This window comes from Rattus norvegicus, chromosome 3 (genome assembly GCF_021556685.1).
Source record: "Rattus norvegicus strain SHRSP/BbbUtx chromosome 3, alternate assembly SHRSP_T2T, whole genome shotgun sequence".
NCBI lineage: Eukaryota > Metazoa > Chordata > Mammalia > Rodentia > Muridae > Rattus > Rattus norvegicus.
Genome location: NC_141536.1, coordinates 34,324,912 through 34,397,000, shown reverse-complemented (window position 1 = coordinate 34,397,000; position 72,089 = coordinate 34,324,912). Strand labels below are relative to the sequence as shown.

The 72,089-nt window shown below is 41.9% G+C and overlaps 1 protein-coding gene and 1 non-coding gene across 2 annotated transcripts; both read right to left on the bottom strand.

Annotated features, from left to right (window-relative positions):
* Positions 1-19,588: 19,588 nt before the first annotated feature.
* On the bottom strand, positions 19,589-67,763 carry LOC134486093 (uncharacterized). The gene is given in 12 exon segments (XM_087654912.1): positions 19,589-19,734; positions 21,453-21,549; positions 21,551-21,780; positions 27,735-27,975; positions 35,289-35,409; positions 38,237-38,369; positions 43,139-43,317; positions 56,412-56,557; positions 60,103-60,220; positions 62,619-62,889; positions 64,117-64,255; positions 67,734-67,763. Coding segments are annotated over 12 exon segments (1,851 nt in total).
* LOC148006469 (small nucleolar RNA SNORA48) lies at positions 63,540-63,683 on the bottom strand. Its single transcript, XR_015685133.1, has one exon. It is a non-coding gene; the product is annotated as a small nucleolar RNA SNORA48 (small nucleolar RNA).
* Positions 67,764-72,089: the final 4,326 nt, after the last annotated feature.

Here is a 72,089-nt window from a genome sequence, read left to right as displayed (position 1 = left end):
CGTACAGTTCTCTGCCTAATCTTAGACACTCGGGCATTATAGGGATATCAGATTAGAAATCACAAGGAACTGAGCCATTTTTTAATCTTGTCTCATGGTCAAGCACTAAATAGAAGAAAAAAATGATATTAATGATGATAAGTGTCAAGTTCTGAGAACTGTTTTGGGAAATATTTATTCATCCTCTCATTAAGTAAACATGCTTTTATCAGAATATTCCCTTAGGAAATGGTGTCAACATGGGTAGTAACGGCATGTAAAGGAATAACTACACAGAAATGAAATGTATTGTGGAAGGACAGAGAAAATATTATATATATATATATATGTATATATAATATTCCTAAATGCTTCTCCTATACTTTAAATAAATCTAAATAGCCTATTCATAGAACCAGGCTTGGTTTTAAATTGGGTGAGCCCTTACAGGCTTATAACATTGTGTGTTGTGGATATGAGCACAGACATTGAGTTAAACAAAAATTGGAATCTTGACTTTGCCACTTTAATAGCAGTTGGCTGACACTGGGAAAGTTGTTAAGCCCACTGCAGTTGTCAGCTGCTTGGAGAGCCCTACAGAATGTGGCTGTAATTGTGACAGGTAGGAGTCTGTTCAATGCTCTGATTGTACAGCAAGTGCCAAAAGATGTCTCCCAGAGCAAAGGCTGCACAGACACCTCCTTGGGACCTCCCCACGTCTTTAACGGAGCCTCTGACTTAGCTTTTTGCTGTCATCTTCAAACGGCTGTCTTGTTTAACCTTTTCTGTTTATTTGTTCTACTTTAGTGAAACAAATCTGTCCCTTGCAGCCATCAGGAAGCTGAGCTCATTAAAAGACGTCAACTCCACTTCCGAAGAGAAGCTTTTGATGTTTTTATTCATTCATTTGTTTGCTCAGTTTTGCTCTGCTTGGAGGGAGCAATTTCTGATACTAGAAAACATTTTTTTTAACACGTGTTGATATTCCACATGATATGTAAAATCTATTTTACAGAAATTTTTACACTATACATCACCTCCTCGGAAATTATCCAGAGTCAGGGCTGGAGAGATGGCTCAGTGGTTAAGAGCACTGACTGCTCTTCCAGAGGTCCTGAGTTCAATTCCTGGAAATTATCCAGTTAAAGTGCCTAAGCTAACATTCCTTCCTTGGACAGCAGCTGTATTCCAGCACCATTAATCTCTGGTACCTTATATTATCAATGAAGGCAATGCCCGGTGAATACTTCTGATGGCTTTATCTTTCTAAATGAATGACCTCCAAGGTCTTACAGTGTCATTACGCACAACTTCATAAATTCAACCGGATAAAACTAAAATGCCATTCCAGCAACAATTCATGGGGGAAAAGTACCATGTAGTTCATCGGAATCATGCTGTCCTGCCAACAGCACACATTTTCAGCAGCTTTGGGAGAGTGAAAGCTGTGTGATAAGGACACCAAAATCACTTACTCCTTTGATTAAAGAGAAGGGAAGAATAAGGCTCCTAAATGCACAAACCTAATAATTTAGGAGAATAAAAGAGAAGGGGGGGGAGGTACAAGGGGACCAGAAGCTTTTATAAGTAAGAATTTAAATGCAATTTTATAACTTCCTTCATCATTTCAGCTTTACTGGCTTAAAACTCCGAAAACCACATGGGAAGGCTGGTGCCCTTAACTGAATTCCTTAGGTTTGCCTCTGAGCTCCATAAGTGGCCTTGCTCCTAGAGCCTGACAATGAGGAATTGCCTCCCTATAGCCTGTGTCAGACACCTTTAGCTAACTTTGCTCTTATTCTTATAATGCAATCAGAGCTAGAGAAAAACTCATCGCATTAATCTCTGGTCATACACACATCACAAAATGGCTTGGAAAAATTAGCTGGCATGTTAGAGTTCTCAGAATCTCAGCTGTTTTTCATTTTCGACAGCAGGCGATTAGCTAAGAGATGAATTGATTGATTGGCTTTCCCACCGCCTCTCTATTCTAAGCGCTCTCCAATTTAAGTCCGAACTCATTCCTTCCACTTATCTGTGACAGGAGGAGGCACACAGGCCATGATGCATACATTCTCTTGCCTAAGCCAAAATAAGCAAGAGGAGCTGACAGAGAAATGAAGGCTCCTGACAGCTTTGCAGCCATGCTATTTCCTAAGAGGATTTTTGATTTTTGCAAGAAGGTCTCAGAAGGCTTTTTCATTCCTTGTCCGTTTCTTAAAGAGCTTTATCACTGTTTCCTTCCATTGATGCATAGACCTGGGGTTCAAACTTCTGTGAATCTTAGTTAAAGGGAACCATTTCCTTTCAGAGCAAGCAAGAAGAGAAGAGATAAAAACAGTTCCCAGGCCTTGCGTTCAGAGTCAGAGGAAGGACCTGCTATCATTAGCTGGAGGGACAAACCTTCTCCAACCCTTGTGGCATCAAGGAATCTGGCCCTTCAAGAAATCATGCCTCGGGTGGTAGTTTATAAGGTTAGGAACGTGACATTGATGATGAGTACACTTCAGCCTGCGATAGGACTCCTCCTACATCTAGAACTCAATGCAGGACAAAGAATTTGGCATTTGAATTGTAACCCACCCCTCAGGTTACTCACTGTGTAAGAATTTGGTTCACAGTGAACAAGATTCCTGCATCTCCTTGTGCAGAGTGATGCTTTTGGTTCTGTTTTGCGTTGTGTTTAATTTAGCCATTCTGATCTCCCGGTCTCACATAGAAGTTGACCCGAGGACCAGGTGTACCAATTCAAACAAAAGCAGAAGCGTTGTGAACTCTAAAGCTAGTGTTTCTGTGTTCCCACTCTTCTGTGTGGGGGCGGCTGAGTGAGTAAATGCACCCATGCACCTGTAAATGTTCATACAAGTGCACGTGAGTGGAGGACCAGCCCCAATTTCCTCATCAGCTCTGCTGTGTCGATTTGTTTTGTTTTCTTGCCCTGGTTTCTGGCCTTTCGTTATGGGCAGACTCTTCTCTGACCATGAGTAAAGGAATGTGGTTTCCTATCACCACCCAGGACTCACCCCCTACCCCAGTCTCTCTCTCTCTCTCTCTCTCTCTCTCTCTCTCTCTCTCTCTCTCTCTCTCTCTCTCTCTGACACAGGTCCATTTAGCTTCCCAAGTTTCTCCCTCCAAAGCTTTGAGCCTTTTTTCCTAGAGCCAATTTTATAACCATATCAACACAACGACAATATTATACTAATTCACTAACTTCACATGCCACTATATCTATACTGTTTACAGCAAAATGGATAGAACTGGAGATAATGTGAAAAAATTAATAGTCAAGATGTAGAAAAGTAACAATCACAAGGTTGAGTTATGATGAAAATAAAATTATTTTAAAAATTCTAAATTAAAGAGAGAAAGTAAAATGGACTTGTTGGGACATGAAAGGAAACCAGTGTGGGGGGATAGTGGAGAGTTATTATGACCAAAGTACAATGATGGATATGTCATAAAATGACAAAGTAAACACGTTTTTGAAAAGAGGCAGTTCTGCCACTAGAAGTGGGCAATAGTTGCCACGTAACCCAGTGGACCACAGTCATGACCTCTGTAAAATGAAATTGCTATAAATGAATTTTAAGAAAATGTCCAACTCATCCATTCTGCTTTTCTTATGACATCACCCAAGTATCCCCTCTATTTACAATAATGTTATGCCCCACCAGAAGCAGGTTATTCTGCCACAGATGGAAACCCCTAGAACTAGAAGTACAATTAAACCTTTCCTCACTTTAAGCTCTTTGTCTCAGGCATTTTGTCACAGCCATTCAAGGCCGATCAACACAATGGCCAAAAGCATTTCCATTAGCATCAGATTACACTGGTTCTTCCGTGTTTTCTACACCAACTTCTTTAAAACACCGTGATTGGGAAACTCTGGAGCCATTATCAAGCAAAATAAATATATGTTTTGTAAAAAATCCCGATGTCTACCGAGTGACTTGTGGGAGGGTAGCATATAGAGACCTGATAAGCTAGCAAGGGAACTGGAAAGGACAGAGACACGGTGTGATTTGTCATGCTTACTGACAATCAATGTTTCATTTGAAAGTACAAATTACTTGTGTCTAGAACTTTCCATTTCACAGCTCCGTACCAGGGTAACCGTTGGTAACTGAAACCATAGACTACTGTACAGCACTGCAATTCAGGTAGTCTGCACAGAATGTCTCAGTTCTCTGAGGGAAAGATGTGTAAACAGTGGGCATGCAGATAAAAACCACTCAGCTCACAGCAGAACAACAGGAGCTGTTTGAAGAGGAAAACAGACACGTGGAGGGGTGTGAAAAACAGCCAGACATTTTTGTAAGAGCACCTTTTTAAAAATTAAACTCTCATGTAATCACGCATGGAAACATAGAAGTAATTAATGCATGTGAGTGAGCTACCTAGCCATGGTTCACTACATGCGCACATTATTTAATGCTGAAATCAAGTTACGCGTATTTCCTCAGATAAATATTGTTTTGTTATACTGAAAGCATTCAGCTCATTTCTCCTTGAATTTGAAATGTAGAGTATATTATTATTAATTAAGATCGCTCTACTGTGGAATGAATGGCACACCGGAACTTCTTACCCCAATCTATCCATACCTTAGTGCCCTCGATTAGCTGTCTCCACCTGTTGCCCACACGTGTCTCCCTGGTCTCAGGCAAGGATTGTTGTCCTCGCATCCTAGTTTAGATTCCAACTACTAGAAGCATGGGTGATCCTGCTGTACTTGGCTTTTTTCATGAGACACTTTAACCTCAGTTCCATACAATTGTCCTAAAGGAGGCAATTTTACTTTTTTGGTGAAAGAGTAGTATTTACTTATATCTATAATGCAGTACATGTCACATCTTTCTCAACCCAGCAGCCAACGAACACAACTTGTTTCCATCTTCAACATTGTGAATTTACTCATATACTTCAAGGAGCATGAGTACAGTTGACTGTTCCACAAATATACTTCATTTCCTTTGGATACGTACCTAGAGATAGGATTGTTCAACCACACAGCAGTTCTAAACAGTTTGAGGATCATCTATCCTAAAAGATCTCTTTAAGAAAGATTGTTTCCCTGTCTCATGAAACGCAATTTAAGTCCTATAAAATCAACCCCATTAAATGCTGGGAACTAGAAGGGATGAATAACATTTTGTTTTTAAGAATGCAAGTCTAAAAAACATCTTCTGAAAGAATAAACCTTGCCTAAGTTGATTTCTTTCCCTTCTCATTAGTGAGTCAGAATTCAGCTCAGAAATACCGCCCTAACTTAACTCAGTCAGGATACCCAAAAACTTATGAACAGGTGAACATCTGTTTGCCTGTTGAGCTCTATAGAGTGGGGCTACTTTGTGGCACTATACATGAAGTTTTTCTTCTCTTTTCCTAAATGTGAACAAAAAAAAAAAGAAAACTCCACTAAAAAAAGTTTATCTTTTTTCAATAGAATTATGACCTAAAACTAGCAATAATGATATTAAAGTATAATAATGCTAAAATTATTATAATAACCATTATCCCTTCCATCTGAATTACCTGTCAGAGAGCTCTTTGTCTGGGATGTTTTCATCAAAGGCCAGTACCTCTCCAAAGTCTCAGAATATAAAGTGCTTGGGCAGCTTCTCACTGGATAAAAGAAACTTCAGTAGGAGGGAGAAATCAAGCTGTTTGTTGCTAACTCCTAGGATTTGTTTCAAATGTCATAATTTACACAGGAGAGAAGATAGAACTTTAACTGTTCTATAAGTTTAGAGCAAATAAATACATGCAAGACGGTGCTACCGTGCATGAAATGAGGCAAAAGCTTGCTTCAAGGTTAATGTGTTCATAAAAATAGAAAGCATGAGCATTAAATCCCAGTTATTGGTCACCCCTCACTTTTAATCTTTCCTTTGGACAAACCTTGCATTTCAAAGATTCATCACACAATTTCACCCAAAAAGGTGAACAATAGAAACGTAGAAAGCATATCAGTTCTGGTCCAGTACAGAAACCAAAATGTATAGAGGGGAATTCATGTCAAGAAACTCATGACAAAATTTATGGTTGGTTATGACGTCAACTTTCCACAAGTTAGAGCCACCTGAGGAGCTTGATGTGGGGAGACCCACCTGGATTGTGGGGTGGTTCCTTCTGAGAGCAGTCCGGATAAAAAGAGTGCAATAGGAAGACCACCATGCTTTTCCTGCTGCTGCTAATGCTTCCTTCACCAATATGGACTAAGGATCCATAGTTCTCGAAGAATCTTTCAGGTTCTTGCTGCCATATTGGGACTGCTGAAGTGCCCAGTCTCATGGAGGGAGCTAGTACTGGGTTGGCCTCTCCAGTGACAGACAGCTACCTCAGGAGTATTCCAAATGCTGAAGTATCTGCCCTCAAGATCAGTCTCTCAGCTACAATTGTAATTTTAATGTTAAGTGATTGGTTCTATTCATTTAGAGATTTCTGGCTACCACAAAAAATAAAAAATAAACAGAGTTCTTAGAGGTAGAGGGGCAGATCTCTGCAAACACTGGGGTTGGCAGATCAATGATCCAAAAGAGGCAAGAGAGTAAACTTGTCCAATGAGACTAACTAGCCACTGCTGGTCCAAATTTCTAGTCTTATTTTGGGCATATTTAAGCACAGAATAATTTTGGGAAAAATTCTAATGATAACTAACTCAGTTCCATGTGTCCAACAAAGCTTAAGGTTTGTTTACATTGAAGCTCTTCAGAGTACACATGGTCTCTTCCATAAAGGTGGGTCCCATTGAGTGAGAAACACGACAGAAGGTCAGAGTCCTAGGGAGAATGATAAGATAGACGCAACAGCCTGAGGAAGTCAGGTATGACAACCCTACAGACAGCACAGAGGTCACGTAGACTCTGTTGCATTTGCAAAGGACATGTGACATCTCCCATAGGATGGGTTCTATTGACTTAGAAATAATGCTCAAGACAAAGGTCTAGGGAGGAAGAGTCTAGGCTAAACATAAAAGTCTGAGCAAGTCTGGTGTAGTCTGGCCCTACAAATAGGACAGGTCACCAGGCTGTTTTCTCCATAATTTCCCAGATTCCTGGGAAGAAATCAGGTAACATATCTCTTCCATTGAAGAGACAGGCCTGCGTGTTTAACATTTCTGATTTCCATAGTGCTGATCTGTGAGCACAAGGACCTTGTTCTGATATATGTATTCACTATTGAGGCTGCTGTCATCACCGCTGGAACCCAGGGGTCACCTTACATACAAACTCCTGTCTCTTGACATTCTCAGATCTGCAGACATAATTAGAGGCCTTTGAAGACCACGATCACCGCCATCACCTGAAACTGTTGACCACTGCCTCTACTGGAGCCAGAAACAGAGATCTATCTTCCCTCCGTGGCTGTGCAATCACACAGGATTCCTGCAGGCAAAGTTTAAAAGGAGCCAGCCACTGAGAGAATGTGAGGAATGCAGTTTCTAGGCTTCGAGTCTCTTAATCCAGGGAAAGACACAAGAAGAAAGGACCACCAAGATCAACAGCTGGGAATACTCAGAAAGAAAGACGACCTAGTTCTGGTCACTCCATCATCAAGAGCAATTCTGTGCCTTCTCTCTACTTAAACTTTATTTGGTGTTGGGGACTGGAGGGCATGAAATGTACAACACCACGGTTCAGGGTCACATATTCTTTTCTACAAGAATAATCATACTGTTTAGTTCTTGCCAAGGCAAACATACTGTGAACAGTGCTCACTCATTTCACAATCAATCTGAAGGAGAAAATGTCTTTCTAGTTATAAAATAGAATTTATGGAATATGGTGGGTAAGCTGGCTCAGTAGGTTACAAAAGCTTGTCACCATGCCTAACAACAGTGGTTCCAGACTCACATGGTCACATGGCAGAGAGGAAGCAACTCCTCCAATTGTCCTCTAACTTCCACCGGTGTAGTCATACTGCAGAACATACAAATTCAGACATGGACACATGCATGCATAGTCTTGGTAAGCAAATAAATAAATGTAATAGCAGACAATTCATTCAATAAACCCTTTTCAAGGAAAAGTAAACACATGACCAACAGCAGCTGAGTCACAGCTTGTAGCATGGCTAAGGTGTTGATGGGTGGAGGAATCGACATATATAACACCTGTCAAGTTGGCTTTCATGGGAACTTAGTGATACCAACACAATGAGATTAAAAGAAGAGACCAACAAGCCTGGGCTACGCTCATCTTCCTTCACGCTTGTAAGTAAAAACTTTAAGATTGACAGTGAGGGAGTTGAGTTTGCCCAGGGGGTGGGGAAGTAGCTCCGTTGGGGAAGTATGTGCTGTGTGAGCATGGAGACCTGAATTTGATCTGGAGAAACCACACTAACAAGCATGTTATGGTAGCGCATCCTAGTAATGCCAGCACTGAGGTGGTGGACAGAGGCAAGTCCCCGGGAGCTTGATGGAGCTGGTCTAGTCTGCTCAGAATCCCATTCATCCCACCCAGCTGAGGAGTCTGTTTCTAAAATCATGGTGGACAGTTCCTGAAGGATGCATTGAAATGAACTGTCTGTTTTACACACACAGCTACATTCACACATGAGTGTGCACATGGGAAAACACACACACACACACACACACACAAGTAAATGCAGGGCAGAGTTGTGAAGATAGAACTATATATATGTTCAAGAACATACTTCCCTTTTATCTTAAGAAGCAAATCATTCTGAAGGCTCTCCTGTGATTTCCAGTTAAGTCTGCTGAGTTTTTGTGAGAGAGCTCACTTACAGAGAGGTATTTGAAATGAAATCCCAGCCGACCACGTGATGAGAACTGTGGATCAGAGAACACTGAAGTTTGCGGCATTTGAAGCTGTCTCTGCCATCCCCCAGGACTTTGTGGCAGTTCCAGTTGCCAAGGGATTCACTTCTGAACTAATGTGTAAGAGACGAATGAGCCGTCTCACTCAGTCCAGCGTGGCATGAGGCCCAAATGCCGTGGTCAAACATGGCAGGGCTCAAATGGCACATCGGCGTGTCTTTGCACATCTTCTTGTTCCGGTTGCATTCATTTCCCGAAACCAACACTAGCTCAGCAAGTTCTTTCCCAGTTTAATAGTTCATCTGGGCCACTCAGAAATCTTCATTTTCTAGTCAGTCCTCAGGTCCTCCCTGATAAAAGCTCAAGAATTCCAAAGGGTCTCACCAAGTAGTTTTCCAGCTAAACACTTCCATCCTGCTTGTAGGATGTTCTCACCCAAGTTTCCAACTGCATTAAAGATTTGACAGGGTCGGCAATCCCTTGGGAATTTATGTGTTTCAGAAAAGTAAACTATTGCTGTTTTAAAACAAAGCAGACCAAGACCTGGGCTAGGCTAACTCATAAGCAAAATAATCTGAGTGCCTCTGTGTGGAGAAGCCCAGCTCCTGAAATACCTGGTGTTCTCACACAGTTAAGATTAATGTTGCTTCCTTCTGACTGCTGCTCCTGTCCCCACGGGTAAAAGTGAGCTTGGAAGCATTGTGGGTGAGGAAATGTCCCAGTGTATCCCGTTACCCACAGCTGTGTGCAAAGTCACTTTTATACTGACACAGTTGAAGTATTACAGGTTTAACTGTGGTCCTGTCTTGTGAGCTCTGGGACCTGGGCCAGGGCAAGGAAAACACAGGAAGTTTGCTGGCTGGTGGATAAGGATGCTCCCATGGGCCATAAAGCACTGTCAGCTGTAAGCCCTGACAGGCCCAGCTCTGTGTCAGCACAAGAACAGACCTTTCACCTCTGTGTTTATCAGAATACACACAGCAAAAACAGTTAGCCACCATGCTCAGAGAGCTTGGGTTGACAACTTCCTTTTAACTTAAATTTCTGGTTGACTATGGATTACTCAAAAAACAAAACAAAACAAAACAAAATAAAACAAAACACTGTTTATTCAGGACTTTAGAAAAAAAGAAAAGAGCATTTATTGACTTTTAGGGTAAGTTTGATGTATTTGTTAAGTATTAGTTATCCTCAATACAATCTCTCTCTCTCTCTCTCTCTCTCTCTCTCTCTCTCTTTCTCTCTCTCTCCATATACATATACATCATATACACACATAATTTACATATACATACATATACACATTTATACGCATACACATACATATACACATATATATCACATATATACATATACAGTTTTACAATTTTTATAGGGGAGAAGGACACAGAAATTTGGGAAGGACTACAAAGTATTTGGAAAAACAAGTTAAATTTCAAGACAGTCTCCCTCTACATGACCATATATATTCATTTAAATTTCACAGGTTTTATTTATTTGTTTGTTTGTTTGTTTGTTTGTTATTTAAGCAAGCCCATGCTGCCCTTGATTCTGCTCTGTAACCCATGCTGAATGTCACCCTCCACCACTGGGATTACAAGCATAATAACCCATTCATCTGATATTTTACAACATGAAAGACTGCTGCTTGAATGTATAGATTTAAAGCCGACCGTTGTAAATTTTTATCAAATCAACAGTTTTGAGCAATTGTTAAATGCTCACCCCTGAGCTCACTGTGAAGACAAAAACATAGCAGTAATTCTGTGTAATAATGCCTTCAAGAAATTCCCAGCAAGACAGGGTCTCATTAGTAATAAACGCTTGGAACACACAGTGTTTGCTTCGGCGCAACAGTCATTTTGACAGTACCTTGGGGACTAGATAGCAGAAACTACTACTAATAGCTCGGGGTGGGACGACACCAGCCAAACAAGCTCTGAAGAGGAGGCAATTTAAATAGCTCATCCTTGAGGTGTGCAGAGGGACTTCCGGGCAAGCAACACATGCGAAGGAAAATACATGAAACTCACGGCATGGCTGAGACTATGCAAGTGATCATTAATAATGAATAAAGGGAGCGGATGGAATCCTGGCAGGAAATGAACTTGTGAAGAGGAGTGAGAAGACTCAGCCCTTCCACAATATGGAGTACCAAGTTTTTACCTATTGCAGATGTTGGTGACTGACACTGTGCAAAAGGGAGACAACACACGTGTGTTTTTAAAAACCAGTCTCTTCAAAATGGAGGAAAGTAATGTGTCCTTAGGACAGAGAGTCCCCCAGACTGGTGGACTATAATGATTGAAATATAAAATGTCCCCTGGAGGCTCGTAATATTTGAACACTTAGCTGAGAGTCCTGTCTCGGAACGTTGAGGATCCTTTTGGAGATGGGCCTAGCCTGATGAAGTTGGTCACAAGGGAGAGGGGAGGAGCCCTGAGGTCTTTTTTTTTCCGGAGCTGGGGACCAAACCCAGGGCCTTGTACTTCCTAGGCAAGCGCTCTACCACTGAGCTAAATCCCCAACTCCGAGCCCTGAGGTCTTAAAACACCACCCACTTCCTGCCCTCTTCGATATCCTTTCTGTGGATACAGCTTGGAGGATACAATCCTGCTTCTTCCACCTCACTTCCTGTGATTCTGTTGCTATGGTTTCCCCTGCTGCATTTCGGATTATAATTACTTGAACTGTAAACTCTAACTTTTCTTTCCTAATGTTTCTTCTCGTTAAGTATTACATCATAGCAAGGAGAGAAGTAACTAATTCGCTTTGAAAGTCTGGCAGAGGGCTTTGAGTGTCCAAGGACATTGTCCACCCTCAGTCACCTGTAGGAGCGTCAGCCATGTTTGGAAAAAAATGCCACAGTGCAGAATACATATGACACTGGATTGAATCTCATTGTCCCCAAGCCATACTTTAAAAGTTAATTTAGAAAAAAAAATCTATTAATTTAGGTAGCTGACCTTTACCCTTGTGATATAAAGTAATACTGATATATTCAGTATTTTTGTTAGGATTTACTGAACATTTCAAAAGCTTTAGCCGCTGCTGTTAATTTCCTGAACCTACATAGGGGAATTCTACTGTCCATCTGCAAAGTTACTGACTGACAGGAGGCGTGAGGACCTGCACAGGATTTCTGCCAAGGAGTCTGAAAACCTTTGTTACCACCTGGTATTTACGTGAATGTATTTTTATTAAGTCATGTGAATCTCATATTTTGCTCCATAATAACTCCATCTTAAGGATTATAACACTACTACTGTGAAGTCCCTTCTTCAAAATCTTGTGTATATTTGAAATGCTAGTTCCATTGTTGGTTGACACAATCCCCCCATCCCTCCCTGCCATGGAGTTGGCTGGTGGGCAAGTCTGTAAGGTATAGTTTGGTCAATGAATGATCCGGGAGGAACCAGCCGTGGGTGGGGCCACCCTTGTGCAGGTGGCCCTGAGTTGCATAAGAAAGCAAGCAGAGTAAGCCATGAGATACAAGCTGCTAAGCAGCGTTCCTCCATAAACTCTGTCTCAGTTCCTGTCTTGGGTACCTGCCTTGGTTTCCCTCGACGAAGGACTATAATCTGAAAGCCAAATAAATGGTTTCTTCCTTCAGGTTAGCTTGGCCCGTGGCGTTTTGGCACAGCAACAGAAGAGTGACCGTGACATGGGAAAATGCCCCATGTTTCCTAAGCAAATTCTTGTTTCTTCCCGAGGATATCACCAAGGATAAGTTGCTCGTTGCCTTTAGCATCTCTGATTCTATCCTGTGCCCTTAGCTGTCCTGTAGTTTAGACAGTTAACACGGAGGTCATTCACTATGATGTCAGTGTATGATGTCCCCTCAAATGCTAATGTGTTCTACTTTAAAAAATCAGATTCCAGGATTTATCGGTGGAGGCAGTTTTAATTTAAGAGCCCTGGAACTGATACCTTTAAAAATGAACGTACATAATCTTCCCTTTCTATTGAGAAGCTCAGTGAAATCGTAGACTCTGGACAGCCCTCCGCCCCCAATACCATGCTTTTTTCATGCTTTTTTTGTTGCACGGTAGTTCTGCAGTTGCCTCGCTGCCACACAAATGGTCCGTATTCCAAGCGTTACGGTTGATTTTAATGCCACTTTGCCACAAATCAGATTCACCTGAGTAGCTGGCCTCATCCGAAGAGGTCTTGATTGCCTTGGTTGATGTGGAAGACCTTCCCCAATTGTGGGTACACCTTCTGGTGACACCCCGGAGAATGGAGTGGTGAAAGGAAAAGCTCCTCTCCCTTTGCCAGCTTGGCCTCCCATCCTGCACTCAATGAATTTGCCCTCCTCCTGTGCTTGCTGCAACTGTTGCTGCTGCTGCTGCTGGTGCAGGTGGTGCTGCTGCTGCAGCCTCCTTGTTGATAGCAGAACCAGTGTTTTCAAGCTTTCATAGTGAACTAGGAACAGCTCTCCAGGAGCCGCTCATCCTTTCAGACTGGGACCAGTGGGTCACCCAGCCTTGTGGACGGAATAACTAGTGGTTATTGCCCTTCCTGGTAAAGAATAGCTAATGCAGGACTACTTCAACTCCTGAGGCCCCCCGCCTCAAGAAAGGTAACTGCAAGGTTCTCATTCTCATAGATGTGATTCTGCCATAGTTACCAATTTAAAGCTGACTTAATTAATTCACACACACACACACACACACATGTGAATGTGAGCTATATGTTTGTATGTATATATGCGTGTCTATGCGTATCTTTATAGTCATTGCATTGGTCCTGTTTCTAGAGAACCCTGACTAGTATACAAGGTGTACTACTTGCCAGGATTTCCTATGCTATGCACCATATTAATGCAACTACACCATAGGCACTGGAAGCGAGATGCACAGAACACCATAAAAGCATATTATACTGTAAAAACTAACATTGTAGAAACATACAAAAGCATATGTATATTATAAAAACCATGATAGTTATAATACAGTAAAGACTGCAGGAGAGCAATGTAAAGTAAAAGTGAATTACTCCGGCATACCTCTAAAAATCTGACAGGCTGAATCCTGTCAACTAATTTTGATCATTCGTTTAAAGAGCCAAGAGGAACTGGTAGTTTTTAAAATGCTTACTGTCTATCAGATAAACTCAGTAACAAGGTATGAGTATTTTCCCTGTTTTTCCAAAGAAAATACAAAGGCTTATTGAAGTAAGTAAATATAGAGTTGAATGAAATTGTGTTGGACCTCTTCCAAACTTATTAATAGGCTTTCTGCACAGGGATAAAAACAGCTTATAATTCTGAATCTAGCAACATCCACTTCCTCTGGGAAGCTCTTCCTTTGGGTTAAAGCTCTTAAGCATAGCTTGGAACACTCAGGCCAAGTCACCTCTCCTTTGGAGTTCAAAAGTATAAGTTACACAGCATGAAGGGGTCACCTGTGACTGAGTATGATCGTAAGATCTTGGAGAACAGGAAGAGTCTACGACTTCCTAGCTTATGTCCTCTAGACTACATGAAGGTGAGAACCCCATCAGAACCTCTGCCTTAGTTACTTTTCTCGTGAAATACCTAATACGAGCCACACGAGGCAGGAAAGATTTATTTTGGGTCACTGTTTGAAGATACCTTACATCTTGGTGGGGATGGCGTTGTCTTAGATATTTTTCGAATGCTGTGACAAAATTCCATGATCATCATCATGGCCCCAGAGCAGCAGCTGAGAGATTACATCCTTATAAGTAGCAGGCAGACTGGGGTTGGGGATTTAGCTCAGTGGTAGAGCGCTTGCCTAGGAAGCGCAAGGCCCTGGGTTCGGTCCCCAGCTCCGAAAAAAAAAAAAAAAAAGAAATAAGTAGCAGGCAGAGAGAACTAACTAGAGATGGCAGGGACTTTTGAAGCCTCAGAGTCCATCCCCAGTGACACACACTTCACAAGGCCACACCTCCTAACCATCCAAACAATTCCACCAATGGGGACCAAGTATTCAAATGTGTGAGTCTTACAGGCCAATCCGATCAATCCACCACAGAATGGTAGTTGGAATTTGAAGTAGCTGATCACCCGGTACCCAAAGTAAGAAAGAGAGGGGAAGAATTCTGATGCTTAACCCACAGTCTCCCTTTCAACAGTCTGAACCCCATAATTGGGATGCATATTTCCAATTCCATTCAACCTTTCTTGAAATACCCTCACAGACATACCCCGGGTGTGCCTCCATGATGATTCTAAATCCAAACGTCGCGAAAAAAATAACCATTACATCTTCCCTGTGCCAGCTTACTCCATGTCTGCTAGCAGGGAGTGGAATCAGCCGAGAAGAACTTTGTTGCAATCGACGAAGATGAAAAGGAGTGGGAGATCTGAAGACTGCTTTGGCATCAGCTATGGAGATGCAGAGTTTGACGTTTGCCTAACTGGTTTGCTGTCTTGCTTTAGGGATTACTGTTAAGTGATTGGATGAATCTCAAATGAAACTTTGAACTTTGGACTTTTAACATCATTGAGCCTGCTACAGACTATGGGGACCTGGAAAGTTGGACTAAATGTATTTTCATTATGCTATGTTTAGGTGTGGCCCCCATAGACTCATGTTTGGACAAGCCTATGGGGCCAGGGAGTGGAATGTGATGGTTTGAATATGTTCAACCCAGGGAGTGGCACCATTAGAAAGTGTTGGAGTAGGCATGGTACTGTGGGTGTGAGCTTAAGACCCTTACCCTAGTTCCTGTTAGTCAATATTCTGCTAGCAGCCTTCAGATGAACTTTTAGTTTTGCCTGAACCATGCTCTCCTGTATGCTGCCATGCTCCCACCTTGATGATAATGGACTGGACCTCTGAACCTGTAAGCCAGCCCCAATTAAATACTATCCTTATAAGAGTTGCCTTGGGAGCTCTCTGCTCCCAAACCCCGTGGGAGAGAGACCTCACCGCCTGATCAGGTGGGCACTCCTGAGGCCGCAGAGCGGAGGAGACCACCAACACTGCCCACCCCTGCCCACATCCCTGGCCCAAGAGGCAACTGTATAAGGCCTCTGGGTTCCTGTAGGGGAGGGCCCAGGAGCGGCAGGACCCCTGCGCCTGAGACACCGCCGGAACCTGAAGGAAACAGACCGGATAAACAGTTCTCTGCCCCCAAATCCCGTGGGAGGGAGAGCTAAATCTTCAGAGAGGCAGACACGCCTGGGAAACCAGAAGAGACTGCACTCTGTGCACATCCAGATGCCAGAGGAAAACACCAAATGTCATCTGGAACCCTGGTGCACGGAGGCTCCCGGAAAGAGCGGCGCAGATCTTCCCGGTTGCTGCCGCCACGGAGAGGACTTAGGCAGTACCCCACGAGCAAACTTGAGCCTTGGAACCACAGGTAGGACCAACTTTTCCCCTGCAAGAAACCTGCCTGGTGAACTCAAGACACAGGCCCACAGGAACAGCTGAAGACCTGTAGAGAGGAAAAACTACACGCCCGAAAGCAGAACACTCTGTCCCCATAACTGGCTGAAAGAAAACAGGAAAACAGGTCTACAGCACTCCTGACACACAGGCTTATAGGACAGTCTAGCCACGGTCAGAAATAGCAGAACAAAGTAACACTAGAGATAATCTGATGTCAAGAGGCAAGCGCAGGAACCCAAGCAACAGAAACCAAGACTACATGGCATCATCGGAGCCCAATTCTCCCACCAAAGCAAACACGGAATATCCAAACACACCAGAAAAGCAAGATCTAGTTTCAAAATCATATTTGATCATGATGCTGGAGGACTTCAAGAAAGACGTGGAGAACTCCCTTAGAGAACAAGTAGAAGCCTACAGAGAGGAATCGCAAAAATGCCTGAAAGAATTCCAGGAAAACATAAATAAACAAGTAGAAACCCATAGAGAGGAGACACAAAAATCCCTGAAAGAATTCCAGGAAAACACAATCAAACAGTTGAAGGAATTAAAAATGGAAATAGAAGCAATCAAGAAAGAACACATGGAAACAACCCTGGACATAGAAAATCAAAAGAAAAGACAAGGAGCTGTAGATACAAGCTTCAACAACAGAATACAAGAGATGGAAGAGAGAATCTCGGGAGCAGAAGATTCCATAGAAATCATTGACTCAACTGTCAAAGATAATGTAAAGCAGAAAAGGCTACTGGTCCAAAACATACAGGAAATCCAGGACTCAATGAGAAGATCAAACCTAAGGATAATAGGTATAGAAGAGAGTGAAGACTCCCAGCTCAAAGGACCAGTAAATATCTTCAACAAAATCATAGAAGAAAACTTTGCTAATCTAAAAAAAAGAGATACCCATAGGCATACAAGAAGCCTACAGAACTCCAAATAGATTGGACCAGAAAAGAAACACCTCCCGTCACATAATAGTCAAAACACCAAACGCACAAAATAAAGAAAGAATATTAAAAGCAGTAAGGGAAAAAGGTCAAGTAACATATAAAGGCAGACCTATCAGAATCACACCAGACTTTTCGCCAGAAACTATGAAGGCCAGAAGATCCTGGACAGATGTCATACAGACCCTAAGAGAACACAAATGCCAGCCCAGGTTACTCTATCCTGCAAAACTCTCAATTAACATAGATGGAGAAACCAAGATATTCCATGACAAAACCAAATTTACACAATATCTTTCTACAAATCCAGCACTACAAAGGATAATAAAGGGTAAAGCCCAACATAAGGAGGCAAGCTATACCCTAGAAGAAGCAAGAAACTAATCGTCTTGGCAACAAAACAAAGAGAAGAAAAGCACACAAACATAACCTCACATCCAAATATGAATATAACAGGAAGCAATAATCACTATTCCTTAATATCTCTCAACATCAATGGCCTCAACTCCCCAATAAAAAGACATAGATTAACAAACTGGATACGCAATGAGGACCCTGCATTCTGCTGCCTACAGGAAACACACCTCAGAGACAAAGACAGACACTACCTCAGAGTGAAAGGCTGGAAAACAACTTTCCAAGCAAATGGTCAGAAGAAGCAAGCTGGAGTAGCCATTCTAATATCAAATAAAATCAATTTTCAATTAAAAGTCATCAAAAAAGATAAGGAAGGACACTTCATATTCATCAAAGGAAAGATCCACCAAGATGAACTCTCAATCCTCATCTTCGGTTGGTTTATATACAAGTGTGCAATTTCTAGGCTTGAAAGTAAAATGATGCTATCTGGTGCTGGATAGAGGAGCCTTATTTTTTATTATGGCAGCTTGCTATTTTTGTAACATGGTGATTTGGTTGAACACAATAAAGTACAGTAGTAACTGATCTCCCCTTCTTCCTGGATGAGTGAGGAAATGATTAAATGTTGATGTCAGCATCCTTGAGCATATTCAGATGAGCTTCTGCTTCTGTTGAAAAGGATGCTGTGTTTGATTGTGGTCCGAAGCTTTGAAGCACTACTTGGCATCTCCTTCCTTGGAGGTCTCACTGTTTAAACATAACAGATTTGATAGCTTGTTGGTAAGGTGAGGTCCAGCTTGTCTCCACTAGGTCATCTTCATGTGAATCTGGTGGTTATACGGTATTGTTTTAGGGATATTTCATTTTTTAATAACGGTTTTAGCTGACATTCATGGAGAGAATGAATCCTTAGAACTGTGCCACTAGTGAAAGGAAATCCTGTCTAGAGTATGTTTCTTTACAAAGCTGTGTCACACCATCCTTTGGGCCCTCTGCTGGAAAAGTAGAATCAAGTCTCAAATAATGCCTTTTAAATTGTATCCTCTAGTATTATAGATGTAGGACAGTACTGTATCATACCTCTGTGGATGTAAAATAGCTTGTACCTGCTTTATGATACATAATAGTGACCGTGCTTTATCAGAGCTGTTTAAAAAAAAAAAAAAGAGTTGCCTTGGTCATGGTGTCTGTTCACAGCAGTAAAACCCTAACTAAGACAGAAGCTGATTGACCTGCTTCAATGGCAAAAGGTGCAAACAAATTACTGTAGCCCAAATGTGCCAGGGAAAGTTCACTATTTATGGGAGTACATCACTCCCTATTCATAATTACTGGAACTCCCGACCCCAGATCACTTTGATATGGGCTTTTATGCTGGATTCTCAATTATGTTTCATTCAGGAAGGGGCTGGTGTACAGAAGGGTATGGCAACATGGATCCATTTTCTTTACCAGTGATAGACTTGGATGTGAGACTTCAGAAGATCGTTTAGCATAGAGCTCCCTCAATTTTCTAAGGACTTTGCTAAATCCTGACAAGAGCAATGTCTGAAGATGAAGCAAGGGGCTTCCTCTAGCAGTCATAATCTCAGGGCTTTCCTTCTCAGAAGCCTGCTCATCCCCACAGCTACCGGATCATAGTTTCCAAATGAGCAAACTAGGAAACGCCATGGCTGCTTGGTCATGCCCAAATACTGTTGCTTGCTACCTGGGAAGTAAATCTTGCTGTTAAATGACTAAAAAGGCTCACAGGTCAGGTGCATATGGGTTTGAAACTCTGCAGCTTTGAAAGGGCACTAAGAAACACAGCTGCATTGGTTAGGTTTCCTTACAGGGCCCTCCCTCTGAGGGTGGGAAACTCTGTGACATCAGGATCACATCCACACCTCTTAGCCAAACAGAAATGTGGAAGTGTTCTTGAAAAGGTTGGTCTCTGGTCCCCCATTCTGTGGCACCATCTATCACCTGCACAGGGAAAGCCTTTTGTAGAACGGGCTCCTGATTCTTTCGTACTAGCACTTCACACCGCTTCCCCCATCAATTGCAGTGCAAACCTCAAAGCACAGTTTTCTAGTTTTTGATATGCTCTGCTGCGTTTTGCTGAGCTAAGCGGAAACATTTAGGTCTTGGAATGTCAAAAGAAGAAAAATGAATCACACCAGCTGCTCAGTCCAGCGTAAGGAGGAACTTTCCGTAAATCCAAGAGGATTTCCTGCAACTCCAAACACAAAGACCTTCACAGACTTCACAGACTCAGCTGCAACTTGACCGGCATACAGGGCAGGAGACCCGGGTCTTTCTAGCCAAGCAGCTAAATGCAAGCTAGAGTTTACTCATTAAATGGAGGAACAGAAGAACAAACCACTTCAAAAATATTTTTTTAGTAAAATTTCTAAGATTTGGGTGAAGCCTTGAATGTATAAGGGGGAAAGATAACAATACCTTCACACAGTCGAATTCCTTCCCTCCAAGCTTTCAGTGGGTCCACCAGGCAAAGCTTAGTTGGCTCCCTTTGCTGGAGAACTAGCCTTGAGATGCTGAAGAAGCAGCCCAAAAGAACAAGAGTCATACCCAAGTCTATCTTATTCTGAAACCCATTGTAAAGCCTCCTACTGAGCTTGTAAACAAGTTGTGAGTTTATAGGGCTCTTTCTGCCTACTGCTGAAATCAAATAACATCTGCGGTGTATTCTGAAGAGTCACCTTCCAAGGTTCACCTCCAGCACATCAACCCGAAAGAAAGGTTGTGCAGACAGGAAGGAGAAAGTGCCCACCTTTCTCAGTCCTCTGTTCTCCCTTCTACCCCCAAAGCAATTCAACTCTCATATATCTAGGAATAGCACTTTTATAAATGAGTTTGGAGGAACTTACGTCAGTGTTTAATAAGCAGAAAGAAAGAAGGACCAAGTATAAAAGAAAGAATGGAGAACAAAAGGAAAGACATTTGAAAAACATCTTGTGACTTTATTATCCCATCTCTTCAGATGTGGAGTAGCTTTAAGCTTCTTTAGTGGGGTAAGTCCAGAAAAGAGGGTACATTTGCAAGCTACTTTACAAAGTGTATCATAAGCCAGATTGCATCAACTGCCAAGTCTCATGCTGCATATTGTAATTTTGGTTGCCTCGAGAAAGTAACGTCTATTCCTTCTCACGGTACATGTCCTAATAGTGACTTAGCGATGGCGACCCATCTGCTATTTCCATTTTAGGACCCACACTGAAGAGGCCATGAGCTACATACTGTCCTGTAAGCAGGAAATCCATGAGATAGAACTTGATGCTTCTCTATTCAGTGACTTATGTTAATAATAACTCCCAGTCTCATCTCATTGGCTAAATCAAGTCGTATGGTCACTGTGACCATTGAACACAGTGACAATTACATTCCTATATGCATGCCAGGAAATACTTCAGAAAAAGTGTTAGAATGGTAATGATCTGCCTTCAACACTTACCCATTCTGTACTCTGATTATATATTTTCCCTTTTTCTTCCTATGCTATTGCATACTGTCCCCTTCTCCCCAGACCCCAAACTCTATTTCAGTTCGGTCATAACATCAAGCCTAAAATCTTGCAATATTCTTTATATCAGAGCCCCATGGAGGTGCTTTAGATGTAGAGGCCTGTAAAGTTAAGGCAAAAGTTAACTGTGCCCACACACGCATGCTAAGTGGGTAAGGGGCAAGATAACAAGATAAGTACACTAAGTGAACCAGTAGGAGAGAGTAGAGAGGAGCACACCAGTCACTGGTCCACAGAACAGCTGAAATCTTTTCATTCTGAGACACAGTTTCATGTAGCCTAGGCTGGGCTTAGCCTCTAGATGTAGTTAAGGATTCCCTTGAACATTGGCTACTCCTGCCTCTATTGCTTGACTTCTGAAACACGCTTGCATGCTGAGTTGATATGGTGCTGGGTGTCAAATTTAGCATCTCCGGCATGCTCAGCAAGAAAAATGCCAACTAAACTATAGTCCCAGCCTGCCTGCATCCCCGCTCCCTCTCACTCCCTCTCACTCTCTCTGTTTGTTTTGTTTTTGTTTCTTCGTTTCTTCCTTCCTTCCTTCCTTCCTTCCTTCCTTCCTTCCTTCCTTCCTTCCCTTTCTTTCTTTCTTTCTTTCTTTCTTTCTTTCTTTCTTTCTTTCTTTCTTTCTTCCTTCTTTCCTTCCTTCCTTCCTTCCCTTTCCTTCTTCCTTCCTTTCTTTCTTTCTTTCTTTCTTTCTTTCTTTCTTCTTTCCTTTCCTCCTCCTCTTCTCCTTTGCCTTCTCTTCTCCTCTTTCTTCTCTTTCTCCTTCTCCTCCTCTTCCTCCTCCCCCTTCTTTTTCCTGTTTGCTATTTGACGGATCTGTTTAGTATTTGAGGTAGGATTTTGTAAGTAGCCCAGTCTACATCTGATCTTGGCTGTACTGTTGTTTACACCTCCAGACAGCTGGAATCACGTATGCAAACTGCCATACCCTTCTTAACTGTTTACTAATTTTCATCACATTCTGTTCCCTTGAAGTTGTTCCATGGAGCATTGGGCATGGGGGAGGTGGGGTTCACTACATACACTTGCTGGAAACTCCTTTCTTTCCCATAAGCATTATTAATCACACATGAGGATAGTAATGGCAAGACATGTACTCGAGAGCTACCCAGCATCCTCAGATTATTTTCTGTTTTTCACAGAGTGGGGAAAAGCAAAGTCATTTTAAACCTTCATCACAATTATAGTGGTTCTTTTTAAGATTCTTGTCAGCCTGTATCACTTTCTGTGATGTCTAATGTTCACCCGATATTTTATTTTCTTTGCTTCTCAAGAGGTTTGCTTCCGATATTTGTAATGAGAGACCAGATGTGGATGAGCCTCTACACCCCACTCAATGCTTTTGGGGCCAGATATAGTCACATGGACTGAGGCATTAAGGGAAATTTCTCTGAGAATGTGGTTTGGTCCTCAGACTTCAGTTGTTTCCTGCTGGGGCTTTGAATAGCAGACTATTACTCAGGCTGGAGATGTATAAGGGACAAGGGACACATGGCATTCAGATGATTACAGAGACACTATATATCTGCAAATCGAAGGAACAAAGATGTAGTTGCATTTATCCCAGTGATAAAAGAGAAGCCAGCCTGCCTTTCCACTCCGTGATGCATCTTGATCCATAAAGTTTTTTGCTTCTTGTGTTTGATATGGATTTCTATAATTTGTATCCATGTGATCATTGATAAAACCCTCTAAAATGTAAAATGTTTCTAGCTTGAACAAATTCTTCTTGGGTGTCTGTGTGCATGATATTATGAAAGATTTCTCAAAGAATACGACACAGTGACAGAAATCACAGTATTTAAAAGCTTATTAGAAAGGTTGGTAGGCAAATTTCCATGTGAAGGTAAACCTGTTCTTACATAAAACACTGTAGCTAACTCAGTCTGGATGAAACATCAAGAAACACATGAAAAAGAAGGGACAGCAAAAATTGAGAAAGAGTTATGAGTAAAAACTCAGAGGAAGAACTGTCAGAAGATGTCACCTGAAGTGACTGGAAAGAGGACGTTTTATGTTTGAGACAACATAGAGTACTATTTGACTGAACAGAGAAAGACGCTGAAGAGTGAGGGCAAATGCCTACAGGTGAGCTTAGGAACCAAGCTCCAAAGGACAGTAAATGGTCACATGACTGACAGGGAGTTTGTAAGCATTCAAAGGCGTGGTTGGTAACAAAGGGTAGAAAAGGAACTACACATAGAGAAAACAATGGTGTATTTAAATAAGCCATAATGCCTGTGCCAGTTTCAGTGAACAGGAAGTTATTGATGGAAGAACAAAGCACACAGACAGACTGGAAGACCACGCAGCTGATTCGACATAAATACACAGCGGAAAGGACATGGAAGGAGGAGTAAGCTTTTAACCCCATAGAAGGGCATAAGACAAGAATGAGCTATAGGAGCTTAAATTTGGAACTTGCTAACTTAAATGTGCCCGTGAGACTTGGAGGCAGACATAGCTATTTAGTGGTGGAATATCACTGGATACCCCAGAAACACAGAGCCAAATCCTAAGTGCTTTGTCTGAATGACAAAAACCTTACAAGCGATGAAAGATAATCTGGCAAAAATAGGTTGATAGGTATTTAGAGAGTGATCTTCAGACTGGACTGTGACATACACACACACACACACACACACACACACACACACACACACACACACCAGCACAAATGAGCCAGAAGTCTAGGATAAGGCTACATGACAAGGGTCCGTTTTGTCAGTGGTGCAGGAAGTGTGTAAATGCTGGTCATTGGCAGCATGGCATGCCTGCTGTGTGCTAAGTGCCATGCTAAACACTGTGCCATGCTCCAAAGGACACAGACAATGCAGCCTCCGTGTGCCTGGGGAGCACAGTGCTCTAATTGACAGGGCAGTTCAAGGCCATCAGCAGAACTTGCTGAGGGACTCCAACTTAGGATGGGAGAGAGAGCCTGGGCTCTCCGCATTAATCATGTGTTCCCAGTGGTTCCAACTAAAGCCAGGAGGAAGTTTATTACATCTTAATAGCAAAGACAGAGTTTCTAATTTTGCAAATAAATTCTTCCAAGTATCTTAGTGGAGAGAGACAGAGAGAGAGACAGAGACAGAGATAGAGACAGACAGAGACAGAGAGAGAGAGAGAGAGAGAGAGAGAGAGAGAGAAAGAGAGAGAGAGAGAGACTTGCTGTCTTCATTAAAGTGAGTATATTGTTTCCTGAACATGCAATTGCAAGAGTTGCTGCTGTTAAATACATTATGGGAATACATATGGATTTTCAAATAAGCCAAATGGAATTAGCCCAATAAATGTTATGCACCGATGCTTTGCAACACTGTTTCAACAAAGAAAATCAGTATTTGGAGGCCAAAGTAAAAATGAATATTAATTATAATAAAATTTTGATACATTGTGGCATGTATTTTTTATAATTGCAAAACCTGGATATACTCCATTGAAAGATGTGGTCTTCATAGATGCCTTCCTTAAAGTGCATCTGTTTTAAAAGGCTCGCACTGCAAATGAAAAGTACTTTGAGTGAGGCAGTGGTAGAAGCATCTGTGGAAGATTTAGAACAGTTTAGAGAATAACTTTTGTTTTTTCTGTCAGATCTGCTCTTACCCTTACCACCTCTGAAAGGAATAAAGAAGACAAACTAGTTAAAATTGAGAGAGAGAGAAAAAAATCTCACCAGTGGCCGGTGGGCACTATTTCTGCCTCTGGATATTTACTTTGACCTACTTACGTACAAACGAAGGAGGGCCTGTCCACTTTAATTTGGAACTCTGGCTTTGACAGCTAGGATTTGCATTTTTTTTTCTGTCAAGCAGTATGCTATTATTCTGAGGGGTTCTGCACATGGATAGAGCTCTCTTCTACCACACAAGTCAGCCACTCAAAAGGCCATGACATCGAAGGACAGAGGAAAAGCACCTCACGCATCCTCCCAGTTAACGGAGAGTGGGATGCTGGGCTTTCTCCAGAGACAAAGCTTTTCAGGGTGCCCACATTTGAAAAGACACGCAGATGGTGCCCCTGAGACCTGAATAGCTCATTCTTTGCAGCTCCAACATGCTGTGCTGTGCTCTCAAAAGTAGCATTTCTAATTCTTCAGCGAGAATGTCAAAAATGTTTGGCCCAGAAACACCTACACAAGCTCTCATGTAAAGAGACAAACACGCGTGTCCCTGGGTCCTTGATCAGACAAATTCTAAAGCACTCTTTTTTTTATTCATTCTAATGACTCATTTTCTGCAGTCGGAGAAAAAAACTCATCTTCACAAAGGTCAATGCTAAAATATCAAGGTAGACTGCCAAACAGAAAAATATCCACCAGAAAACATCTTTATCTCCTCACAGAAGGATTTAGAGCTACACAATAGCTCCAAGGTCACCTGGGGGAGGAGAGGGAGTGATTTTTTTTTAATGGAGTATAACAAAATCAGAATAACATATGTGCAAACAGCAGTCAGTTCAGTTTACTGAGAGAAGGTATCATCGAGTGTGGCAGTCATGTTTTAGCTGCAGAGCCCCCTTACTCTCTTACACTCAGTACAATGACAGCTCAGCTATGGATAAATAGACCACAAAGCCCACAATACTAACAAGATAAAACACAACAATAAACTTTGAAGGATAACTCTGCAACACAAAATAATTTTGAGGCCTATGAACTGGAAGTAAAAATATGACTGGGACTGAGACTTCATTGTCTTTATCTGAATTGCGTCATGAACCTCAGACTCTTCCTTTAAAAATTCATATCAGCAGGACCTACTAAATAAATGATACAAGTCAATTTCGGTGACATGAGTCAAATGGATGTCTCTGGGAGGAAGTGAGTTCACAGATTCAGCTGAGTCAAGACTTGTACACAGATATAAGACATGGCCAGTAAGAACCTGGACAACTCTTTGTTAGAGGGTATCACTACTACTCTGTATCCTGGATATCATGTACATCCCGTTCCTGCCTCTTGAGAACAGCTGGAGCTGGAAGCCTGTATCTAGGCAGAGTTATCTCCCTCATCATGCTGCTACCAGATTTCCAAGAGGATGCATGAAATCCCTTCCCCCAAAGATCACTGCCTCCTTGTTTAGAAGATGCTTGGAAAACACTTCTAAGCTTCATAGTCACTGCTAGGACAAACATGTTTTGATATAAGGATAGAAAGTATTATATTTGTACACACACACACACACACGCATATATATATATATATATATATATATGTAAAATGGAGTATGGAGAAAAGGATAGATGATAGATGGATAAATAGACAGATAATAAATAGCATAAAAAGAAGAAAAAGAGCATATACATATATGTGTATGATTATGTGTGTGTGCATATATATGCTGTATACATAAGTATATGCACCAAGTTAAGGAGCTCCTAATACCAAGTTATCAAGGCAGAAGTTGAGAATATGGCTAAGTGATGACAAAAGGGAAGTTAAAGGGATCTGAACGAAGAGTAAGGAAGTGTGCAGTTGGGGTTCGTCTGGTGTTACTGTGTATTCAAATGATAAACACTGCCCCCCCCCCCAAATTTTGTTGCAGTCCAGATGAGCAGACTGTCACTTATGCCAAGCATTGCTGTGTAAACTTTGCTCATTTTTATTCTCTGACTGGTTAAATTTAAGTGGCTGACAACCAATTCCTGGGGAGAATAGAGGGAGGCAGGACTCGGGCAGAGGGGTTGCAGGTAGGGATCAGGAAGCAGAGGGAAGTAGGGGGAGAAAATGGAGAACCATGAGATGGCCAGATGGAGCGAATCTAGCACAGACAGGTCAACTATTGGCAAGCAACTTGGGAAGTGCAGCTGGGAAACAGCCAATCTAGTGTAGAAAAATTGTTTAGGGGTAATTGCCCAACAATTATACTAACGCTGGTTAAATAAATATATAGGACTCTGTCTTGATTATTGGGGGCGGGGTGGCTAGGTCATCAGAACTAATAGGGTCATTTAAAATCTACAACAACAGGGGGCTGCGCTGTACCTGTAGCTGCTTCGCTGGGGACACTAATTTCCAGCCCAAAGGAAAGCAGAAAGAGATGGAAAATATTCTGGCCCTAAGGCTCTGTGGCTATGGGAGAGGATGGAGGTGGAAAGTGTTTGACCCCCCTCGAGGCATGCCCCAAAAGCAAGGCCAGGGCAGGAGGGAACCTAGCTGTAATATATCAAAGCAAAAAGATCTCGGAAATTTCAAAAGAGCATCTTGTAAGAAGGCTAAGAACTAGGGCGTCAGAAAGCAGCTACTGAAGATCTTGCGGGGTGCGCGTTGACTGTGGAGAGACACTGCAACAAGCCACTCTATCTTCAGCCTCCAGGGACAGGACTCATTACTAATGAGATGATTACTAATATGTGAGCAGAAACTTAAGACTTTCCAAATTTTATGCCTTCCCACCCTCTAAGAACTTTTAGAACTCAGGGTACTTATTTCTTAACTGGTTCTGAAATAATAGCAACCTTTAAAAGAACAGGACGGGTTACCCCTAAACTCCTGCTATCTTCACCCAAATTTGTCAGAGGTTATAATTTTCCACATACATCATCAAGCCTGAATCTTTGTATCCATCTTTCTACTGAACCATTCCGTGGTAAGCTGAGCATACCATGAAGATCTCTTGAAGGCATTTCAGTGAATAGTCCCTAAGAACAAGTACATGCCATTATCTGCTATGTGCTATCACACAATAGCCATCCAATGATCAAACACAGAGAAGCTATTCCTACTGTTCATCCTGTGACTATTCCACCTGCATTCAAGTTCTACCCACATCTCAATGGTGTCCTTCCTAGATGTTCTTCTTTTCCTGCGTTCCCGCTCCTATTAAAGATGGCCGTTATCCAGCCTCTGCCCCTGGGAGGATTCTTCAGTCCATCCTTCTCTTTCACAACACTGACTTCTTTGAGAGCAGTCTGTCTCAGTTCACCCACTGCTGTCCATGATGAGGCTCTCCTTGTGCATGTACAGCCAAACTGTCTCCCTGGTGGTGTGTTATCTTCAGAACACCCTCCCTAGAGGCACACAGGATGTGTCTACTCCTCATTGTTAAAGGATCACCAATCACTTACATCATGTGGTTGGCTGAACTGATGTCACCCAGGTTTTGAATGATAAGTTGACCTTTGTGTCTTACCATTGGTCCTATGCCGGGAGATATTCAGAGAAAACACAAGCACTGTTTCCCATCAATGGACACCCACAAGTTTCAGCACCATTGATGAGTTTTGGCTGCCTTGACTTTTAGGGTTCATGTAAAACATAGATTTTTATGTTTACACATGTGACACAATAGTGGCCGTTAATCAGCATACCACGGTGGCTAAGAGTGTTCCCTTTTTACTTTTGTATTTCCATGTGCATGTCTTATAGGTTTAGACATTCCTATTCTAATCAGTGAGTTGCATAATCCCTTGCTGTCATTATGGGGAGAAACTCATAGATTACACTGTGGGAACGCACATTTTTTTTTTTATGAGATATAATAATGTTAATCTTGGACTCATTGCCACATTTTAACTGAGCCAAACAGGACTGATCCTGGTGCGATCAGAAGTCAAACGCGCTGGATGAGGCTGAGGAGCCCTGAGGAGCCCTAAGGAGCCTCCTCTGCCTGATGTCTTTCCCCAGGAAGAAGTCACTGCACATCCGGACCGTTTCCTGGCCAGGGAGACAGATCTGTGCCCTCTTTCCCCTGTGTTATCCAAGCTCACTGACTCTAGAAGTGGATAAACAGAGTGAGCACATCATGTCCTCACTCAATGAGGAAATGGGATGTGTGTTTCATAACCCCAGAGTCTCTCTCCATCTTCTGGGGGTGGACTACTCCCAGCATCTCATGGCACTGCTCAATGCTGAGGTCCCAGGATATTTTTTTTTTTTTTTTTGGAGCTGGGGACCGAACCCAGGTCCTTGCGCTTGCTAGGTAGGATATTCTTACTTACCAGGAAAAAGGCTGCACATGGCAAGATGACTGTTGCCAAAACAAAAATCAGGGGTCACGTTGCTGTAGTCGGGACTAAGAAAGGGAAGAGGCCAGGACAAGAGCTCACTTTTAACATGCTAGCAAATGTCAAAAGCACAAAGCACTAACGGGACTGGAGCTGATGGTGAGTGAGGAAGCCGAACACCAAATTCCAAATGATGGGCAGAGGCCAGGCAGGGGCCAACATAGACCAGCCCCCAAGGTTCACAGAAAGGGAGGAGACTGAAGCTGCTTCTGGACTCTGCAGGGAGAGCTGTCTGGTCGATCTGTAGAACGAACTACATTCCACACAGACATGATAATTGAAAATTTCCATATATATATATATATATATATATACATATATATATATATATATATATATATATTGCCCAGTGAATTTCCACAGTTGAGTAAACCTCCAGCCAGCATCAAGGTGCCCTTCTGTTGCTGTTACTTCCTTCCCTGTGGGGGTGCTTCTCACCGGCAATGTGTCTTTAGTGGTAGTTCATGTAAATGAGACGGTGTGGACTATGTGTTTGCACCTCTCTTTCCTTCCTTCCTTCCTCCCTCCCTCCCTCTCCCCCCTTTCTCCTCCCTCCCTTCCTTCCCTTCCTCTGTTCTCTCTCTCTCTCTCTCTCTCCCTGAGCTGGTGAGCTGGGGATTGGGATTCAGGACCCTGCACAGTCTAGAGAAACACACTCTTGGCTTCCTTATAACAAGATTCACCACGTAGCAGAGGCTGCTTAGGGATCACTCTGTAGCCCGTCCTGCTTTCATTCAACTCAGAATCCTCCTGCCTCTGCCTCTTAGTGCTAGGATTAAAAGGATGTGCAGCCACATCCAGGGGTCTGTCTCATTTTGCCCAACTTTATACACGTATGGTTTATTCAGGCTGCCTGTGGAGGCCCAATGTACATATTCAAAGTACCTTTTAAATCTCTCTTATGTTCCAAAAATATAAATCACAATATTTGTCTACTATACTAATGGACACATGGGCGGTTTCCAGATTGAAGTATTTTGAATTAATTGTCAGGGACAATCCAGATTTCTTTTGGTGGCTATGTCTGTGCATTTTTGCTGAGCATACGCCTTCCACGAAATGATTAGGCCATATTTATGCTCTGGTAGATGCTGACGAATAAATACATTTCAGAATAATTGTACAAATTAAAATTCCCCTCAGGCACGTGATTTTTTTTTCCTTTGGTACTCCAGACCAAGCCCAGGATCTCATACAAGTTAATTAAGCAGGTCTGGAGCACCGAGCAGTACAGTAGGCATGTTTAAACCATGAAGCTATATGAAAATGACTGTGACTTAAATAGGTTTCCTGGAATAAATAAAAGCTGACTTCAGGGGACAGCATAAGAGTGCATGCATGCAAACCTGGGGAAATTCAGCTAGGAAACAAGTGTGGAAACCAAGTTTCACCCTGCAGAAGAAGTCCCTCCATGTGGACTGATGTCTATATTCAGGTGAGGGCAGGCACGAGGTAAGGCAAGGCCTGTGATTGGGCAGTGAAAAAGAAGGCGGGGCAGAGTTTTTGAAAGGTGGGAGAGAAGAAGGAGAAGAGAAGAGGAGGAGGAGAAGGATGACCCACCCCGTGTGGCTTTAAATATCCACAGGTAACTATGAGTATCTTATAAGGGATAGATAATTACAGGACAATTTGTCTTATCTAGGTGGGCAGTTTATATCAATATTAATAGGCTGTGAGTTTATGGTGTGGACATTTTGTGGAGTGAGAATTTACTCATATAAATCTAATTGATAAATTACAAGCCTCAAGAGTTTTGACTTTGCTGAGTTACTGGGAATTGTGACTATAACCACAAGGGGTGGATGGCTGGCTGCATGGGGCTGGCATGGCAGTGACCTGCCGATGAAGCATAGCGAGCTCTGGGCCAGAGGGTCTGCTGAGATTGGAACACCCGGCTGATGCCAAGTGACCTGATGGGGCCGTCGATAGCGTGGGTTGGTGTTCCTTTTTAAAATATTTACAGTGACACCTCCAATTCACTGATTTCTGAAAATTTTCATAAACCCCGATATTAAAAAATGGATTAAAAAATGTTCAAGAAATGAATGAGCCAGATAGTGGCTCATTCCTGCAATCCTAGCACGTAGGAGACAGAGGCAGAAGGATTGCCCTGAGTTTGAGTCCAACCTGGATGACAGAGTAAGACACAACCAAAATAAGAAAGGAAATATTTGAATGATGTTGTTTTCTAAACCCTTTGGTTTAAAACACCATGTCAACCACATCGTTCAAATTTTAATTTTGAGAGAGAGAGGTGATGAGAAACAACAGAGACAGAGACAGGCAGAAATAAACCAGGGGGAAGGGGAAGGGGCAGGGGGAGAGGGAGGGGTGCAGTGGGACAACGTGAAGCCAATGAAACAACTTGCCAGTGTGATTGGAAGTCACATCTGTCTGTCAGGACCACCAGCAAAGACTGTAAGTCAGTAATTATTGCCTAGCTTAGGATGAAATGACTTCATTCCATTGACATCACAAGACAGTAAAGCAGCGTTTAATTCTGAGAAGTCAGATGATTTTACAGCAGGAACATCTGGAATGGTTTCTGTTAGCTTAGTGCTGTAGCTCAGCTCAGAGATAGGGACTTTCCTGACGCTGTGAATAATATGTAAATGAAGAACTCTTCTAATTAGCTTACCTGAGCCTAAACCACAAACTCAAGAAAAGACCCCCAAGAACCTGCATCAACAAGAAACCAGCAAGTGCCACAGCAAAATGAGACCCTCCCAGGAATGGAGACACAGTAGATGACATGATGTCTCAGGAAGGGTGGACTCTTAGGGGTGATGTATTTCAGAATGTACTCAATGAGTAAGTAGAATCAGATTTCAAGGGACAAGGAAATCTGGGTCCACTGCTGAAGAAATGACAATAACACCCAAAGCAGACAAGACAGCTTGCTTGCTGAAGCTTGTGCTTAATGCTGGCCTTGGGCAGCCATTGCACAACCCCAGACCACATAGTGATGACAAGCCTTGGAATGTATGGCATTTGCAAGGCTGTCAGGATGGAGGGCTCAGGCAAGCCCAGGGTTCTGCCAGCAATAGAGCTGAGGTGGTGTTCTAGGCACACCCAGGTCCTCCACCTTTGAAACCTGAGCTTCAAAGGCAAAAGTTAAGCCTAGCTGCAAGAAAGATAGATCAGGGCTGAATCTTTCAAGATGATAAATCCCAGCCAACCACACTGAAGGCAGGGGTGGTGGTGTAATTTGAGCTGTAGATGTTAATGTGGAAAGAGCCTTTAGCTGGGAAAATTTTCCATCTAGGAGAAAGGCCAATGAGGCCTTGATCTTTCAGCGCCCAGAAGCGGCTGTCAGGGTTTGAAGAGAGTCGTGGTGATAAGGTGGGGCACTGAGTGAGTAGGGAGACTACCTGGGCATGCACAGAACGGGAAAGGAAGTTCATTGCCTGGGTGATTGTTCACTTTGAAAAGACAAATTTCCACAGACATTTGATAGATTCCTTCTTTTAAGCGGATGTAGTGGTGCCCAGAACTTGGATGGTGGAGGCAGAAGGATCAGGAATTTAAGGTCATCTTCAAGAGTCTGAGTCTAGCTTGGGCTATGTAAGTCCCCATCTCAAAAAAAGAAAACAAAAGAACACACGCAAAAAAAGCATAAGCAAAGTTAATTTCATTATACTCTCAATTCCTAAAAGCAATATATATATATAGTATATATATACTATATATATACATATATATATATAATATTTATCTGCATAAGCTAGCTGTGGCATATATTCTCAATTGAAAGCTGAAAAATTTAACATTGGGGTATTGGTTAGAACTATATCTTCTATACTGTAGTTAATTACGTGTGCTATCAGTGCTGTATGCAGACCGTGTGACTTTTATCACAGAAGTCATGTGTGGAGACGTGTCTTATCTTCTAGAGCATCTTACAATATAAACAATGAAAGCAGGGTGAGAGGGGGATGGCTTATTAAAACCTTCTGGAGGTGCTTGTTCAGTCACAATGTGAGTGGTCATCTGAGGAAAAATTAAGGTTTTTTGTTTGTTTGTTTGTTCATTTGTTTTTGTTCCTTTTTGCTGTTTTTGAGTCCAGGTTTTCTGTGTAGCCCTGGCTGCAATTCACTCAGTAGACCAGGCTGGCCTCAAACTCACTAAGATCTACCTGCCTCTGTCAACTAAGTGCTGACCCTGAAGGTATTTATCACTACTACCTGGCCAAAAAAATAAGTTCTTATTTCAAAGGACTGAAGTGGAAACAAGGCTTCCTTGGAAAGTCAGTTGTGTTGGATAGTGTTTTCCTGAGTCAAACACATAAGCGAGTGTTTTCCTGAAGCAGACACAAGTGAAAGGACATTTTGCTAAAAGCAAGAAAGTGAAAGGAGATGTGATGAAGGATTCTTCAATAACCACATACTTTGTTTGTGTAGTTGAGCTTCATTTGTAGGGACTCCATAGAGAGAAAGACACCAAAAAGCTTCTGGTGGTATGCTACAGCTTTTTGCTGCTTCCTCAGACCCCGACTGATAAGCAAAGTGATGTCACCTGATTTAGACGCACCTGGAGTTTTCCTAAGTCAAACTCAAATGCTGAGGCAAGACCCATGGAGGACCTGTGATGTTTGGAGGGTGTAAAAATAGGACTCAAGGGTTTGTGAGAGGATCTTGGATCTTGGGGCTTGCCTTGCTTGGATAGCTAAATACTTCTTGGTTCCATGTCTTCACTGATCTCTTCCTTGAGAGAGGCACTGACAAAAATTTCTCCTGGCATTCCTGTTGGCCTTGGTTCCTCCCGCTGACTCATGTTGATTTGGCTGAGGCCTGGCTGTCCCTGCTAGGTTGTGTCACTGCTGCTGTTATCCAGACACTACTGACCTGGACTGCCAGTGTATCTGTGCAGTGTTTGTGAGTGGACTGAGTTGCCGCTGCTGACCTGTGAACTGAACAATGAAATTTCCAGACAATGCTGATGGGAGTTGCTCCAAAGAACCATTTCTAAACAGGTTCACTTCCACTGTATCCTTTCTTTTCTACTACCTCTGGTGGGTGGTGGGCTAAAAGGGAGGTTAAAGCATTTAAGAATCATTATTAAAAATAGGTTTTGAAAAAAATTAAAGCATCAAGTACTTCTAAATTCCTTGGGGAAAGTTTATGTATTAACACTGCCAAGTATAACCGAAACATTCCCAGACTTCAGTACCTGAAGGGAAATGGGAATCCCTTCATCACATCTCCCTTGAGATGATGTCCACATGCTCTGGCTACCATTATTAAGATTTTAGCAGAACCTTGGTAATAGGAGAGTATAAATGCAGGTTTATTGGTGGCTGCTCTGGGTGGGTTCCTAATCTCACAGGAGGAGGTCAGTGAAGTTGCCATGCAGATGGGGGAGGGAGGAGGGTGGGCAAGGACAGAGAAAAATTCAAGGCACACAGGAAGCAAAATGTCTGGAATACATAGGGAAGAGCCTATGTTCTTGGAAAGTTAGTGGGGACAGCAGGGTATGTAAGCCATGCTTTGCTTGTAACAGGTAGGGATTGAGGGTTCCTGGGAGAATTCGGAGGCCAGGTCTGCTTTGATATGTTATATAGGCACCTCAGCTACTTGTTCCAGATCTGAACCCCAGTACTTGGGGTTCTGTCTTCAAGGCTGATTTCATAAGATCATAAGGTCACAGGGACGATCTAAAGTGTAGGTGTTTGCTGTCTGTGAGATACAGTATACCTACCATATCTACTGGTAAGTGCGGCCCCAAGCCCATAAGAGAACAGAGGCAGAAAGATTAACTCTCAACCTCCCATTACCGGGCAGCTCTGCAGCAGGCTGTCAATCAGGAGGTTCTTTCTCTGAGCTTCTCAAGCTCTTCTTTGAAAAAGGTTATAAGCTTACATGGGAGGAGGTTCCCACCATCTGGGGGGTAAAGGAACATTCATATCTCTCAAAGGACTCAGAGAACTTTATCCAAGAAGACTTGACAAGGCCACCCCACCACTCATTACCACGAGACCACCCTTGTTCTGCCGTCTCATCCTGTAAGTGTCTCATCCTGTAAGAGTGTCTACTACACATGACACCTAGGTGTAAAAACCATGAAGAGGTTCCCTGTGTCCTTGGGTCTTCATTTCTGGAGGATCTTGTTTCATGTAAAACTTAGATTAAATGACTAGCTGTGCTTTTGTTAATCTGTCTCTCTCTATAGGGACCTAGTCCATGAATCTAAGATGGGGAACAAGGATTAGTTCTCCTCCCATAGCTGCCTGCAGTTTATTTGAGTGAACACTACTAATCTGTCAACACTTCTAAAAACAACGGCATGCATCCCATCTCTTTGGGCTGCCAAAACCTTACGAGACTCTCGGTGTCCAACTGCACCAGTTTTCCTTCACTTTCCACCTTGATGAAGGTAAAATGAAAGAGGGTTCTTCTTCTCAATTCTGGACCTCCTGGATGCTTTGTGGTAAAAATTGGCCTCTTTGTGCAAAAAGTTCCATGAGTTTGTAATTGAAGAGTGTTGCAGTAGAAATTAAAAAGGAACATTTGCTATCAGTTCCCAAGAGCTAGATCTGCTCTCTGGCTGCTACTCTGCAATGCAGTCCACAAGCCGCCCTCTTCCGGCTGTCTCCCTTTTAGCCATGCTCTCTGAGAGGTCCCCTAGGTTGTAGCTATTATGCTTGGCGCATGTGCGTGTGTGCCTTACAAAAACTTTGTCCCCGCCCCATGCTCTACTGTCCAATCATGTATCTCCTTGACATCAACCTACAGAAGAGGATGCCAATGTCCACTTTGAGTTTGAACCAATAGAACTGCAACTAAAAATTAGTCTTCAAGTCCTTCAACAGCACCTTACCCTCACCTCCATACTGGAGGCTCACAGGCTGTCAGCTGGGCAGGACTCTCCTTACTGCCTTTCCCAGCTCACACTTTGCCCCAATAGTCCTGCTATTTGAAAAGGCAAATGTCCTGGGACCCAGGCTTTAACTGTTTTCTGAAGGTGACACGTAATTTATGGCAGAGTAGAAATAAATGTGGCCGAGATGATCACTAATCATACCCACTTTGGAAGTGTGTATGTCAGTCTTGCTGGGACAGAAGCCTAGTCAGGACTGTAACAATGAACCTTCTGCAAGTCTAGATGACCACCCTCAGATCCAGCCTAGCTACATTGCAGCCTGTTTGCATGCAGTCACGGATCAGCAGGTCTCCTGGATAAGAATCTCAGCCAACCGCTGTAATATAGGTAGACTAGGACATTTTAGATTGCTCTGGGACTGAAATCCGATAGTTACACTAACGAAGAGGTTCTGTAAGCGATTTTTACACCCATTCCTTTGATTTTTTTTTCCAGTTCAACAAAAGTCTTGGAAACAATATTTTAAAGAATCACTTTCATATGAAGTATTGATAAACAGAAACATTGCCCCCTACTTGACATGAAGAATAATGACCCCATCCTGTGTCTGTGGATAATTACTTCCTTAAACACAGCAACCCAAACCTGCCAGAGATTCTGCATCCGCGTTTTTGTGGTCTCCTTTCTTGTAGGTTGTTTGTGTATGTTTCTTAGTATCTGTTTGAGCATCCTGGGCACTGTTGATTTTGCAACGGGGTTTGGCTTAATATAACCCCAGGTCTGGTATTTTCTAGTCCTTCCTCTGTGTTACCTTTTGAACACCTCACACTCTTAACCTCCAGAAGGAAGTTTGGAGGACTGCCACTTAACCACCTCCCTTTTTACTAGAAAAGTCTTGCTCAGTCATTTGAGAAGAATTAAATAAAAATGAGCAGCAGTGTGCTCACCTACTCAGATGTTTTCCCTGGCAGATATGATACAGGTCTTACTGAGTGCCTTTATCATCTGAATTATGATTCCCCAGGACAGGCATTTTATGATAGCCTGTGTGAACCAAGCACAGGACAAACACAAAAACAAAAACAAAAGCCACAGTGACCTCTTTTATAAAGTTATTACATAATTAATTAGAGACAAACAAGGTTTGACAAACTACAGTCCAGTTTCAACCCCAAATCTATGGATTGGTTTGTTAATAAAGTTTTACTGGATCAAAGTCACATCCATTGGTTCATACCTATTGAAGACAAACTCCACACTACAATGTCAAGGCGTTTTCACAGTAGTTTCATGCCCTGCATCTAAATTAGTTATTGCATGTTCCATTAGAGAAACAATGATCCAAAACAAATTGATCTGGGATTATCAGATTAAACAGTACCTACCTGTGCTTGTTCTAACTGAAGCAGGGGCATCCAAGGTAGGCATTTTAGATATGCAGGTTACAAGACTTAATTTATTTTTTTAAAAAAAGGAACTGTGTGCAAGTAATTTGGATAATTTATAGACAAGTTATTTAATGGGCCACTGTGTGTGGCAACTTTACAAAGAGGATTAGATTACACAGAGTCTGAGAATCCCTGCCTTCTTGGTGGGGCATCTTCTAGAGGTCATTTTAGATGAGTGTGGTGTGGGAAAAGGCAAACTGATAAGCCCCCAGGCTTATCAGTAATATACGTCTTTAAGGAGAGCCAGCCTCAAGCAGCAGCAGCAGCAGCAGCTGGTGAACTTGGCAAGGGTGATTGCCCTAGCCCCCAAACTTTCTCTGGCTTCACATAAAGCTGGCTTCTCTATTGCAGCAGTAGTTCACCACTCAGAACATCTTGGTGACAATGACATTGCACCAGTGCCACAGCTGCATACAAGTCTCCTCTTGATACACAATTTCCAGGATCCTTTCTTCATTTCCAAAGTGGGAGAAAAGCCCTTGGAACCATCCGTATGTAAATCCTAGGAAGGCATTGGCTTCCTCTTACTTGTGACCTGCCATTACCTCAAGCATGAAGGTTATGTGGGCATTGAGGGGTCTAGGAAAACCTGGTATGGCCTTTAGGGAAAGCTACGAGGAACGATGGGAACGTTCCTGAATATTGGGAAATGTTTTCTCAAGATCAAGAGATTTATTGGCACGCATTTCAAATTAGAATGGTAGCTGCCAGGGCTCTCTCCATCCAAGGGCCACATCAATACACACAATGGCCCAGGTGGCCTGAGCAATTTAGATCCTGTTAGGTAGTATCATCACACATAGTTTTGGAATTCCTCCTGACTTTGTCGCCAATTTGCCTAAAAACATTATGGGTAACAAACCAGGTATTTGTTTAAAGTAGCCAAGCGAGGTCTGGAAACCAAAACAACTTCTCCCCAGCTCAAAGACTTGGCAGTCCTCTGGAATGACTTCCACACAAGCAGTTGGAGGAAGCTGCCCCTGTGAATGCAGGCTTACAGCAACACAGCACCTTTGTTTGTTCTGTGAGGTAGAGAGAGACTCAGTCCCTGCTGGTGTAAGGTAAAAGTCTGAAAGAGAGCAGGAATATCAGCCCCAAATATGCCACACTGGCACAGGTCATTGTTCTCATCTGTGAGGAATTAAGAGTAACATCTTAAGAACTTCCTATTTTCTGCCTTCCCAAGGGATAAAATTCCCTTTGAGAAAGTGACAGGCACTTACCTTACTGACAGTATTCCCAACTCTCTCTCTCGATCTCTCTCTCTCTCTCTCTCTCTCTCTCTCTCTCTCTCCCTCCCTCCCTCCCTCCCTCCCTCCCTCCCTCCCTCCTGTGCCGGCATAATACTTATCACAGGAGACAGGACAGGGAAGGGTTCTGATAGACGCACTGAACAGTCTGTCTCTGTGGGTCAGTGAACTGTGCCAGGAAACGTAGTGTGGCTGAACAGGTTCAGAGTCACCAGCACCCAGGCACTCACCTGAGACAGTAGGAAGCTCCCTTCTCTGTACCAGATTCCTGGCTTGGAATCCGTGCCACAATTTCCACACAAGGACCATGACCTCTCTCCATGCTAATGAGATAGCTAGAGGCCCTGAGCCAATGAGCTTCCCTTCCCAGACATTTTCCCTGTAAAAGGTATTTAGTCTCTGGTCTACACTGAGGAGTTGGTCTTCAGCCATTTTCCACAATGAACAGTCAATTGATGGTGTGGATAAACACGGACTGTCTCTTTCATGGAGAATCACCATTGGGAGCATGGAGAAAGCCTTCCACTACTGAGTCACTGCCTGTCTCCTGCAGAGGGCCTCTCTGCACTCCCAGACAACCATCCCTAAGTTAAGGACTTTTGCCATCAATGAGCTAAGCTGAAGTTCCCATTCCTCAGGCCCTAGGCCTCTACTTCGCTGAGTTTCAATTTCCCAGTGGCACTTCCTCTACACAGTGGTGGGGTAGAATGCAGACCTACATACCTCTACCAAATATTTCTCAGCCAACATCCTAAAATCACCAGCCTTTAAAGAGGGTTCTTCTTTTCTCTGCTCAGTTTTGTTCATCATCCTCTGCTTAGATGGTGGATTTGCTGGCTAACTTTAAGTCAACCTGATACAAGTTAAAGTCATCAGAGAGAAAGAAGCCTCAATTGAGAAAATGTCTACATAACATGGGGCTGTACAAAAGCCTGAAGGCATTTTCTTAATTAGTGATTGATATAAGAAGTGCCAGCGCATGGACCAGCCATCCCTGGGTTCTATAAAAACACAAGGCTGAGCAAGCCATAGGGAGCAAAGCCAGTAAGCAGCACTTCTCCATGGTTTGTGCATTACCTCTTGCCAACAAATTTCTACCTGTTTGAGTTCCTGTCCTGACTTCCTTCAATGATGAACAGTGATGTGGAAGTCTAAGCACAATAAGCCTATCTTTCTGAAGTTGCGTTGGCCATTGAGTTTCTCAGCAATAGTAACCATAACTCAGACAAATGTAACAGGCCCCGACTCTAGCCATGCCCTTGATTCAGTTATCACCGACCTCAGCATGCATGTTCCTTTAGCAGGCAAGTAACAGTTGCTGTCAATCTTTCCAATGGCTTGAGTCAGACATTAGTTCCTAAAACAGAGAGTAAAGGAAAGAAAGGGTTTCTCTCTCCCCTAAAATCAGAGGGGAGATGACAAGGCATACATTAGTTGACACAATAGTTAAGGTTTTCAAATGCTTAAGAAGTTTAAAGGGAACAGTCCCTGCCAAGGAATTCTTTGTCTTCACTGCTTCAGAATCCATATTGCTTCAGTGGCCTTTGACTAGGTTCTAGAAGAAAACATCCCGGTCATAGCATGATCTCACTTTGGAAAATAAAGATTCCCATTGACATCAACCTTCAAACACTCATGAAAGAGAATACGTGACAAGAATAGGCATAATAGAGCAAATGGATCATTTTAAGCAGATCTAGATCCTATACTGGTATTAACAGCAGCCTCTAATTTTGAGTCCTTTGTACACCACTACCAATAGTACCTTAGTTACCACGCTGTACTCAGTAACTTACAAGGTGCTAATGTGTTGGCTCATTGGGTGAGGTGGCTTGTCACAGAGCCTGATCACTTGAGTTTAATCTCAGAAAGCCTTGTGATAGAAGGAGAAAACTGATCCCCATAAGATGTCCTCTGACCTCCAGAGGTTCGAGGATGTGTTTGTGTGCATACGTATAAATAAATAAGTAGATGTTTATGTTAAAAGAAATCAGTAACCTATGAAACAAGGACGATTACATTTATTTTACACAAGATGTAACACAATCAATTTAAGCTTGTCCCTGACTAGCTTACAAATAAATGAGACACAGACTATGGTTATTTTATTTGTCTTTGACAATTACTGGGGGTCACCCCTAATCTATTCTTCTAACTACTGGCCTGGCTACCTTCCCAGCAGTGTACCTCAGATACTGGCTGTTTTTCTTAGCTATATACTTATCATTCATCTCTCTCATCTTCCTCTCCCCTTTCCCTCCTCTTCCTCCTGTTCTTCTTCCTTCTGCTCTTGGTCTCTCTCAACAACTCTGTCTTCTCCAACCCAGCCAGGTAACTCAAAACCCACCTACCTCTAATCCCTCCAGTAATTGGCTGTTGCCAACAGTTTTAAATTAAGGAACTAGGTTTGTATAACAAAAGTTTGTAACTGTGAGTAGGCTTAAACCTACCCTTCAGGTACAGAATTTAGCATTATGATGCATAGCACAGACCAAACTTCAACAGAAGAAACCAATCCTAGGAGACTCATTGTTTTGCTAGATCGCATATGATTAACCCAGGACTGTCTGCTCCAAGAGCTAAGATGTGCAGCCTGTATGCTAAGCACCAACTCTTTTCTAGACTGGGGTCTCCTCCCGTGAAGAAGCATCTGTTAAAATTCACAACCAAAGACAGATATTTGCCAAAAAGTACATTCATTTCCCAAGGGCCTGCCATATGTCAGGCAATGTACTAAGTGTCAGGAAAACACCAGGCAATCATTCTTGTCCTCATGGAGGACTCAACACGTCCGGAGGGATAGAGGTTTGAAAGTTGCACATTATTGCACACATGAGGAACAGGTGCTGGGGCCTTGGAGAAGCTGCCATCTGAACAGAGTTTTGCAGGAGGCCAGGAAAGGAGCTCCAAGAGTGTGAGGTAGAGCGATCCAGGCAATGGGGCAGGGGCAAAGGCCCTGAGATGGAACATGGCTCACAGAGTTGATTCAGAATGAAGGAAAGGCCAGCATGCCTGGCGCTGAGCAGGTAGAAGGCACTAGACAAGAAGACGAGTGAAGCAGTTGGTTTCCTGTCTTCATGGCTGTGCATCTGTCTTCATGACTCGTTTTTCTCCTGCTGCCTCTCTCTCACCATTCTTCTGAGCCATGTGTGCCTATCTACTCCCATCAGAGTTATAGGTTCATTGTTCTAGATGTGCGCAGTCATCTTTCCACGACCGTGGTCTCTGATCTGTCCCACACCACTGAACACTTAACCACTATGGTCTTGTAACAGGCTACATACAATTCCAACACACACACACACACACACACACACACACACACACACACAGAAATACACACACATGCACACACAGACTCCAAACATGCACGGACCACACATAGACACACACACACACACACACACACACACACAGAAATACACACACATGCACACACAGACTCCAAACATGCACGGACCACACATAGACACACACACACACACACACCCCTCTAGGGGAAGTTGCAGTCTTATGAAAAATACTAAGTCATCCCTCTTTCCCAACTTGCAATGCCTCTCCATCTCATAGCAAGAAGCCATAATTTGGACCAAGAAGGCTCTGCGACACAACCATGGAAACTAATCTCTTGACAAAGCTTGATTTCCTCTCGAATTTAAATATATGTCACTCATTTTCCTTGCCAGTGAAGGGTTCTTTTCTTTTCCCCTCAAAACTTCATTTGGCATTTTTATAGTTACAGTCTGGCAGTCAAACAGGACTTCCTGAATTTAGCATATGAACAAAACTTTTCTTTGGTAAAGGAAGCTGCCTTTGCCCTGCCCTCAACTTTTGGAACTTCTAGTTCTCCTCGGTGTCAAAGGGCACCCCCAATCCAGAAATTCAGACACTGTGTCCACATGCAGCTACTAGGAACTAATTCCCTGTGGTCAGCCAGGTTTCCTGAGAGCTTGTACAAGGCCCAAGTGCTCCAACTCCATTGTGTTTTGTAGAGAGAAATCTGAGGTCAAGTTCAAGTATTTTAGTGCAGGTCTGATCTACAATCATGCATTATGGCAGATGATTTACACCTCACCCTTTACTGGTTTCACCTCTTCCTGTCTAAGCCTTCACTTCTTCCTTGATGACCCTACCCCTTGCAAATCAACACTTCGCTGCGGAGTGTTTGTTCTGCCTTTGTGCTAGCCTCATCCTGCTGGGAACTACACCATTTAGATCACACAAAGTTGCCTACCACTGTCCAGGACACCCTGCAGTTATCAGCTAATGAAAGCTTCTTCTTATCTATTTATCCCCCAAGCAAATGGCCGCAATAGGAGGACAACTAGAACGAAGTGAAAATACTTGTATCTATGTTTGTTGCCGCTTCTGTTTAGGAGCTAAGTCATATACACAACTTAGAATGTATAATTTAATGTATACTTAAGTGAGAATGTGTGGAAGTGTTGGGAAGGAACAAGTAAGAAAGAGTTCAGCCTATTAGGAAGAGAAAGCTGGGACGGTAAGGATTGGAGACAAAGCTCTAGCAGAATCCAGGGTGCAGTTCCTCTATCTGGATCTTTCCAAGTTGCACCTTTGGTCCAATGATGTAATTTTCTGCACTTATTTCCGCATTCAATGACAAATAGGGAAAACACATAAAGTGCTTACCCACAGCTTTGACAAGTGCACAGTACTCAGTTAAGTCGGATTTTAGACGTTCTGGAAGAATCCGGTAAGTATTGCCCAAGCAGGTCAAGTATCCTGAATGCTTTCTCTCATAGTATAAGTCTTCCTGATGCCAGGTATCTGACCTCAAGGGGACTTCCTGATTATGCTCTGTGCTTACTCTGCATTGTAGGGTTGTCGAAAGACAGATAATGCTAATTCCCTTTGATAGATGTCAATCACCACATCACTCTGAAAGAACTTTGCCATCCTGTCTCTGACTTCATCATTCTTTCCCTCAGCTGAACCCAAACAAGTTAGAAGCTTGTCATCATTTATAAGCCTTTGAAAGGCATAGCTTCTTTTCAAAAGAAGTTAGAGTCAAACAGGTCCGTGAGTTTCCCACCCAGCTTCCTCAGCGGCTGACAGCATACTTTTTCACAATGTTGCTTCACGGGTTAACTACAGATGGCTTCCACTTTGGGCTTTCTACGCACAGTCTCATTTCTAAGATGTTTGTTCCCAGCTTAGCTTTAGTTTATAGATGATTAAGGTCCTAGTAGTAGGGGAGAGGAGCTATTCAAAAAGGGTTGATAAAGTATTTGAAATCTTCCAGGATTATGTGACGATTGAGGTCATTTATCACAATGAAAAATTTGATCTGGTTTAAGCTTTGAACTTGAGAATGTTCGCAGAATTCTAAGCAGCTTAGAGTCAGCCCAGATGAGAAAACATGACACTCATTTTGCAGATGTTTCCTGGAATATCAAACCTCAGACTTTAGCATTATAGGCAGGTGGCATGTTAGAAATTGCAACTAGAAAGTATAGTATTAAGTTGCTTTTGTGTGCTGATTTTTGTGCCCTTTGCTATCTACACTTACTGGCTCTGGTATTTTCTGTGAATGTGGTAGTACTGACACTGATATATACAGGGCACTCTCCATATACAGGGCTCGACATGTGTGTGCTGCACACTGAATTATCTTCTTTTAAGATGTCCCTGGATATCTAGTTAGGCTTATTAAAATCCTCACCTAATACACATTTTTTTCCTTAGGTGCTTACAAGGAGTTCAACCCACCTTTGGTCCCTGACCTGGTGTTTTCTAAGTCCCCTGAAGGCTCTCTATCTCCCATTGCTCAGACAGATCCAACAGAGTGACAGAGACCAGCATGTTTAACCGAGAATACTGTATTTTCCTCAAGGACTGCAAATCCAAGATGGAGATGCCAGCAAGGGTGGTTTCAGAGGAGACTTCTCTTTAAGATCACGTGGCTGCCATTCTTGTGTCTCTGATTAGTCATTTGGGGTATGTGTTTGTGCCTCTGGCAACTCTTCCTTTGCCTGATCTACTTTACTTAAGAGGACAGCAGTCTGCCTCTATGTAGAGCCCTACCAAGCATCATCCTTCAAATTAATTAGCTCTAAAAGAGTCTGTTTGCAAGTCCTGTCACATTCTGAGAAACTTCAGTGCTAGGATTTTGAGAGGATGAAGCCCCTCCAGGTACCAATTTCATTCCACCAGGTTCGTTATGGAAACTTACCAGTGTGCATGTCTCTGAAAATCAGTAGCAAAAGCAATTTGAAAAGTGACAGGAAATGAATAAACTCTGGCTGGAATTTATTATTGTCACATTTGCAATGCTGCCTGCTTGTAGCAAAGCTCCACTTTGGGCGAGTGCTAGAGAACAGCATGCCTCCCACTTCCATTGTCCGGCCTTGAACCTTTACTCTCTCTCCTGTTTTTCAGAACTCAGTGAGGACCTCTTGCTGCAAAGGACAGTTTGGAGTTGTCTGCTTGTTTTAATGCTTACTACGTGCTGGGATGATGTGTGCTTGTTTGTTTTTAAGAGGCTCCTAATCTTACTCTCTGATCTTCAGCCAGTTCCTCTCACGATTGGCTTGAAGGGTACAGCCACCCACAGGACACCCAAACCCAGATCTGCTGTGTTCATCTGCAAAGCCTAAATCAATGAAGCCTTGTACACCAGTGCATCATCAAAAATACATGAGCAAAGCTGTTTGCCAAATACATCACTGACAAGATTTAGCCGTTGCTTAATTGCTTTGATCTTTGCTAGTTTCTCTAGAGAAAGTTCCAAAACCTATTGTCCTGGAAAGCACTTTATATTGGACTCTTTTGCACAAATATTGGGTGAGACTTATCTAAGCTCTTCTGCATACTGGAGCATCATCTAGAAATCTTCAAAGGCTTTCTGACCAGTAGAAATGAAGAGGTTCCTTTCAGACATTGCCAAAGATGTCAGAAGGATCTTTGGACAAAAGGGATTTGTCAGTCAGACACTGTATATTTTAAGTTTGTGTTTATAATAGTTTCAACTTTAACACAATTTTCATTATAGCCAGAATCTGAATTCCAAGCACAATTATACTTAATTTTGAATGTTAGAAGAATCTTGTGTTTGAAATAATCTCTGTCTATATTTTTCTGGTTAATACAAAAATGTTTCCTCTTCAGTATTTACCAGAGTTTGGAATGAGAGTGACTGTTCCCCATAGACTCAAATATTTGAATGTTTGATTGTCACTTGGTAGACTATTCAGGAAGAATTAGGAGGATAGCCTTGTTGGAGGAGTTGTATCCCTGAGGATGGGCTTTGAGGTTTCAAAATCCCACTCCAGGCCTGGTCTTGTATTTTTTCTGACTCCTGCCTTCTGACAGGACATAAGCTCTCAGCTACTGCTCCAAGACCACATCACCAATGCTTCCTACTCTGATTATCTAAAACTGTAAGCGAGCCCCTAATTCATGCTTTCTTCTGTCAGCTTCCTTGATCATGGGATCTCTTCACAGCAATAGAAGAGTAACTAAGACCATTACCAATGTTACATTTTTTTTTTTTTGGTCAAAGTCAGTAGTTCATTGAAACTATATTTTAAACTGAAGTCCCATAGAAAATGGCAAAGTGATGTCCAATTTTCCCATTCATTTGCCCATTTTCAAACCACAACACCATTCTCTGTAAAAGGCAAAACTTAAAAGGAAAAATAAAGACCAAAAACAAAGCAAACAAACAAACAAACAAAACCAAAACAAAACAAAGCACTTAACTACAAAGATTACAAGAGATACACAAGCAGCTCTTGGAGATGCCTTTCTATCAAGCATGGTTTCTAAATCTCTCCATGCAGGCTCCGTGGGATAACTTCTTTCCAAAGAATGCGGTATGGAAGTATATGGATCTTATGGTATAGAGAAAAGTAAGACAGAGATCTTCCAGGTCAGCATTAAAATGACGAGTGTCACTTTATGTCTAACGACATAGGGAAAAGGAAATTTCTCTGTGTGGCATTCCTCCTAATGTAGCCTAATCATGGAAAAAAGAAAAAAGGACACACGAGTGTTTGGAGGGAGGAAGGGAATGGGAGCAGGATGTCATATCGTAAAATCTCAACAATAAAAGATAAATGTTTTAAGAAGTCTTAGAAAACAAAGCACTTTTAATGATTCGATATATAAAGAATGTAAACTCTCCACTCATAATTGATTGCATGGCAATGTGATATTTAAGGTATAACTATATATGCTTTCCGGAATAGTGGTTTCATAAAGTATTTAAAAGGTTAAACAACTGGTCATTTTTGTTTCTCCCCTGGAGAGCTGTCTGTCGGCATCATGAGGTCACTGCTGAGTCAGCTTTGCCCTTTGCTGGTAAGCATTTTAGCTCTTTACATACTCTCAGTAAAGGTTTGGCTGTGTGAGGTAGGGCTGGCAAAGACTCTCTCCCAATCTGTAGGCTCGTTTCTCTCTAGTGGGTTTCCTTTTCTGGAAGATTTTTTTTTTTTAATAATTGCAGTTCCATTAGTTGACTCTTATTCAGAACGTCATTGCCTTCGCCTGAGAAGTCTTTGACTTTTCCCACCAGCAGTCTGAGCACTTCGTGGTTTAAATCTTTCACTTAGAATTGTTTTTAGTGCCGGGTGAACGGTATGGTCCTCCTTGAATCCTTCTGATCAATATGCAGCTTTGTCAGCACAGTTCATTACCTTTTCCAGTGCGGGCCTTTGACACCACTGTCAAAAATTAGATGCTATAGGTGTGCGAGTCTATGTCTGGGTCCGATATTATGTTTCATTTGGACTGCAGGTCTGGTTTTGTACCTGTAACATGCTGTGTTTTTCAGTGTGGCTCTATAGGACATTTTCAAGTTAATTATTTTGATCGTATTTCTGTATCTTTTGAAATTCGTGGCGTCTTTTATCATTAATTGTTGTTACATGTATATATGTATATTTATATTTATTAATAAATACAACCTGCTTAGATTGAACAATGCTACTTGTAAATATGTTTTCATGGCTGAATACTTGGTATTGGATAATTTGATGACTATTCTTGCTTATCAATTTGATTACATCTGAAATTAAAACTGAACAGCTGGGCACACTTGTGAGGGATTTTTTTTTTTTCTTTAGCTAAATCATTTGAAGTGGAAGACCGTCTTCTACTCTGGATCTTTGAGATGCGAAGATCCACCTTTAATCAGGTCCACTTCTGCTGGTGGCCCCTAGTAGGAAACTTGTTTTTTCCCTTTGCCTGTTTGTTCTTGCTTTCACTAGCAAGTCCATTCCTTTACTGGTATTTGAGTCTCCTTCTTGGGGAGTCCAGTGTATACTGAAAACCAGCTGAGACAATAACCAGTTGGTGTGCCATTCCATGGAGAGGACTATTCCTCCACTCTCAGCATTCCTAGTTGACCATAGTTTTCTGTGTAGAGTTGAGGCCTAGTGGTCTTTACACATGTCCACGGGTGTCATCTCTGTTCAGGTCATGTTTAGGCAGACATGTTGGTAAGACTTTATAGATGTAGTTTCTGAAATCACTAGGAAACTCAGTTTTACAAAGAACTCCCCAATCCTCTAACCCTTACATCTACCCACCTCAACTACAATGTTTCCTGAGGCTTACGTATGGGAGTTGTTTTGTAAATATGTCCACTGGGATTGGGCTTCGCAACTCTGCATTCTGATTGGTTGTGGCTTTCTGTAACTGTCACTATTTTTTGCAAAAAGAAATTTTCTTGATGAGAGATGAGCACTATACTTATTTGTGGGTATAAGGACCAATATTGAGAATGTAGTTATGGATTGTGCTGGTTTACTAAAATGGTTGTTGTAGGTTCTCCTACATGACTTCACTGGCTCTGAGTAGTTGCCTAGGTTTCCAGTACCAGGCACCATTTCCCTCTTGTTGGTTGGTTCTTAAGTCCAATAAGAAAGTTGTTGGTTACTGCCCAGATATGCACGCCACTATTACACCCATAGCGATACAGTGCCATGCTGGTTATTGCTGTGGTTCATAGGTGTCACAGCTGCATAGGAGTAGTGACTGCTTCTCGTCTTCATGGTACCTACTGACGCCATGAGAGTTAGTCCTCTAGAAGGAGACATTCAGGTACATTCCAGCTTAGAAGATTCTGGACTTTGTGTGAGAAAATTGTTTTAATTATTTAAGAAGTTTACAAATGCCTAAAATCTTCAACATTCTAAGCTACCAGGGAAATGTAAATTCAACTACTTTGAGAGTCCATCTTACTCTAATCAGAGTGGTCACTGGAGAGAAAACAAATACTGGGAAAGATTTAGGGGAACAGGAACTTTCAGTCACTGCTGCTGGGAGGGTAAACTAGTCTAAGCAATATGGTGATTTCTTAAAAATTTAAAAGCAGGACTATCATAGAACCATCTTCTTTTCTACCACAGAGGTACATGTTCACGCATGCTTATTACTGTAATTTTTGGCATGAAGGGAGCCTAGATGTCTATCAACCAGTGAAGAGGAAAATAATGTTGGTTTATATATACACGAGCTTTGATTCAGCTGTAAATAAAAGTAAGATTATAAAATTGTAAAATTTGGAGGAAAATGGATGAATCTGAAAAAGTGAAGACACAATCGGATTTGTTTGCTTTGATTTTGTTTTTCTTGAGACCAGGTCTCATCATGTAGTTCACTCTGGTTGTCCTAGATTTGCTGTGTTTATCAGCCTGATCAGGAACTCACAGAGATGCTCCTACCTCTGCCTAGGAATGCTGGGTTAAAGGTGTGCACCACCACACTGCCTGGTCAGAGTCTAGCTTTTAATGTTGGGGACATTATAATTTCAGGGGATGATAACAAAAAAAAGTACCGATCATGAAAGCAGGTTGGTATGAGCGGGAAGAAGTGGCAGAGAAAGAGAGGAGAAGAAAAGCAACAAAAATACAGGTTTTTTTGAAATGCACTTCTTTGAAAAATGCCCTAATAAAACTTGAAATGTTTTTATTACTAAAAGCATTTTAATTGTTAAAAACTATAGCCTTCAGCTCATATACCTGTGGACTACCAACTGACATCATTGGCCTCTCCATATTTAAGTTCATTTCTGTCATCACAACCATGTATAGACATACATACATACATACATACATACATACATATATACATACATAAACACTCCCATGGGCTCATGAATGATCTCAGGAGCTGAGAACCATTTCAATTTCACTGCCTATTTTGCACCACTAGGGTTTGTGCCTAGGTTTCTAACTGTCTCAAATTTTCCATCTTTTGTGAGACAAGGTCTGCATAAATTGTCCAACTCATGTCCCTCTTGCCCCTCAAATGTTGGGATTACAGGTATGTGGCATCTTGTGCTCACATTTCATTCACTTTAAATCACCAGTTTATTCCTTTTCATTCTTTATAAAGTGAGATCATTGATCTGAGAGAACCATAGCCAGAGGTCTTGCCAAAGACTTTTTCATCAAGCTATGTACAGATATATGAACAAGACTCATACAGCAACTCATATGGTGCAAATACATGAAAAACTTCCATATGGATATGAAAAGATCATATCTATAAGATGCTATTTGCAAGGCATCTCAAGTCAAAGTATTACAAGGCCTGCAGATTTTGTAGTATAGCTCTATGAAGAACACTGTACCAACCAATCAGTTCTCTGGAGTACAGGATGCAAATGTTTTACAACCTAAACTTTCTCTACTGTGTCCCATTATGCTGAGTCAGAAATATGTGACCACCATCAAAGGAAGGACATGGCTCTTCACCTTGAGTTTGTGTGACTGCCTATTTCTTAGAATTCATGAAGAAAGCTGATCCTAGCTAAAAGCTCTGGTTATATGGGTCAAGTCTATCCTGTATTGGTTCTGTAAGTTAAATTCCAAAGCCCTTTGTCTGAAACTTCTGTTTTCCCACACTGACTTTCTTTATAGCACTCTGTCCTGCTGTAAAGCATATTGTAACCTGTCTGGTCCTGGCAAAAAGAAGCAGGCTAATCAATTAGAAAAGTCAGTCATCAAAGGCATCAGCTTAGTAAGTAACCAACTTTTCAGATTTACCTACCACTTCATTTTCAAAACTGTTTAAAATACTGTTTCTATTGACTATACTGAATAAGTGTTTTGTTCAATTTTTATATAGGCATATTATATATGATGTGTTTGTTATGATAAAGAAAACTATTTAAAAGATAAATATGTTTACTTAGATTTGATTTTATACAATGTACTCATGCATCCAAAAATTGCATACTATCCCAAAATGTGTACCATTTTATGTATCACTGAAAAGAAATAGATAAGAATAGGCTGTAATTCAAAAGCAGATTAAAGTACTCAGTGTTGAGTAATTTTCAATGAATTGAACAATTTTATAATAATACTGTTACATTTAAGCTTCTGAGGAAAATACTAACACTTTCTGAAACAAATTAACAGATTGGGATGTTTGCCTTGTTTAATGTGTTTTCCAATTTAAAGACTGACTCTTTAGTAAAGTAGTTTTCACAAAATTGATTTCAGAAAATAATCCATTAATGCATTGATCAATTATAAGTCTGAGGTGCCTGCCTTGCCAGAAGCATTATAATCAAAAGTCACATGGTGAACAGTCATTTCTTCCTAAACAACAGGCAACACTTCACTTGCAATTGGATCATGAAAAGTTAGTTATAGATTCAACGGCAGAGAGGTCATAGCATATCGAAAAGCTTCAAATAAACTCCTATTCCAATGTTCTACACATGCATGACCAATAGCTCCATAATGATAATGTTTGAGACTATGAATATGTTTAACCTCATGTTAGACTTTGGATCATGTACTCATGCATCTGAACATCATGTGACCCCTCATTAAAATGAATATTTTTAGGGTTTTATGTATCAATAAACAACAAAAATTATTAACTCTACATTTGCACATACAAGTTCCTATTAGATTCAAGATCTCACCTGAACCTAACAGTAATCCTGTCCAATAGCAAAAGCTATGAATTATAAATTAAATATCAAGATATTGCTGGGTATAGTGTCACATGCCTTTAGTTCTAGCATGTAGCAGGTTGAAGGCAAATCTCTATGAGTTTGAAGAGAGTCTGGTTTACATAATGAATTCCAGAAACAGCCAGAGCTATATAGTGAAATCCTGTCTTAAAAAATGTATTTATCTCTACCTCCATAATTTATATCTAATCATATTATATATATATATATGTGTGTGTGTGTGTGTGTGTGTGTGTGTGTGTGTGTGTGTGTGTGTGTGTATTTCAGATATTTGCTATCAGAAGAGTCTAGAGCTCTTCTGGTGAGTAGCCACAACAAACTGTACCTGACTTCTAAAGCTAGCTAATAAAAGAACTTTTCATTATTTGCACACCATTATATTATACACTATTTTAAATTATTTAAGAAGACACTATTTTGCTGTTGTTGTTGTTGTTGTTGATTTTAATCAAGAATCCTAAGATAATTTGGCATGCATATAGCCCAGTAGTTTCATCCTGAGCTATAAACACACACACACACACACACACACACACACACACACACACACACACATTTAAACCTATGCGTGACCTCCCCACACACAAAGAATTAAAAAAAAATTAACTACCATGGTAGTATTATGATCCAGAAATAACCTAATTTTTCAGTTAATCTTTCATACTTTTTATTGGTAATTTTATCACTCATTCAATATTACTATTTTCCAAATTCATACAAGTGAATTCACGTGATTCACTTTTTATGAAGTATTCCCTTTTGAGATTTATTCATATTGTAGATCATTCCTTTGCTTGGATCTTTAATTTTCTCTGGAATAAATATGTTATAATTATTTACTTTCAATTATAAAATTAAGCTTAATTATTTTTAATTTAGTACTTAGGATATATATATATATATATAGTTCAAGCAGGACCAGAACTCTCTCAGTTCTTTTGAAAAGGGTTATCATCAGTGACACCATACTGCTGAGAAGGAAGTCATGGAAGTCATTACTGCTGGTCAACACACGTGTGAGTGTCCTTAATTAATCTAAGTTTCAATCTCTCACCTCTTCTTGGAAGATATACTACTGTACTTTCTAAGAGGTTTTAAACTCAATATTCTCAATCATTTACAATGCATTCCAAGATTGTTCTTGCAAATACAAGCGTGTGAGCAAACCTCCTTCCCACTAGCAAAAGTGTATTTTTGATACATTGCAGGAATGGAGCCGCAGGGAACTATTCTGTCGGGGTGATTAAAAACGGAAGCTGGTAGCTGTTGCTGCCATGGGAGAGTAATAACCAGTATAAACTCACCCCACTGGAGAAATAAGCAATGCCTTATATTTTATTCCATTCCCCAAAGATTTTATAGTCTATTAATGATCCTTTACAGATTTTCAGTGTATATAGTTCTTATAATTAAAACAAAACATCAGATGTATATTTTCCCCCATAATTATTGTGTAGCATGATGGGGTTTTGGTACTAATGAAAAATTTTTTTTAAAATCACCAATTGTATTTTTCAACAAGTAAATCTCTGAAACAAATAACATATACACCCTAAATGGCTTCAAGCAAAAGCAAGGCAAACCTGTGAGGGCTGGCCTTCTGAGCATTAGCAAAATACCAGGAACAGTGTAAATCTCCTCTAGCAAGAAAAACCATAAATTATTATAAACACCTCATCTGTAATACTTCTGTATATTTCCATTTGACTATTTCTTGAAGCCTTGCGATGTTTTAGGACTACAGGCAAAAACAACAATAAAAGAACAACTGCCCCTTCAGTTAGGCCTGTGCCACAAACACGCTCCACCAGACCCTCGGGCAAGCCAAGAAGTATCCGGGTTCAATTCCTCATTGGAGCAGGGGGTTCTGGAGCAGCACTGTGTGTGATGTGCTTAGCATTGTTCAATTCAGATGTTAGCTGGGACAGGAAGAGTAACCCCGAGCCTTGGAACAAACTGGGTCCCAATGAACAACATTAGTTCTACTCAGTGAGTGTGGACTACAGCAAACTGCAGAAAGAAGGCCCAGACCCAGACTTCTCAACTACGAAGTTCACCGCAAAGCTGCTTACACCGAAGGTCTTTCAGAAGCCATCTACACCATTTTCCACCTTAGCAGAAAATACGTCTCGGAATGAATGAAATCATGTTGATTTTTTAAGAGTTTATTATACTGAAAAATACATTTCTGAAACTTGAAAAAGAAAAAAAAATAGTTGCCTTTGGAACCTAAAGCATGGTGAAATATTTCTTCTCCTTTTCTGTCCTCGGGGAAAAAAATGTTATCAAATGTAACTAATCTAACCCACCCCAACAACATTTCTAGTGAGTCTTCAGTTTGGAGACTGTGGTGACGTTTGACTCTTACTTCAAGATCTTTTAACTAAGAGAGAAAATGAGTCACTCACACAACACAGAAACCTCACAAATAAATACTACTGAATCAAATGCACCCTTTTGACTTTATTTATTGAAAACCCTGAGATACAAAAAATTCCAGACATGAGCTAGAATACTCCACAGTTCTCATTGTTGTCCGTTTTCCAACTTCTTAAAGGATTTATGCTTCAAAGCCACCAGGTTGAAGATAACATTAATTTCTGGGAGTAGACTTATAATTCCCTTGTCTGGGAAGCTTGCTTACCAGTATGCAAATTACCACAACCAGTGGTAATCTATTATGCAAATCACTACAATTAGTGGTTATTTACTATGCAAATCACTACAGCCAATGGTAATTTTCTTTCTTCTAACAAGATTACATAACGCCAGCCATAGGCTCAGTCTAAAGCTGTAAGGTTGTAAAGAAGGCTAGCTTTGGAGATAGAAGATTATGGTTTCACATAGAAATAAAGGGCGCCACCAGAACCAATTGAAGTAAATTATTTATCTACAAGTAAACTATGCTACTGAATTTTTAAAAGTAGATGAACAAGTATTATTGCCTCCTTATCTAATCTATCTAATATAATATATCTAATCTAAAGGAAACGGGGATAAAGTAGTGAATGTAAGAAAGTCTGAAGGAAAAATCCAAGGCAAGCCACAATCCCTGAGTTTTGATCACTACTCACTTTCTCGATTGCCTTGTCAATTAGAGTTTAAAATGTCTGATCTCTCATGGAGGTTGTGAATGTTAAGGAGATGTTTGAGGATGTAAATGTCTCATAAAATATGTGAAATAAATTACACACTTCAGAAGGATGTAGCAAGACATTTATTTTTATCATGTATCAATAAAATTTTTAATATAGATGTGCTATCTGCATGTACACATCTGTATACCATGTGAATGCCTGGTGTCTGCAAAGGCCAGAATAGGGCGCTGTATCCCCTGGATCAGCATGGTTGTGAACCCCACCATGTGGATGCTGGGATTTGGACCCAGATCTGGAAGAACAGGCAGTACCCTTGACCATTGAAACATCTCTCTATCCCCTATATCAATAATCAACATTGTTTTTTACTCACTTTGATATCGAAACTATGCCTCCAAAGTTTTTTTCTTAGAAAATTATAGGACAGCAGTGCAAGATGCAGCCACCGCAAAAGCTTGGGAGCCAAAGTCCCTGGAAATTTCTGACTTTTGGAAGAGCTAGAAGAAGGTCAGAAAGGCATAAGCAATGACAAAGTTAGCTAGGGTCTAGGGCTCAGAGGCATGACACAAGATGGACAGGAATGATAATTAGACCTCCAAGAATCATTTCTAAAAACCTAATACACAGCCTTAAAATTGAAAATGAGCCTAAATACCCAGAAGCACTCAGTCTGTAAAATTTGTAACAGCATGAAGCCTTCCAATGGAGTGGTGGATCCAAGAGCCACTGTAGTACTGGCAAAGTGCAAGGATTCCCACAGCATCAAAGTCGTCCCGCAGGAACTTGGGAGCTTGATAACGTCAAAAGAGAATCTATGGCAGCGGCCAGGCCAGTTAGGCCAGTTAGTCCAATTACCTCCCCTGCCCAATCCAACCCAACTCTTGATTTTCCATAGTAGTGAGTTTTCTCCACATATCTGTAGACTTCAACATACTGGAAAGGACACCCACTCAGACTTCATCCTGACACACCGTTCGGATACTGGTCTTTCGAAATACTTAAATTGTGCTCTCTAACATCTTCCTTTGTACTGTGCAACATCTTCTGTCAAACATAACCCCTGTCTGCCTAGTTGAACTTCTGGGATCAAGAAGATCTGTTGAAATCAGTTTCCTTTGAGAGCCATAAGCACAGATAACGCAACTGTGAACGCATGCCGCACAATCACCTGCTGCTGGCACCCGGCCTGGGTTTGTCTTTGCCCACCCTGCCCTCCTACCATAGCTGCGTGGGGACACTTAGAATAGATTGGAAGGCTTCGTGGGACTATTGGTGGAGTTGGGGGGTGCTTTCTTTCTTCTTCCTCACTCTTCCACCCAGACCCTTGGCCAAAACTCAGGTTGTAACCCTCCCTTTCCTCTGAAATTGGCCTCCGGTGAGGAATTCAGGACTTCCGGTCTCTCCACCTCTATCAAGTAGAGCTACTCCCACCTGCCTCAACTTCCTTGTTGCCCATCACCATCAACACTTGCTGTGCCCAGAAGCCATCAGATAAGGATGGGAGAACCTGACCTCCCTCGTTTAGCTCTGGACCACACTCGTTTACTTGCCACCAGCCTGAGAAGATAATGTCTGGTCCTCAGCGCTGCTGCCATCAGTCAATGAGCTTGGAGCTGAGGACTCCAGGTGAACAGAGCAGTCTCAGGGCGATTCAGAGCAGCCAGCGCTCAGCGTCCTTTGTGGTTATGCCTGGAGAAAGGCCCTGCACGGAGAGCCTAAACACACGTGGTTCTCAGACCGGTCCTTTCCCCACAATTGTTTTGTTTTTACATATTGTAGAAGTTTGAACGGAGCTCTTGTGATACCCCAACCGCTCATTAAATGTGGAGCCTGAAGGTTTCATCTTCCTCAGACCCTCGACAGGGACCTGGAGGAGTTCTGTGTCACTGTGTTTTTAGGTCGACGTGCCCCGCTTCCTGGCTCCTTGTTGCGCACTCCACTCTGCTTAGAATCACTAGATGATGAACTGTACATGCACACTAAAATTAAGGCAATGTGTGGTGTTGAAAAAAACTGTAAACGCAGAGACAAATGTATTTACAAATATGTTTATGGAAGCTTTATTTGCACTAACATGTTGAAAGTAATAATAAAGAAATGTCTTAGGGCTGGAGAGATGGCTCAGTGGTTAAGACTGCTCTTCCAGAGGTCCTGAGTTCAATTCCCAGCAACCACTTTGTGGCTCACAACCATCTGTAATGGGATCTAATGCCCTCTTCTGGTGTGTCTGAAGATGAGAGACAATGTACTCACATATATAAAATAAATAAATATTCAAAAAAGTGTCTTTAGATGATGCCTTAGCAGTTAAGGGAGTCTGCTGCTCTTACAGTGAATTTGCGTTTGGTTACCAGCACGCATGTTGGGAGGCTCACCATGTTGCTCCAGGGGATCTAATGCCTTCTCCTGGCCTCCTATGGTTCACTCATGTGTGATATATATACAGGTACACATACATGCACATACATTTTTTAAAATGAAAAAAATTAATTTCTGGGGATGATGGACAGCTTGGTGGGCATAGCACTGCTGTACAGCATGAGGACCTTCATTCAAATCCCCAGTACCTACATAAAATCTGGGCGTGGCTTCTCATTTCTATAGCCTAGGTGCTGGGGGACAGACAGGTGTATCCCAAGAGCTAGCTGGCAGCCTAGTTTATCCAAAAATAATGATCTTCTAGTTCAGCTCATGAGACTGTTACCATGTTCCGTCTATATTCCTATAGTCTCAAAATGCTTTATTTCAGTTAGGATTATTATCATAGAAGAAGGCATGTTGATTCCAGTATTTTGAAATGGGAACAGGCTATTGCCATTTAGGTATATATTCTGTTTTCCTCACAAGCTAGTAAGTTTCTGGAGGGCAAGAATTATGGAACTTACTTCTTTGGATCATAATACACACCATTACCCCCGAATTAAAGTGCCCACTGACATTTTTCCAAGCAACAAATGACTGCTAGGTTTTTCACCCTCAGTCTAAGTAAGACGCAGAGAAGAGAAAAATGTATTTTGTTTTCCAAAAATTAGGCTGTTGGGAGCAGTTCTGAAAGAGAATTAATACAAAGTCGGTTTAAGAAAACTGTGGGAATAGCCCGTGTAAGATCTGGCAGCGCTTGCTCCAGGAAGAGGAAGTCTCTGTCTGTGTTTTCCTCATGGAAAAGAATGGCATCTCCTCTCATGAGAAACTAAAGGGTGCAGTGCAAAAGGCTGGCTGCTTTCTACTGAACCCCCCCCCCCCCCCCCCCCCGTGCGGACCAGGGTAGAAAACAGCGCATGGTGGCAGATCCTTCTCCACTTGGTCCCATCTGCTTAGTGGCACTGTGCCTACCTGCCAGATGGCTTGCTGGCTTCCCAGGGACAAAAGGCGCCAAAAGATGGCTTTTGAAGACAGTGCTACTGCCACCCTTCTGGGTCTCCTGCCTTGGTAACAACTCACCAGTGTTGGTGACTGTGTCACGCTTCACATGGATTTTTACAGTTGCAAGAATCAAGTGGCTCCCAGTGCTTTCTGAGGCCTTTCGGCCGGCTGCTGGTTGGATCGCGATCTTTCAGGTGCTGGGATACTCCTCCAGAAGAATCCCGATGCAAGGGAAAGACAGGATGAGACCGCCTAAGCAGCTGAAGCAGTAAACACCCACAGCATCTGTCTGATGACCTTCCGGGTCACCTGACTGGTAAATGAACAAGGGGAGGTGGCGGGTTGGCTGCGAAGCCAAAGCACTCTTTCGGCTAAATAAATGAATGAATGAATAAATGAATGAATGATTCTGTTCATTCAGGGAAGCTGGTCTTTTTTTTTTTTTTTTTTTTATTAACTTGAGTGTTTCTTATTTACATTTCGAGTGTTATTCCCTTTCCCGATTTCCGGGCAAACATCCCCCTAATCCCTCCCCCTCCCCTTCTTTATGGGTGTTCCCCTCCCCATCCTCCCCCCATTGCCGCCCTCCCCCCAACAATCACGTTCACTGGGGGTTCAGTCTTAGCAGGACCAAGGGCTAGGGAAGCTGCTCTTTAAGGTTGGGGTGTAACTCAGGTTTCTTCCCTGTGATGATACAGGTCCTGGATTGGGTCCCTAGCACCGCACAAAGAGCTATAAGAAGGAAAAGAAAATGGGGGAGGGGGATGTCATAAACACTAGGAGAAACTCTGCAAAATGTATTCATCTGTGGCTGGTGGTCAGTCAGGATTGGTGGACACAATACGGAAGAAGTAGAAGAGGGGAAGAGCAGCTCTCCAGCATCAGGCTGTATGATGTACAGTGGAGACCACTCCTAAGTGTGCAAGTCCCGGTGGCAGGCTTGCAGTGTAGTAGGCCCAAAAGGGAGCAGCAGCAGATTTGAGGGTGGAAGACTCCATCTGCAGATCTGTTCCCCTGCACACCCAAAGTCACACACGCCAGTGGCGGTTGTTGGTATGGTCTTATCAGGAGCTCCAGCATCCTAACTTCCTGCTAAAGACATTATCAGTCCCTCAGCTTTTCTGTGCAGAGTTTCTCAGCTCACCGGAGCTTTTTCAGTTATTAGTTCTTTGTCAAAGCTGTTGTAGTAGATAAATAAGAATACGGATTGCTTCTGATGAAATTTTAAAAAATGAAAGTAACTCCTTTACACAAATATAGAATGAATACATAAGCTACAGGTGCTGCTCCTTTTCTGACAGTCTCCCTATGCAGCAATGGTTGGCCCAGAATTCTCTATTACAGACCAGAGTGGTCTTGAACTCACAGTGTCTTTGTACTCCTGATGTTGCAAATAAAGACATACACAGCCCCATTTGGCCTAACTATTTATATGACCAGAAAAATTTCAAACATGAACCAAAAAACACATCAAGTAGCAGCTATATGAACGTTTGAAAGCGCAGAAGTAGTTGTCTATGTAAGATGTAAACATTGGGTTTAACAAGAGAGAAATGTTACCTTTAGTATTTCACAGCTTCTGGGTTTCCATTGCATAGAAAAATCATGAAGTCAAGTCCAAGTGTATTCTTGATAGTGAGATGCCTCATGGCGTCTGGTAACAATATGCCACGCTCTCTATGTTCATATTTCCATCTCTTGAGTACACTGAAATGCATGTTCGTGAGTTACATACACAGGGCTCCTCTCTCAAGTTGTAGGTTGTCAGGACAAGGAGAACCAAGAGAGCTTGTGGCCAAAATGGCTTGGTTATATAGAAAAAAAGAGAAGCTCGGGGAAGGGAAGGGAAGCTTAGAGTCCAGAGAGGTTTAATATAGGGGGTTGGGAGGTGTGGATTGCTGAGGGGAACCAGGACTCTGTAACAGGCATTTATAGTGCCAAGAGATCATGGTGGCCAGCATCCACTTTCATATGCTAATAGGAACCCCAGTTGGCTATTTATCCTGAGCTTCTTTGGGGCCTAACACACTCAGCTGGTCAAAAGGCAGAGGATAACTGTCTATGGAGTGCTCGGCCATAAATCAAATATTGATACATGCTGAGCCCCATGGCTCAGGAAACAGCACATAAAATGTAAGAGACAGAGATAGGTGAGGACCAGGGTTAAACAGTATCTTATGGTCATGACTGGATACCTGCACCCAGGAAGTCACAGCAGCTGTGGATGACTGACCAGCAAACATTCCGGCAGGGTTGGGGGTGAGTTCATGAAGCCTCACTCGGGTTGAGGAACTATTTGGTTGTAGATGGTAGCTGAGAGGAGAAGAGTTAATTTCCTTTATGATCTAGTAGCCATATAGTGGCACTAATTGAACTAAGTGGGTCATAGAAATGAAATAAAAAAGAACATGAAGGCAGGGTGAGGACATGAGTCAATCTGTGAAGAGTTGCGTGAGGAGCAAGAGCTGAATATATTTTAAATATGTATGTATAAAATCCTTAAAGAATAAATGAAAACATTCAAAGAGAATTCCAGTACAATTAGTGTCTGCTTGGAGATTTCACATACAGAAACACAACTCCTTTTATATCAAGATGCTTTTAAGAATATCAGGTAGCAATAAATCATGCTTAAAGACTTTATGCTTCCTAGATATAAATCTACACCTTTCGAGGAGTCTCACCAGATCTGCATTCACAGTAAAAATATGCCTCAACACCGTTGGTTTTATCTTAACCGTTGCAATCCTGCTCAAGGCCCCAACAGAGGTTCACCTATCAAAAAGAGGGAGAAGGCATAGCAACTGAGACATAACTTGATTGAGAGCTACCAAAATTACATGTGTCACTACACCACCTAAGCATGCTTCTCCTTTGATGAACACACTTCCACACTTGGGCGGATCTTATCCTTTCCCAGAGTACCTTTCTATCAGCCCTCATGCATAAATACTTGTTAAGCTTTCTATCTGGTAACGCCAACTCCGCCTTATACTGGCTCATCTTGGAAATTGTTTCTGTTATCAAATCAAGAGTGCCAAGTTCACCTGAAGGATGAATTTAAACTGATGCATCTGGTAGCAAGGGGGTAGTGACTGGCTCGTACTCACCCCACTGATACTTCTACTTCAGGATTCAATATTGTGTGTGTGTGTGTGTGTGTGTGTGTGTGTGTGTGTGTTTTCTTTTCTTTTTCTTTCTTTTTTTTCTTAGGGGAAAGTTAAATTCTAAGAAATCATTGGGATTTTACCCATAATAGTTGGCTTTTTCCCCCTAAATTGTCTTACTCCCATAGTCTACTTGATCATCAAGAAGGTCTATTTTATTTCACTTTGAATTCTTTTACTCTTTTTTGTTAGCTTTCTATTGATTCTTTGTGAGTTTCACACCCTGCATCTCAGTGCCAGCCATCTCCTCATCCCCTCGCATCTGCCCTTGTGTGTCCCACACACTATCCTTCTGTCCCCACATCTTCACTTGTGAATGTTCATTGCAATGAGTCATTCATTGGTCTGGTTCAAGATCTCTGGCTTCTGCCACACCATCAAAATCAGGTCCTTATTGGGTCCTCCCACTCATCCTGTTGTTGCTCTATGACATGGAGATCCTGCAGCTTTGGAACAGAAGAACCGGCCCTTTCACATGTCCTAATCATTCACAGATGTTATAGATTTTGGAGTGAGGCATCTCAGAGCCCTGGATCTGGCCCTAAGTGGTAGGAGAACCGTTCAGCCTACTGTCTCTCCTTTATCTACACCTCCAGGCAAGCTCTCCAGCACTGCTCTGGCCAGGCCACTCAATGTTGTTATTGGCAGGTGGCAGGGTCAGCTCTACCGCTCTCATGCCCTTGGGACCAACTCATCTGCACCCACACCTCCAAAGCCACCTCCACTCTGCTACCCATTCAAGTCAAAGGGTCTACTCCCATAAATACTGTAGCCTGTGATAGGCTGGGCCAGCTCTCCCGCTCTCAAGCCCTTGGGACTGGCTAAATCTTGTCTTAGCCATCAGGGCCAGCTCCACTGTGTTTGTTACCCAGGTGAGGTATGGGACTCTCTCTCCTGAGTACTACAGCCAGCGAAGGAGGAGGGCTTTTTCTCCGGCTTTCATGACTCCAGGGCCAGCTCTCCCCAATGCTGCAAGCGATGAGGGGCAAAGGGCAGGAGAGCATCACCCACTCTCACACTGCCTCATGGCAGATGAGTAGCATAGCCAGCTTTCTCTCAGTCTCATCCTCAGAGCTGGGTCATCCATCTCTCCTGGAAAGGTTAGCACTACTGTGCTGGCCAGGGGAGGTGCAGAGCCTTCTCTCCCAAGTGCTACAACACTGGCACAGGCAGTGGAGTAAAGCTGGCCCTACTGGCAAGGGTATGAATAGGCCTGCCCTAAAAAGCCGGAGTGTCGGGGAGCTGACCCTGACACTTGTCTGCCGTCAGGTGATACGGGCATGGAGGTGATGCTCCTTGCCACTGTGGCATTCAGGAAATCTGTCCACGGGGGTCACGAGGTCTGCAAAGCTAGCCCTGCCCCTCACCAGCTGCAGCCCTTGGGAGAGCAGACCCTGTATATTGCCTGAGTGGGCGGGGCCCACCTCATGAGGGGCAGGACCAGCTCACCTGCCCTCCTTAACCCAGGGCCAGCTCTCTCAACTTCCACAGGTGGTGTGAAGTGGGTGGGGCAGGACGTCCTCACTGCACCCATGCCACCTCACCGCTGATGAATGGTGGGGCCAGCTCTACCACGTTTTTGCCCTCCGGGCTGGCTCACCTGCACCACCTCTACCAGGGTTAGCTCTGCTGTGCTGTCCAGGTGAGATGCAGGGCCCACTCTCCCAAAAGATGCAGCTGGCAACTGGTAGCAATACCTTTCCCTGGTACCTGATACCTTTGACTGGTAGCTCAGGACCCTGTAGTCAGCTTTCTCGATTCCCGGAGGTGGCAAGGGGCAGAGATCAAAGACATTACCTCTGCGCCTAGGCCACCCTATGACAAGTGAGTGGCAGGGTCATCTCTCCCACACTCGTGCCCTCAGGTAAGGCTCGCCCATACCCTCAGCATCAGGGCCAGCTGCATTGTGCTGCCTGGGAGAAGCACAAGGCTTGCTCTCCTAAGTGCAGCCAACAGTGTGAGATAGGGCCATCTCTCCAGAGCATTGAGTCCACTGAGGGGCTGGGCTAGTTTTGCATTCCCTGGACATCCAACCAAGGACATCTGCATGTCCTCTAGTAGTAATAGGAGCCACAGAATCGTCACAGAGCCATGGACTCAGAGGAATAGCCTGGGCCAGGACCTCACCCCGGCCACAGGTAGCAGGGCTGACCACTCCCACCAGACTATTCCTCTCCACTCTGAGTCTCTGGTTCCATCACTCTTCACAATGCCCAAGCTGTTCCACGTCTCTTTTCACCCATCTGATCCGCACACATTCAAGCATTGTGGTGGCTCCCACTGCGGGCTGTTTACATGGCTGTCAGGCCATGGTTGACAGTCTGCATCCACACTGCATGGCATGTTGGCAAATAGGTGTCTATGGCCCGTCTGTGGCATGCACTGGAGAGCAGGGTGGCATGGTAGTCTTCAGGTCTCTGTCAGTCTTCCTTCTTCCATGCGCTGCCTGGATTTGATTTGATTTTTTATGAGTCCTAGGCATAAAACAGTGTCAGCCACCAAGCCAGGCATCAAGGTAGGATGAACAAAGGACGGCCATCTGCTCTGTCTCTGGCTGATAGAAGGACAACACCACCAAAAAGGTGCCTCTTTGCCCATTGCCAGGGATTGAATTCTTTTCCCCCTTTCCCCCCACAGGACTAAGCTTGTCTCCTTCACTCACCACGGGTAACTGGTCGTTATAGCCTGGTCTGTAATGTGCCTGATGGAGCTACCCCTGCAGTATTCATTTTAACTGGAGTTTCCCTGAATACAGGGAAACACAGGCTTGCTTATGGACAGTTTTGCTTAGAAAATGTTACCAGGGAGCTAAACTGAGAGAAAAGGAAAGCAAAGGGTAGAAGGTGACATTTTGCAAGTGACAGTTGTCGGTTAGGCCATTAGGCTAATCTTTGTAGGGGGCGCTAGTAAATGAGTCCCTGGTGGACTGTTCCTTGCAGGAAGAAAGGCAACTTCTCGCCACTTTACAGCACATCCCTCATTGTTTGAAAGTATTCACACCATGAATGAGTACCATGTGAGTTCCCACTCATACCCACACACCCCTATACTGCAGAGGCCTTAGGGCAGAAAGCAGCAAGTACATAGACAATGGTGTAGGCTCCAGGAGGCTTTGGAGGCACTCGGCTGGATTGCTCAAACCAGGTACAGAATCAGTAATGACTGCTGGAGAAGGTGGGTTCTATGAAGATGAGAAGAGCACTCAAATTCCATTCATTTTGGGGAAAACGATATTCAAAAGAAACCAAAATTTTAATATTAGAAAGTAATTGCTATTTAGGCATATTTATATTTAAATGCATGTCATGCTTTAGGGATAGCTATTCTCCATAAAAGTGATATCATTGGAATAAAATATTTATTCCCATACTTATATGATGAATTTCAGTATTATTTCTTCTATTCCCAAGGAAAGTAAAGTTTCATCAAGTAGGACTATCTAATTCCATACAATATCATCTAAAATAAAACAATAGGAAAGCCAAAAACAATATAAAAATAAAAAATAATACTCAAGAGAAAACATTATAAATTAAATCAAGCTAGGTGCTTTTTCATATTAACATTTTTCTGTCTTTTTGTGACTCTCTAGTCTACAACAAATCCAAGTTCCCTAATGAGGCTACAGTGAAATATTCACAGAACAATGCTAAACATTTCTCTTTTGTATTTCTTTTAGTCTTTTAGATTTAAGATAAAAAAATATATATAATCATTCCCACTGAGCTGGATTTTTTTTCGTCAACCTGAATGGACAATAAATTCCTTCCTGGAAAGGCGATTTCTTGCCCTTGACTCACTTCCCGGTTGATATAATCATTTGTGAAACAGATTAAGGAACACCTTTGACATTGGCCTGTGGCTTTCAGATTGCTATGTAGCTATTCTTCTGCACATTAAAATCTGAACAAACGAATCACTAGCAGGCTGGAAGAAAAGAAATACACGTGTAAAAGAAAGCAAAGGAGCAAGGCTGGGGAATTGTTGGAAGGAGCAGTAGGCTGTAATCTAGTTAGTAAATAATACAGCAAACGAGGGCACAATGTAAGTGAAAGGAACACGCTGGTTGGCCTGAGGAGATTTCATAAAAATTTTGGCATTGCACAGTGGGAAAAATCGCCTAGCCTATTCACATCGGCTAAAGCATTTCTTGTTACATTTTTTTTTTTTTTAAGAACAAAAATTAAAGCAAAGTGGAAGGTTTCCAAGCGGCGTTCTAATGGATTTGTTTGTTGTGTGACTCTTTGCTTCACCCTATGTAAAAGCATTCTTTTAGGACACCAGGGAACCAGGTGAATTACCTAATTCGCCTCGGCAAGTTTCCATGTGTGAAGAAAATAAGGCAGAGCACTTCTTAAGAACCAACAATCTTTATCTCCAGCTGTCCACCATGTAAGTTGATTTGTCTATTAAACTACTTCAATCCCCAAATATTCATATTAGCTTGAAATGTATAGAAAATTTAGATAAGAAAAAATCTACAATCCAACACCTAAAACCACTGAACATTGTGATGGCCTTATAAATAATTTTAGTGTCTACCGATGCAAAGAACAAGCATGCATATACAACAAGCCTATGTCAGCAAAACAAAATAGAGCATAGTGTAATCATTAGTCTTTTTTGGCTGCTCCCAAATTCCTTCTGTGCTAGGAAATGGCCTCCATGCAAACACACATGAGTGGACACCCACACCCACACATGCATGCATATACATGTATACGTAATAAATCTGCCAAACAGACATAGCTAGCCGAAGTGTCAAGGAATCCCACCTAGAGAATCCCCTCGTTATTGAGGAAACTGGGGTTTCCTCTCAGAGTTCTTAGTTTCCTTAACTAAAACAAATTAAGGACAGATTTAGGAGGAGACTTGAGAACAATTTTATAGAATTTAAAAGAACCCCTCCCTGCAATCCTGAGCCAGCAAGCTGCAGATCTCAGTAGCTGTCTGGAGGAGGAGGAGGACAGGAAAAAGAAATGGAGGCTTTCATTCTTGATTTAGGCTCAGTGGTTTGACGAACAAACACAAGGCAGAAAGGAAGGAACTTCAGAGAAAGAGTTAAGAAGCCCAAAGTGGCAGAGGAATCACATGTGTACTTGGGACAGAATCCAAAAGGAAGAGAAGACAACGGAAAAGTCAGTCCTTTCTGAGTCAGAATTCTGAACAGTGAACAGACCTAACAGAATCTTCTGGTATCAGGGATACTAGGAAGGAAACGTGTTTTTTTCATTAAGGGAACAATTCATCCTTTAAACAAGGCTTTAATGTACCTGCCCTTTTGAGGGGCAGTCTCTAAGCTAGGTGATTGACAGGTCCAGCCGAAGTAATTCTTAAGGGAAGAAATAATGGTTCGTTATAAAAGTCAGAAGTAAATACTTTTCTTTTGACCAGGAAAAGATAGCTTTAGCCCTAATAGGCCTAGAGAGAGTCCTGATTGAAGCTACTATAGTACATATATGTGTATGCCCTCTATGACTGAATTATAAGTTGGAAACAGAAATTGACATGACGGCTTCTGAAAAAAATTCATGGGCCTTGCTTAGAATGTAAAAATGATTCTGATTTTTGAAAGTACTCAGTACAAAAATGAAAAAGAATGAAAAGAAAAAATGTAAAATTCAAAGTCTGAAATTGAATCATTCTTTTTTTATTCAAAATATTTACAATAACATTTGTTCTATTTTTATTGTTTTAAATGGTCCTGATAGATATACAATTTTCAATTTCAAAAAAATCTTCATGTGATTTGATCTTATATCCTGTTTCTAAGTTCCCCTTGATCTGATTTTGACATTTTTTTCCTCATTATGGCCAGACATTAGGATGTACACTTGTAATGCTAGCTGCTGGGAAGCTACGGCAGGAGAATTGCCTCAAATTTCAAGTCCAGATAGAGCTACACAGTGAGGCCTATCTCAAAATAAAAATGAATAAATAAAACAAAATATTTCCCAGCATAGTATAATCTCTCCAGAGTATCACCCTATTGTAATTATTATAGTCAAAATGGCTGTATTACCTAGGTCATATTATCTGTATCATCTATGTTATAACCTAGAGTTTCCACACAATCTCCACCAAAATTCTAACAGTACTCTTTATTCTACTGGAAAAAAATTGAAAATTTACATAAAAGCACAAAAGGTCCATAAATAGCAGCACTGTTGGAGGTATAATATACCTGATTACAAATGATATTAAATCACAGCAACAAAACTGCATTGTACTGAAAATACAATAGCAGAGAGTAATATTGGATAGGATAGGATAGGATAGGATAGGATAGGATAGGATAGGATAGGATAGGATAGGATAGGATAGGATAGGATAGGATGGGATAGGTAAGGAATAGGGCTCAGAAATTACAGAGCATAACTACAGCCATCCAATCACAGATAAAGGTATCAAACACGACTAGAGAAAAGATAGCTACTTCACCAAACGGTCTTAGGAAAATTGGGTACCGGTATATGAAACAGTGACACTAGATCTACATTTCTCCCCTGGCCCCTCCCCAACAATCTGCCCCAAAACAACTCATGACAACTCAAAGGCCTTACTAAAAAGAACCCCAAATCTGAAACTGCTAGAGGGAATTACACCATGCCTTAGGCACAGGCGAGGACTTTCTGAGGAGAGTCCCAGAGTCTTCCCACCTGCCCTTGAAGCTTCTGTACTGCCTTCATCTTGTTTGAGAGTGGTGAGGTTTCTGTTTTGTTTTGAAATTTTAGCAATTCCTTTTCCTTTGGAGAACTCGTATGTTACTCTGGGAGTGTATGTATTTCACTTTTGTTTATTATTTGCCATACTTCTTGAATAGCCTCCTAAAGCTCAGAGAATATGGTTTAGCAATAGAAGTGACTTATCAGAAAGAACTCTCCTACAGCTATTACTGTCTGTGACCATGATGACTGTATTTTGACACGACTTGACTTTCAATAACCAATTCTTTGCTTTAAATCTTGCCATTTGAGTCTATGGGGCAGGCTATGGTTGAAATTACATAGGCCTTAAAACATATGTGTGTGTGTGTGTGTGTGTGTGTGTGTGTATGTGTGTGTGTCTATATATATATACATATATATATATATATATATATATATATATATATCAGTTCTTAGATCTTTACTAATTTTGCTTTTATTTAGTCACTGTTTGGAGAGACTTCATATAAAACCTATGATTTAGGGCTCTGTCCTATTTTCATTTGTTTGCTTAATGGAAGAGAAAATGCTAACCTTTCCTCATTGTTCTTAGGTGAGAAAGGGGAATTGCAGTAGCTGATGACTGACTGATTCGTCTGAAAGACCTTTCATCTCGTAACTAGCAGGTGGCTTTTAGGCATGGCCCTGTAGCTGGCTGGTGTTAACAATCTGTCCAGACATCTATGCAAACATTACTTCAGACAGAGAGGCTTACAAACACCATAAATGTATCTCCTCCTTGCTCTCAGGCTAGAGGACCCTGATGAAGTTCCTGGTTGACTGGATAGCTCTTGAAAGCCTCCTTCCTCTTGACTATGACTTCCTCTTAAGCCCTTGAATAGCTGAAACGATGTGCATTTTGTACCCTATCTCTTTAAGGTTTATTTTATAGAGATAACTTTGTTCTTCAGGCATAGATAAGTTTGTTTTTCATGTGTTATAGGAAAGGATATTCTTCACACCTATAATGGTCTATACACCATTTTAAGGAGATTTAGAATGACTTCTGTTATGATGAGGCGTTCAATTTTAATTGATGAGCCAAAGGAGACTAACACTTTGATAGCTGGTCTCAGGAGGAGGAAATGGCCAAATAAAATCCTGGTGGCTAGCTTTAATAATGTAATCTAATGGTGTTTAGCAAGGCAGAGGGAATGGGGAAGAAGGGCACAGCCTGTCAGAAATATATTTGTCATGCTTGAGCTGGATAGAGTCCCTTTTAAAAAGGAATATAAGAAAGCTTTAAATTGTAGACAAGGCAGGTGGAAAGAAATAGCTTGAATCCTTAAAAAATGTTAGATGATGAAAAGGGCACTTGATGTGGCTCCCTTTCCAGAGTGCTGCTGAGGCAATGCCTGAAAGGACTGGGGTCTCTACAGAGACCTTCGCAGGCCATTGCATCAAGGAAGGTGAAGCCTAACTTACAATAAAGACCCCAAGATGCTGATGTAAGAACCATGGGACATCAACTAGAAGAAACAGTGCACAAAAAGAGGTCATGTGAGCTTCAGGTCCCACAGCTTGGGTGGGGTGTGGCCTTTCAGAGCCCAGATGATTCTATCCTAAGCCCCAGGTGGTATTTGCCCTGCTGGAATGAGACCTTGCTTTGATCTGACTGTTATTTGCCATGATTGCATTTTTTGTTTTCCTTAGGAATGGAACTATTTAATTATGCCAGTGCATCGAAAGGTTGCCTTAAGTATCAGAAGAGACTAGACTTTAGACTTTTACAAAATGTTGGAAGTGTTGAAGACTGACTATAGGGACTCCTGAAGTTTGGACTAGATCCATTTTGCATCATGAGTTGACATGAACCTACAGAGACAAGAGACAGAGTATGTAGCTTAAAGGTTATATGTTTAGTTGTCAACAGATCTAGAAAGACCTAGGGAGACAAACCTCTAGGCCTTGTAGTAAGGGGCTTTCTAGATTGGATTAATTAAGACACTTAAACATACTCAAAACGTGGGTGGCACCAGTCCATGTGCTGAGCTCCAAGACTGTATAAAGAGGAGAAAGTAGGTTAAGCATCAGTAGCTTTCTGCTTCTAGACTGTGGCTAGAGAGTGACCAGCTGTCTCCAGCTTCTGCTGCCACAAAAAGACTGTACTTTCAAACTCTGAGCCAAACTGAACCTTTCCTTCCTTTCCTTCCTTCCTTCCTTCCTTCCTTCCTTCCTTCCTTCCTTCCTTCCTTCAAGTTATTTTATCAGGCATTTTTTTTTAATCACAGAAATAAGAAAGTAGGTAAAACAATGTCCATAGAAAAAACACAACTTTGTTTAAAATAGAATGCTTTCCCATTTTGCTTGGGATGCCCTCTCCTAGGTTTTAGATTTAAAAATTTACAATAGACATCACAAAAATTTTATTTTCTCCATTTATTGTCAGTACTAAAAGAACCACTAATATAACCAATAAGGCAGCTCAGTGGAGAAAGGTACTTGTTACCAAGCCAGATGACCTAATTCTGTTCGTGGAACCCAAGCGGTTGAAGGAGAAACCTGATTATTACAAATTGTCCTCTGACTTCCATACATATACCATGGCATATGCATCAAAGTATAATGATATAAATATATACTTATATATTATTAATATGATATAAAATAATATGCCTGATATAATATGTATTATATAAATATATAAATATATTACACTTTGTTGGGTGTATATATACACACATGCATGTATATATGTATAATTATATTTAATATATTCATTACAAAAATATACATTGAAGTAATTTATAGGGGTATTGCTACACCTTCTTCTGCTCCTAGATATCTACAGGGCATTTTTATGCTCACTGTAGGCCATAAAGCTCCCAAATAGAAGACCTGGTATTTTTATAAACCATCTGTAAGCCTAAACTGGGCAGATTCTGAGCTATTTTAACCTAATTAGCCTATTAATAACCAGATAAATGCCCCATTATTTGCCAACTGAGTCCTGCTGTGTTCCATGTGTGTTCACCGGGTGAGCTTCCCTTGACCACATGCTCATGATTCATTTTGCCTCATGGTGACCTCCTTCCTCTTCCTCCGTCTCTTCTCCTCACAGTCCCCACCTGAGCACTCCTACTTGATCTGAAGTTCCATCTTCCTCTCCCCATTGCCCAATCACAGGGTCTATCTTTTTATTACCCAATCAGATTGTTGGGGAACATTCTTGATAGCACTTTATTTGGGCGCTATATGGGACATAGTGGATATAGAAATGCCCTGTAGATGTCTGGGAGCAGAAGGAGGTGTAGAAAAACCCTATAAATTACTTCAATACAATGCCCATGTCCAGACTGCATACTGATCTTGGGGCCTAGCACTAAGCATCTGAATACACAGTGCACAAGACCAACCCCAGCAAATATACATTTCTAAGGAATTACAAGTGAAATCACAAAGTACGTCTGAAATTCAGCTTCATTGTAGGAAGCCATGGCAAGCTGACTAGCTGGAGAAAAACTTGTTTTAGCTAAAGAGGGAATGCAGGCTGGGGAGAGAGCTGCCAGCAACATGCTTGCTTTGCAATCAAAAGGAATTTAATCTGATCCCCAGAACCCACACAAAATTGCTAGTCATGATTGGTGACACACACTGGGACTGGGAATAGGCAGATGCTTGTGTGTGGGGGGGTGGTTTCAATAAGTTGCCAGTCCAACCTACACAGTGAGTTCCATGCCAAAAAGAGGTGCTACATTGCAAAAGCAAACAAACGACATAAGCAGTGTTTATGAAAAGAGGTCAGAGGTTGTCCTGTAGCCTGCAGACGTATAGGCAATGTGTGCTCATGCATGCACACTGACATGTGCACCTGTACACATACCAACACACTATGAATGTGCATGTACACACACACACACACACACACACACACACACACACACACACACACACGGCGGGGAGCAGGTGGCACAGTTGAAACTTTCATACGGAATCTGAAGTACCATACTGTCTAAGCACTTTTCTCTTCTTCTTTTTCTTCTTTCTTTCTTTCTTTCTTTCTTTCTTTCTTTCTTTCTTTCTTTCTTTTTTTTTGTTGTCATCTTTATTGTTGTTGTTTGAGGGACAGGGTTTCTCTACATAACCCTGGTTATCCTACAACTCCCTATGTAGACTAGGCTGATATCAATCTCATGGAGATTCACCTGCCTCTGCTTCGATATACAGTGCTGGGATTAAAGGTGTGGGCCATCATGCCCGGTAAGCATTTATTTAGAAATAGAAGAAAGGATTTCTAGTCAACTCTTTGAGTGTTCACATTAGTAGAGGAATTAAAACTTAAGAGCTGTGAACTGGGATGGGGGAGTT